Source organism: Suncus etruscus, chromosome 12, assembly GCF_024139225.1.
Source record: "Suncus etruscus isolate mSunEtr1 chromosome 12, mSunEtr1.pri.cur, whole genome shotgun sequence".
NCBI lineage: Eukaryota > Metazoa > Chordata > Mammalia > Eulipotyphla > Soricidae > Suncus > Suncus etruscus.
In genome coordinates this window covers 29503163-29575251 of record NC_064859.1, presented here as the reverse complement: position 1 = coordinate 29575251, position 72089 = coordinate 29503163, and positions in this window count along the sequence as shown.

Genomic DNA, 72089 nt, shown 5'->3' with positions numbered 1-72089 from the left:
GGCACATTAGTGTGAGGATCCCTGCCCTAAATTCCATCAGGAGAGATCCCTGAGTGTAGAATCAAGAGTCTTAGGGCCAGAGCGATAGCACGATAGGGTATTTGCCTTGCATGCAGCTGACCCAGAATAGATCTGGGTTCAATCCCATATGGTCCCCTGTGCCAGGATCAATTTCTGAGCGCATAGCCAGGAGTAACCCATGAGCGTCACCAGGTGTGGCCCCAAAACAAAACAAAACAAAACAAAACAAAAAGACAAAATAAGATATGTGCGTTGTATATAGAAATTTATTCAGGGTCCCAGAGAGATAGCACAGCAGTGTTTGCCTTGCAAGCAGCCGATCCAGGACCAAAGGTGGTTGGTTCAAATCCCGGTGTCCCATATGGTCCCCCGTGCCTGCCAGGAGCTATTTCTGAGCAGACAGCCAGGAGTAACCCCTGAGCAACGCTAGGTGTGGCCAAAAAAAAAAAAAAAAGAAAAAACAAATATTTGGTAAAATTTACTAGTGAAATACTCAGATCCAATATATTCCTTTATTAGGAGACCAAAAAAAATCCTCCTTACTAAATATAGTTCTATTATTCAGAATTTCTATTTATTTGTGGTTTAGACTTACTTAGTTTATGGATTTCTAGGAATTTGACCATCAACATTTTTCATTAGTTGTACAAGTTGTTCTTAATATTCTCTTGTACTTATTTAAAAATAGTTTTATTTCTAACAGTCAGTAGTAATATCATCATTTTTCTGCCTTTATTACTTTATTTAAACATTGTGGTTTTCATAGTTGCTTGCTCATAACACATTTGTTTTTGAACATTCCACGTTCAATACAAATCCCACCACCAGTGTAACATTTCTTCCAACATTGTCTCCCGATTCCCATCCACCTCCAAGCCTGCCAGCTTCACAGTCATGAAATAATTTACTTTTTATTGCTTATTTATGCTAAATGGTTACAGAATTATTTAAAAAGGCTTCAGTAAAAAAGAATTTGTGAAAATTTTGTCTCACAATGTGGTCATTAAATCATGTGTGACGCTGTCATTAAGCTCTAAGTTGCTAGTTAATATTTTGTGTTATTGGCTTTGTTTATTAACCTTAGATTGCCGCTATGCTAGTTTGACATCTGACTTAGTTTGTTCCTACTAGGATGTCAATATTGAAACATTTGGAGGTGTTGCTTGGCCACACATGAAGGTGCATGATCCAGGAATTCCAAGTTGTGTGGTGAGATGCCGATAGCTGAGGGACATGCTTATGGCTTCTAGGGCTTCTGGAAGTATAGAAGGGTGGGGCAAGCTGCCCACATTCATTCTGCAAAGGCCCTAGAGTTCTCAGTCCAAATACCAACAGACCTGGAGTTTTGGTCAGTTTGGTGTCTCTGCAGGGATCAGTGGTAAAGCAATAAAGTTGGACCTTTGCTGTAGCTGTGATTGTGGATGTGCTGCAAAGGCTTCAGCTGGATAAGGACTTGGCCTGCCTCTCCTCTTCAGAGTGACCCCCCCCCTTTTTTTTCAATTGTAAAACGGGTGTACCTTAGCTAGGAATTTTTATGGGTAGGATTTTTCGTGGCTAGGATTTTTCATTAGGCTTTTGCAGCTAGTTTTACAACTCTTTCAAGAATAAAATGGGACTGGAGCTGGCTGAATATAGCCATTTTTGTTTGGTCACCTGACTGTGATCAGGACTATTCCTGACTCTGCACTTGATCAATGTATCACTCTTGACAGTACTCAGGGGTCCAAACTGATGCAAAAGTGGTGGCGGTAGGTCTATGTGTTCATCCATCATTTCCAGGTTCTGCAATATTTTCAAGAATCACAATATCGAGTAATAAATATACTCATACTAAATGCTAGAAGATAGAAACATTTATTAAAAAGTAGAAGACAGGGCCCGGAGAGATAGCACAGCGGTGTTTGCCTTGCAAGCAGCCGATCCAGGACCAAAGGTGGTTGGTTCGAATCCTGGTGTCCCATATGGTCCCCCGTGCCTGCCAGGAGCTATTTCTGAACAGACAGCCAGGAGTAACCCCTGAGCAACGCTAGGTGTGGCCCAAAAACTAAAAAAAAAAAAAAAAGTAGAAGACAAAAGGAACTCCCTATGGGAAAGAACTTGTTATAAGACTAAGTTAACTATGTCTCAATTTTTATGTTTTCTTTGTTTTTTGTTTTTTGGGTCACACCCGGCAGCACTCAGGTGTTACTCCTGGCTCTATGCACAGAAATCGCTCCTGGCAGGCTTGGGGGACCATATGGGATGCTGGGATTCGAACCACCGCCCTTCTACATGCAAGGCAAATGCCCTACCTCCACGCTATCTCTATGGCCCCAATTTTCATGGATTTTTTTTTTTGTTTTGGTTTTTTGGTTCATACCTGGCAGCGCTCAGGGGTTACTCCTGGCTCTACGCTCAGAAATCGCTCCTGGCAGGCTCTGGGGACCATATGGGATGCCGGGATACGAACCACCAACCTTCTGCATGAAAGGCAAGCGCTTTACCTCCATGCTATCTCTCCGGTCCCATTCTTTCTTTCTTTTTTTTTTTTTTTTTTTTGATTTTTGGGTCACACCCGGCGGTGCTCAGGGGCTACTCCTGGCTGTCTGCTCAGAAATAGCTCCTGGCAGGCACGGGGGACCATATGGGACACCGGTATTTGAACCAACCACCTTTGGTCCTGGATCGGCTGCTTGCAAGGCAAACACTGCTGTGCTATCTCTCTGGGCCCTTTCATGGATTTTTTAATAGGAAAACTGAGTCTGTGATACAGAAAATGAAGGAAGTTAAAGACACATATTTTTATGTGTCGGTCCCTTTAGATAAAAATTTTGCTCTTTGCATTTCTTACTGATTGACATAAATATCACAGAGAATGTAAAGACCCTACAAAGTGATCTGGCCATATGCCTTAAGTAACTTACCATTTATCAGAAAAAGTCCAGGAATTCACAGGAATGCTAAAAATGTAGAATGGGGCAATAAAAAAATGGGACTACTGATAGCAGCTGTCAATCTTTTAATATGTGGTGCCAAGGTTCTCACTTAGGTTAGATTCTTGCATGGTAAGGCATGTGCCTTACCCACTGTGCTATTTCCTCAACTCCATTCTCCATTTTGGTTTTGAGATTACTAAAGGTAATCTCAGTCTTTGTTTTCTTAGCCTATTTGTCTACTTTATTGATCTTTCCAAAGAAGCAATAAATTTAATTTTTCTTTTCTCTAATTTTTTTTTTTTGGTTTTGGGGCCACACCCAGTGACAGTCGGGTTATTTCTGGCTATGCACTCTGAAGTTGCTCTGGGCTCAAGGGACTATATTAGAACACTGGGGATTGAACCCAGGTTCGTTCTGTGTCAGTCATGTGCAAGGCAAACACCCTACTGCTGTGCTATCGCTCTGGTCACTCTTTTCTGTACTTTTAATTTTATCTCTATTATAACTGGGGGGGGGGGGGAAGGCACATTTAGCTATGTTTAGGGATTATTCTTTTTTTTTTTTTTTTGTGGTTTTTGGGTCACACCCGGCAGTGCTCAGGGGTTATTCCTGACTTCACGCTCAGAAATTGCTCCTGGCAGGCATATGGGACGCCGGGATTCGAACTGATGACCTCCTGCATGAAAGGCAAACACCTTACCTCCATGCTATCTCTCCGGCCCCTGGGATTATTCTTGGCTTTGTGCTCAGGTCTTCCTGGCAGCTCTCAGGAGACCATATGGATGCCAGGATCCAAGTCTTGGTTGGCTTCATGCGAGACAAGCGCTTTAATATCAGTACTATCTCTCTGACCCTTTATCCTTATTATTTTCTTCTAGTAACTTTGGGTTTAGTTCTTTATTTAAACTTTTTAGTCCCTTAAGTTATGAAGTTAGGCTACTAATTTGAGATTTAAAAAAAATTTCTCTTTCATTTTTTCTCGTAGTATTTGGGGAATCAGACTCAAGGGTTTCACATGTAAGGCAAATGCACTACCACTGAGTCATATCTTCGCCCTAGCATTTTTAAATTTTTAATGTAACTGCTTTTAACTATACATTTCCTCATTAGCATTTTTCACCTTGTGGTCCATTCATTTGGGCATGTTGTGTTTTCATTTTTAATAACATGTAATTGAGATGTTATACTCTCTCTTGTGTTGCAGGAAGGTAATAAAACCAAGATGTGATTTCAAGAAGTGACTTTGTGCCAGCCTTAACTTAACAGAAATAAGATAGGGAAAAGGCCTGATAAGACTAAAAACCACCATCCAGAGAAGGAGAGCCCCCACAGGAAATGAGAACCTTCAAGAAGAAACAAAAGTTGTGATAACAACTTGAGAGAGAACCATCCAAAACTTTAAGGCTTGTTGACTGAAGCTCTAACAACAGATGTTTATCTGTATGTAAGCCCCAGGCAAGGGTAGTTTGGGAAAGGAAAGGCGAGCTCCTGCATTCCAGTCCTAGGATCCTCCTACACCTCAACCTGAGATGTGAACTCAAACTTGTCTCTCTCATTGCTGGAGAACAGATCATGTTTTCTATTGAACACACAAAAATTTCTCTCTCCTCTTCATATTTTCTCAGTAAAAATGTTTTACTTTACTATATACTCCTCTTGAAATTCTTTTCTGTGAGAATAAATGACAGACTTGGGAACCTGGGCAGAAGAAGGACTGATTTCCTTTTCCCGGGAAGAACAATTTCTTGCTCCAGTCTAAGGGCTATATGGTACCTCATGGATGGTGGGGTTTTGTTCCCATGCCAGGAAGATCTAGTGAATCTCAGGTGCAGCCTGATGAGAAATCTCCAGGTTGTTGAGGACTTCATGATAGACTTTACCAGTCCTATTCCCCACACTAGACACTTCTCTGAAGAGACAGAGGTGGTTCAAGCAGGAAGAGGAAACTTTTTTCAAGGCTATTACTTCCCTCCATCTCCACTTCACCAAGTCACCTATAGAATTTGGTGCTATAGTCAAGAATTAAGTGGCCCAGGGCCGGAGAGATAGCATGGAGGTAAGTTTGCCTTTCATGCAGGAGGTCATCAGTTGGAATCCCATCGTCCCATATGGTCCCCTGCGCTTGCCAGGAGCCAGGAATAACCCCTGAGCACTGCCGGGTGTGAACCAAAAACCAAAAAAAAAAAAGAAAAAGAAAAAGAAAAGAATTAAGTGGCCCACAACACTTTGCCAATCACTCTCAGGAGTCCTACTTCTTTTGGGGAGCCACTTCTCCCATCTATATCACTTGTGACTTCTTTTTTGAAATATTAGATTTTTTAGAGGATGTTGTAAATGTCCATGATTTGTGAATTTTTTAGCTTTTCTTCTGATACTGAAAAGGGAAGTCAACCCCACCTCCACCAACCTTGGCGGATGTCCCACCCTTAAGGAAGTCATCACTACCTCGGCCCCACCAATAACTCATATTACCTTGTTGAATGTCCCGCCCTTAAGGGAGTTGTCACTGCCCTTTCTCCCTCCTCCTTCTGAGGGTATATAAGAACGAACTTAAACCGCCATGTGGTCTTTTGCCTCTGTCTTATTCTGGGCACATTGTCCCTGACCGCTCTGGTCAGTATTAAAGCACTTTTTGGAGCATTTGCTGGGGCCTCAGCCTCTTCATTTCTCTGCGTCGGGCAGCTAGATTAGGACATCCGGACCTTTCAATACTTTGTCCTGTTATTCTTGGAATATGTACTTTATATGATGCCTAATTTTAAAAATCATTTGGCTTTAATTAGCCATCTAATCTATCCCAAAAATGTCTGATGTGCATTTAAGAAGAATGCATATTCTAGGATTTTTGTAAGGGGTGTTCTGGATATATCTAATATGGTATATTATTCTAGTTTTCTATCCTTATATATCTTCTTTTTAGTGTTATACTAACTATTGAGGATGCTATACTGAAGTCTCCAACTATAGATTTTATGACCTGAATTTTTTATATAATTTATTTAAAGAAAATGCATCACATAGTTGATCAAAATATATTTGTTTCCAGATAAGTGAAAGCAAAGTTACTAAAGAAAAAAATAGAAATAAAACATAAAATGTAAGAGAAAAAAAGAAAAAGTACAGTAGCAAGCACATTTGTGAAAATTATTGTATCTCTAATGAAGTCATTAATACAATGGCAGAAAGTTTAGTAAGCTTTTGTTAGCTGTCCATTCTGTTAATTGAGGTGTTCCTTTAGGGATGACAGCATCAAACAAATGAAGTTGTCCTGAAATCCAAAGCTCTATTATTGATACTACAACTTTTAGGGGCATGTACTCAGCTGACAGGCCTCCTGGAAGAAGGAAGATATGGGGAGAGGGTAACCACTCTCTCTCAAAAAAGCCCTGGTAATATCATCCCCAAAACTAGTGTACCTCAAACTAGCATATCTGAAGGTTGGTCAGATCAATGTCCCCAAAGGGAATTATAGAGGGTCAGTGATGAGGAAGGGCATCTTGGAAATAATGATTGTGGGTGATGGAGACAGCAGGCATGGGTTCGGCAGGTTGGGGGCTTGGCCCACTCTCTCCCTTTCCCAGATGGCAACTTTCTGTTGCGTGGGCCCTTGTAGCCATAATCTTTCATGGCTCGGTTTACATTTTTTTTCAAGCAAAGAGTAAGTCTATGGAACTGGCCTAGTTCGAACATGGTGACTACCGAAGTCTTCAACTTTTATAGAAATGTTTATTTCAGTTTTTTCTTTTTGAGTTACACCCGGCGGCATTCAGAGGGGTTGGTTACTCCTGGCAGGCTTGGGGGACCATATGGGATTCTGGGAATCAAACCTGGATCTGTCCTGGGCTGTCCACATTCAAGGCAAATGCCCCATCACTGTGCTAATCCTCCAGTCCCTTATTTCAGTTTTGTCTGTATTTGTTTTTGGAAGTATATGTAAATGCATATATATAAATCTGAAACATATCTATATCTATAACATACATGTTTTTTTGTTTTTGTTTTTGTTTTTTTTTGGTTTTTGGGCCACACCCGGCGATGCTCAGGGGTTACTCCTGGCTGTCTGCTCAGAAATAGCTCCTGGCAGGCACGGGGGACCATATGGGACAACGGGATTCGAACCAACCACCTTAGGTCCTGGATCGGCTGCTTGCAAGGCAAACACCGCTGTGCTATCTCTCCGGGCCCTATAACATACATGTTTTTGGTTCACACTTGGCATTGTTTAGGGATTACTTCTGGCTTTGCATTCACAAATCTGGAATTTCTTTTTTTTTTTCTCCTTTTTTTTTTGGGGGGGGGGGTCACACCCAGCAGTGCTCAGGGGTTACTCCTGGCTGTCTGCTCAGAAAGAGCTCCTGGCAGGGACCGGGGACCATATGGGACACTGGGATTCAAACCAACCACCTTTGGTCCTGGATTGGCTGCTTGCAAGGCAAACGCCGCTGTGCTATCTCTCCGGGCCCTTATGTTGGGAATTTCTTAGGGGACCATATGAGATGCAAGGGATTGAACTCGGGTTGTGGTTGTGCGTGGCAAGTACCTTATCCACTGTATTGTCGCTAGTCTCCTGTTTTGGATATTTTTTTCTCTTATTGGGTGCACAAGTATTTATATAATCTCTTATTGAGTGCACACACACACACACACACACACACACACACACATATATATATTTATATCTTAGTGGATAGGACCATTTTTAGGTTAAGGAAGGATAATTTTGAGGATTGGATTAAAAAATGATTATTTCCTGGAGCTGGAGCCATAGAATGGAGTAGGGCATTTGCTTTGCATGCAGCTGACCTGGGTTTGATCCCTGGCATTCCATATGGTCCCCTGAGCCTGCTAGGAGTAATTTCTGAGCTCAGAGGCAGGAGTAACTTCTGAAAGCCACTGGGTGTGGCCCCAAAACTAAAAATCAACAACAAAAAAGATAATTTCTTTTTTTTCCTTCTTTTTTTTTTTTGTTTTTGTTTTGTTTTGGACTACACCTGTTGACGTACAGGAGTTGCTTCTGGCTGTACACTCAGAAATCGCTCCTGGAAGGTTCAAGGGACCATATGGGATTCCGGGAATCCAACCAGGGCCCTTCCAGAGTGCAAGGCAAATGTCCTCCTGCTATGTTATCTTTCTGGCCCCCAAAAGATAATTTCTTAAAGGATCCTGAAATCATGGCTTTCTTGGCCCACTTTAAAGAATTTGATATTTAAAGTTATAGAATTGGAATTGTAGACATGTCATGAATTTGTTTTATGAAAGAGAGATGACTTGACATGCCATGACTAGCCTGTGCACTAAGAAAAGAGCACAGACCACAGATTGTGAGGATGGCTGGTCTGCTATTGCTGACCTGGTGCTTCATTTTCATTCCCTTTTATTCTGGCTTTCTTTGGATCCTTTCCATTACTGATCAAGGTATCTTCAACTCAGGCACTACTTCCAGGAAGACCAGCTAGTGCCAGTGCTAGGGAGAGAAACTGGGATAGGCTTGATCTACCCTGGGGTAGGCCAATAAGAAGGCTTGTTATCAGCAAAGAACCTCAAGATAAGAAAATGTAGTTAAATTCATTTTTTGGTTTAGTTTCTATGCAAATAAGAAATTTCTCTGTACTGAGGCAGAGAACACCTACTGCCTAAACTCTTTGGCATATTTTTGAGCCTGACATACCCCAGTATTTTCATGTGTCAAGTTGAAGTAAAAAATTTTAGGCACCTCTGTGTGATTTCAAATGATACAGAGGTGGCTAATTATGGTAACAAGTCTGCTTTAGTATGTGGGCAAAATAAATGGGTTTCAGCTTGTTTCTGATCAATTGGGGAACTGACAACTGGAGAATGAAAAGAACTTCCAGGTTGTGTGTGGGTTTGGCCACCAGATGGTGAAGCTGATTTAGTGGGGGTCTAGAAACAGTGGGCATATCTATGGTTGCATGGGGACAGCTGGGTTTTTGCCTGAGGCCTGAGGGTGAGGGTAGAAAGGTAGACAAGGGAGTTCTAAAGTTTCTATCCTATCTCCTCCTCTGTGCTGTGTGTGTTGTATAAAAACAGCTTCAGGTAATATATAACCAAACAGAGCCGTTCAGAGGTTAAAGAAAACCTGGTCTCTGTGTTTGGTCCAAGGATATTTGTAGAGTATTTTAATCTTTTGGGGAATGTTGGGGCCATGCCTAGCAGCACTCGAGGGCTACTCCTGGTTCAGTGCTGGGGAACCAGCCCATTCCATCATCTTCGTGGCCTTGTCTTTTCTTATGTTAGTGTGACTTTCAAGAATGTTTTAGGTCTAGGGATATAGATCAAAGGGTTGGTACATATGCTTTGCCTGTTGGGTACTTGGGTTCAGTTTCTGGCACCAAGCACCACTGCGAGTGACCCAGTATGGTCCAAAAAGAAACACAGAATTTATCCTGGTGCTCTCACACTTTAGTTGTGGTATTTGCACACAGTTGGCGTTGCTGAGCCAGAAATCAAACACTTGGTTGTGGTGCCTGGGACCCCAAAAGATAATGTTGCCGGGATTTTGCTCAGTGCATGTGTAGGAGAGGGGGGTTTGGCAGGGAGGAGGAGCAGAAAGGTGGAGATGCTAGTCTCCTGCTGGCAAAGAAGATGCTTTTGCCCCTGAGCCCAAAGAGCACTTTCTCCTAACAGTATCCTGATTGGTCAACCAAAGTTAAGATCTTCCTTGGGCCCGGAGAGATAGCACAGCGGCATTTGCCTTGTAATCAGCCGATCCAGGACCGAAGGTGGTTGGTTCGAATGCCGGTGTCCCATATGGTCCCCCGTGCCTGCCAGGAGCTATTTCTGAGCAGACAGCCAGGAGTAACCCCTGAGCACTGCTGGGTGTGACCCAAAAACCAAAAAAAAAAAAATAAAAGAGGGTGGGTCTTGAGCTCTGGTCCTTGGGGCCTGGGAGGGCTTTCCTCCCTTCCTGGGGCAGGATTTTCAGCCGGCATGGGCTGGTTCCTGGCAGACCTCCGTATGTGCCAGGGGCCACTTGGCCCGGCCTAGGGTAGGGGGGCCCGGACCTGGGTCACCCGACCCCCCTCTCCCCCTTTCCTCTGGATCTCCAGGTGGGTTTCTGGGAGGACCTGATGGGGCACCCTGGGTTTCCCCCACTCCCAGGCCAGCTGCGAGATTGGCCTAGGGTGGGTCTTGAGCTCTGGTCCTTGGGGCCTGGGAGGGCTTTCCTCCCTTCCTGGGGCAGGATTTTCAGCCGGCATGGGCTGGTTCCTGGCAGACCTCCGTATGTGCCAGGGGCCACTTGGCCCGGCCTAGGGTAGGGGGGCCCGGACCTGGGTCACCCGACCCCCCTTTCCCCCTTTCCTCCGGATCTCCAGGTGGGTTTCTGGGAGGACCTGATGGGGCACCCTGGGTTTTCCCCACTCCCAGGCCAGCTGCGGAGATTGGCCTAGGGTGGGTCTTGAGCTCTGGTCCTTGGGGCCTGGGAGGGCTTTCCTCCCTTCCTGGGGCAGGATTTTTCAGCCGGCATGGGCTGGTTCCTGGCAGACCTCCGTATGTGCCAGGGGCCACTTGGCCCGGCCTAGGGTAGGGGGGGCCCGGACCTGGGTCACCCGACCCCCCTCTCCCCCTTTCCTCTGGATCTCCAGGTGGGTTTCTGGGAGGACCTGATGGGGCACCCTGGGTTTTCCCCACTCCCAGGCCAGCTGCGGAGATTGGCCTAGGGTGGGTCTTGAGCTCTGGTCCTTGGGGCCTGGGAGGGCTTTCCTCCCTTCCTGGGGCAGGATTTTCAGCCGGCATGGGCTGGTTCCTGGCAGACCTCCGTATGTGCCAGGGGCCACTTGGCCCGGCCTAGGGTAGGGGGGCCTGGACCTGGGTCACCCGACCCCCCCTCTCCCCCTTTCCTCCGGATCTCCAGGTGGGTTTCTGGGAGGACCTGATGGGGCACCCTGGGTTTTCCCCACTCCCAGGCCAGCTGCGGAGATTGGCCTAGGGTGGGTCTTGAGCTCTGGTCCTTGGGGCCTGGGAGGGCTTTCCTCCCTTCCTGGGGCAGGATTTTCAGCCGGCATGGGCTGGTTCCTGGCAGACCTCCGTATGTGCCAGGGGCCACTTGGCCCGGCCTAGGGTAGGGGGGCCCGGACCTGGGTCACCAGACCCCCCTCTCCCCCTTTCCTCCAGATCTCCAGGTGGGTTTCTGGGAGGACCTGATGGGGCACCCTGGGTTTTCCCCACTCCCAGGCCAGCTGCGGAGATTGGCCTAGGGTGGGTCTTGAGCTCTGGTCCTTGGGGCCTGGGAGGGCTTTCCTCCCTTCCTGGGGCAGGATTTTCAGCTGGCATGGGCTGGTTCCTGGCAGACCTCCGTATGTGCCAGGGGCCACTTGGCCCGGCCTAGGGTAGGGGGGCCCGGACCTGAGTCACCCGACCCCCCTCTCCCCCTTTCCTCCGGATCTCCAGGTGGGTTTCTGGGAGGACCTGATGGGGCACCCTGGGTTTTCCCCACTCCCAGGCCAGCTGCGGAGATTGGCCTAGGGTGGGTCTTGAGCTCTGGTCCTTGGGGCCTGGGAGGGCTTTCCTCCCTTCCTGGGGCAGGATTTTCAGCCGGCATGGGCTGGTTCCTGGCAGACCTCCGTATGTGCCAGGGGCCACTTGGCCCGGCCTAGGGTAGGGGGGCCCGGACCTGGGTCACCCGACCCCCCTCTCCCCCCTTTCCTCTGGATCTCCAGGTGGGTTTCTGGGAGGACCTGATGGGGCACCCTGGGTTTTCCCCACTCCCAGGCCAGCTGCGGAGATTGGCCTAGGGTGGGGCTTGAGCTCCTGAGATTGGCTTGGGGGGTGGTGTTTGATCTGTGGGGTGGCAGATAGTTGTTCAGTTATACTCAGTCTATCACTGGCAATTTCATACTAGTCTACATGATGCAAACCGCGGGGGGCGCTAGCCACGTATTCTCCTCCCAACCATCAGTACCCCCGATTTACCCTTCTTAACTTCAATAATACACAGTTCTAATCTCAGACCAAAGACATACAGTGGATCTAACAATCCCAGAACTATTTAGAAGGACATAAATTGCACACATATATCTTTTGAATATTTTATGTATATTTTCTTTAACGGCTGTAACTCTCTCTATATTCTTCTACCATGGTGTTTCTATCCACTTTTCATCTTTTCTTTTCTTTGTAAGCTGTTCAATAAGGATTGTTGGTGGAACTGTCCCTCAGTTTAATGCCTATGATTGAACTATGTCATGGAAATTGCTGGTTTTGTTCCTATTGCCTCCAGATGCACCAATAACGCTTCATGGCATTGATCCTTCTTTGCATAGACACATTAAAATAGGAAAACACTATACCTACAGATAAGTTCTTATCTAATAAATCTCAGTACAATGTACCTTACACCCTGAACATTGATATAATGCCCTGGCACAGGCCTCAGAAGAATGGGCATCCTCCATTCACGCCAGAACCAGGCAAGCTATCTACTAAACATCCAAGGTCTTTTATAGCAACAGCTGGAAGCAGTCCTCTACCAGGAAAGACACTACCAAGGGTCTGACATAGACCTCCTAAAAAGAGACTTCCGTTTACACTGAGAAGAAGAGGAAGCAGTCCTCTACCAGGAAAGACACTACCAAGGGTCTGACATCGACCTCCTAAAAAGAGACTTCCGTTTACACTGAGAAGAAGAGGAAGCAGTCCTCTACCAGGAAAGACACTACCAAGGGTCTGACATCGACTTCCTAAAAAGAGACTTCCGTTTACACTGAGAAGAAGAGGAAGCAGTCCTCTACCAGGAAAGACACTACCAAGGGTCTGACATCGACCTCCTAAAAAGAGACTTCCGTTTACACTGAGAAGACTTGACAACAACAATGACCTGCTCTACAGGACATGGTTCTCTCTAGTGCCCCTTAAGTGTGAGGTGAAACGAGAGGATGCTCTGCACCATCCTGACTGCAATATGGGATATGCAGACTCCAGGACCTTTAATACAGAAACATGATACCAACAACAGAGACTATGTGAGGAATAAAGGTGTATTGCCACTACAGACGATGACTTGAATTGGACAAACTAGTTTGCCTGGAGCCTAGAGTCAGTCCTGTGCCGGGAAACTTCAGGGGTAGGGTCTCCTTGTATTTAGACCATAATTTTTCTTTCCATGTCCCTTATATTTTGGTGGGCCTATGCAAACAAATGCCACTCTAACACCATTTTTTACTATTTTCCCTTGACTCCAATCCTTAAGAAAAACAACCCACTAAAACTTTTGAGGTTAACTTAAACTAGTAAGCATGTGCATGGAACTAGATAAATGTACTTTGCCCTCAATGTTTAAGGAGTTACATAAGTCTAATCTCTTTGGATTATATTGTGTGCTGCTAAGAAATAGTATGTAATACAACTGGGAATTTGAGGGACAAATTAATTGTATTGTACATGGGTTCAGTTTTGTTTTTCTTAATTTTCTTTGGTTGAAAGATCAAGGCTGGGATATCATCGTTGGGACTACCGAGAATTCTGCTTATGGGTGATTGGGCTTCCACTCTAACTTTACCATGTCCTCTTTCTTTGCATCTTTGTTGTCATAATTAAAATTAATAAAAAAAAAAGAGAAACAAAACAAAACAAAACAAAACAAAAAAAAAGTTACAAACTTTAAAAAAAAATAGCAAAACATTTTATAAATTGGCATTTTCTTCACAATTCTTCTTAATGTTTTTCATTCTGTTTTCCACAATTTATGTTATAGATATTTTAAAATCTTTACAAAAGTGATATAACTGTTGCACAGCTAGATTATAATTGCACGGTGAGGATTTCCAAGCCTCTTGCCCTTTGTTCAAATATATATCTTTTTGGCCTCCTAAGAAAAGGTTATTGTACAATAATTACACACCTTGTTATACCTTATTACTTTCGTATTGTGCACTCATCTACATTACCTTATTAGCAAAGAGGATGGAATGTGACATAGGACTAAAAAAAAAAAAATAAAAAAAAAAAAATAAAAAAAGATCTTTCCACTTAGGCTGAAGCAGATTGCAATTTTCACCTATACAAGAGAAGCCAGCTAGTACCTGTGTATGACCTTAGAAGCACTAAAGTAGAGGGGCACGTAGGGACATCTCTGCTTTGTAACTCTCTTTCGTGTTCCCTTCTCATCAGCCCATTGAGAATTTAGTTTGTAGTTTTTTCTTTTTCTTTCTTTCTTTCTTTCTTTCTTTCTTTCTTTCTTTCTTTCTTTCTTTCTTTCTTTCTTTCTTTCTTTCTTTCTTTCTTTCTTTCTTTCTTTCTTTCTTTCTTTCTTTCTTTCTTTCTTTCTTTCTTTCTTTCTTTCTTTCTTTCTTTCTTTCTCCTTCCTTCCTTCCTTCCTTCCTTCCTTCCTTCCTTCCTTCCTTCCTTCCTTCCTTCCTTCCTTCCTTCCTTCCTTCCTTCCTCCCTCCCTCCCTCCCTCCCTCCCTCCCTCCCTCCCTCCCTCCCTCCCTCCCTCCCTCCCCTCTTTCTTTCTTTCTTTCTTTCTTTCTTTCTTTCTTTCTTTCTTTCTTTCTTTTCTTTCTTTCTTTCTTTTTCTTTCTTTCTCTCTTTATTTTTCTTTCTTCCTTTCTTCTTCCTTTCTTCTTTCTTCTTTCTTCCTTTCTTCTTCTTTCTTTCTTCTTTCTTTCTTTCTTTCTTTCTTTTCTTTCTTTCTTTCTTTCTTTCTTTCTTTCTTTCTTTCTTTCTTTTCTTTCTTTCTTTCTTTCTTTCTTTCTTTCTTTCTTTCTTTCTTTCTTCTTCTTCCTTCCTTCCCTTCCTTCCTTCCTTCCTTCCTTCCTTCCTTCTTCCTTCCTTCCTTCCTCCTTCCTTCCTTCCTTCTTCTTCCTTCTTTCTTTCTTTCTTTCTTTCTTTCTTTCTTTCTTTCTTTCTTTCTTTCTTTCTTTCTTTCTTTCTTTCTTTCTTTCTTTCAAATCTCTTTTGATTTTGGACAATACTAGTTGGTGGTGGCAGCTACTCCTGGTTCAGTGCTCTGGGATTGCTCTATAAGGTTCTCCAGGGGCCATGTGGTGCCAGGAATCTAACCCAGGGCTTCTGCATACAAAGTTCAACTCTGAGCAGTTGAGCTGCTCCTCTGTTTGAATTTGGGACTCTGAATACTCTTTTCAAAGGCCCATAATTATAGGCTGCTACTCTCCTGTGGCCCTTCCCTTTTCAAAGAGCAACTGAGTGGGACCACAACCAGCTCAGTTGGGTAGAAAGTATAACCTTTCCAGAACAAATAAACCTGAGCAATTCAGAGAAGATACATTTATATTGTGTTTTAGTTCATTGCCTTCAAGTCTTAATTTATGTTTACTTGGAATCAGAATGCACACTAATTGCTTTGGAGCTGGCTTTTAAAAATCATTATCATATCATAAAATTTCCCCAAAGTAAAATGCATACATCCCTCTTTAGCAGTAAATACTTTGAAATGAGAGGAAAACATGTAAGAGCACGTCAGTCTCTGCTCCCTGCACAGTAATCCCATGAGATTGGAAACTAGCTGTCTTACTCTGAAACAGCAGTTTACTCAGAAAAACTCAGCAAATGCTGAAAGTATCAATCAGCAGGCGACATCAGCTTGTTGACATCAGAGCCCGTGTCAGCCTGTGTCAACCTTTAAAAACCTTTGCAGTGTGCCAGCCCCACAAACTCGTTCTTACACCCGGCCAGCTGAGAAAGTTTGCAGGGTGCTTTTTAACGCAGAATGTCCATATGTGTTTTTTTCTGACTTGGCAGCTTGCTTTATACATTTTACAACAAGAAGATACTGTGATGACTATCTGGGCTCTGTAGCCCAGTTCTCCTTGCTCAGTTCGAGCTGAGGTGTGTGCTCCAGAGGTGGGGACCAGTACACAGCTCAAGCATAATGAAGTTGCCTGGAGCCTGTAGTGTAATTTTATCAGAATTCATTAAAGACAGAATTATTATTATTATTATTATTATTATTATTATTATTATTATTATTATTATTGGTTTTTGAGTCACACCTGGCAGCGCTGGGGGTTACTCCTGGCTCCACGCTCAGAAATCGCTCCTGGCAGGCTCGGGGGACCATATGGGATGCTGGGATTTGAACCAATGACCTTCTGCATGAAAGGCAAACGCCTTACCTCCATGCTATCTCTCCGGCCCGAAAGACAGAATATTTGTGCCACTCAAATTCCTTTGTGGAAGATGGAATTCCCAACATGAGTATTTAAAGGTGATTGGGTGCCAGTGTGAAGACTTTTTCACAGGATTAGCACCTGTGCCAGAGTTATGCAGAGAAACCGGATCGATTGGACAAGAGAGACCATTGGTAGGAGCTAGCTCATGGGTTAATGAAGATCAAGAGACCTGTGTCTGCCCACGGTGAGGAAGTGAAGGCAAGCAGGAGTATGATGAGTTGGGCCTATTCATTGTGCTTCACCACAAATGCTTTTAGGCTGAGAGACTTCACGCCACGCCCTTCCTATACAAAACCTAATGCTCAGACCGAGATGAGATTGGCATGGCTGTATTTGTTATGTTTTTGGTTTTGTTTGGAAGAGAAGGCAGGGAGACGGGGGGATTATTTAGTGTAAATCCAAAGGGCAGAGGTTATAGTTACTGGCTAAGCCTCAGAGTACTGAGGCATTAGAAATAGGCTCCCTGGTCTCTGGGGAAACAAAAGGATATTCTGGTCCCTTCTTTGCCTTCATGCTCAGTCCAAGTCCAAGCAAACAGATTAGACAATGCCAGTTGCACTGGTGAGGACGGATCTCTTTACTCAGTCCACTGAATCCAGTACTAATCTCTACCTCACAGCAGTAATCATATTTATCAGCTTCCTGGGCATCCCTTAACTTAGTCTGGGTGATATGTAAAATCTGGTCTCACAGTGTCTTTCTAAGAAAAGAGATGTTCCCTTCTTGTCACAGTCAAGAGGACAGCTGCCTCCAGGCTGGGCAAAGGTTTGGATCTTCATCTTAACCTAGTCATATTGACATCCTGATCTTGAACTCTTAATCCCCAGAAAAATACAAAAGATATACAAAAAATGCAAAAAATACAGGTGTGCTGTTTGCTTCCCATGTCTTTCCCTGCTTGTCTATGGCACTTGCTGTGGTCACCCAGGCATATTAAGATAAAGTCTTTTTGGGATGGAACAGATAGAGAGAATGAGAATCTTGGGAATTGGACTCTTCTTGGCCTGCTACAGAGGGTGACACCACGCTTCTGGAACTGAGCAAATTTTCTTTTTTTTTTTTGGTTTTTGGGCCACACCCGCAGTGCTCAGGGGTTACTCCTGGCTGTCTGCTCAGAAATAGCTCCTGGCAGGCACAGGGGATTCAAACCAACCACCTTTGGTCCTGGATTGGCTGCTTGCAAGGCAAACGCCACTGTGCTATCTCTCGGGCCCCATGATTAGTTTCTTAAAGAAGCACCATACTGTTTTTTCAAAGTGCTGCACTGGTAACACTGGTGCAACCCAATGTGCAACATCCCAATCAGCAGTGTCTAAGAATTCCCTTTCTCTATTCCCTCACCAGCACTTACTGTTATTGTTAATTAGGTTGTGATCCATCCTCATTGTAGCTTTCTACTAACAAATAATGATGAGTATCTTTGGATGTTCCTGTTGGCCTTGTGTATATAGTCTTTGGAAAAGGTTATATTCTGATCTTCCGCCCATTTTCTTTTTTTTTTTTTTTTTTTAAATGCATAATTTTTTTTTATTTAAACACCTTGATTACATACATGATTGTGTTTGGGTTTCAGTCATAAAAGGAACACCACCCATCACCAGTGCAACATTCCCATCACCCAAGTCCCAAATCTCCCTCCTCCCCACCCAACCCCCACCTGTACCCTAAACAGGCTCTACATTTCCCTCATACATTCTCAATATTAGGACAGTTCAAAATGTAGTTATTTCTCTAACTAAACTCATCACTCTTTGTGGTGAGCTTCCTGAGGTGAGCTGGAACTTCCAGCTCTTTTATCTTTTGTGTCTGAAAATTATTATTACAAGGGTGTCTTTCATTTTTCTTAAAACCCATAGATGAGTGAGACCATTCTGCGTTTTTCTCTCTCTCTCTGACTTATTTCACTCAGCATAATAGATTCCATGTACATCCATGTATAGGAAAATTTCATGACTTCATCTCTCCTGACAGCTGCATAATATTCCATTGTGTATATGTACCACAGTTTCTTTAGCCATTCGTCTGTTGAAGGGCATCTTGGTTGTTTCCAGAGTCTTGCTATGGTAAATAGAGCTGCAATGAATATAGGTGTAAGGAAGGGGTTTTTGTATTGTATTTTTGTGTTCCTAGGGTATATTCCTAGGAGTGGTATAGCTGGATCGTATGGGAGCTCGATTTCCAGTTTTTGGAGGAATCTCCATATCGCTTTCCATAAAGGTTGAACTAGACAGCATTCCCACCAGCAGTGGATAAGAGTTCCTTTCTCTCCACATCCCCGCCAACACTGTTTATTCTCATTCTTTGTGATGTGTGCCATTCTCTGGGGTGTGAGGTGGTATCTCATCGTTGTTTTGATTTGCATCTCCCTGATGATTAGTGATGTGGAACATTTTTTCATGTGTCTTTTGGCCATGCGTATTTCTTCTTTGTCAAAGTGTCTGTTCATTTCTTCTCCCCATTTTTTGATGGGGTTAGATGTTTTTTTCTTGTAAAGTTCTGTCAGCGCCTTGTATATTTTGGAGATTAGCCCCTTATCTGATGGGTATTGGGTGAATAGTTTCTCCCACTCAGTGGGTGGCTCTTGTATCCTGGGCACTATTTCCTTTGAGGTGCAGAAGCTTCTCAGCTTATTATATTCCCATCTGTTAATCTCTGCTTTCACTTGCTTGGAGAGTGCAGTTTCCTCCTTGAAGATGCCTGTAATGTCCTGTAGTGTTTTGCCTATATGCTGTTCTATATATCTTATGGTTTGGGGCTGATATCGAGGTCTTTAATCCATTTGGATTTTACCTTTGTACATGATGTTAGCTGGGGGGTCTAAGTTTAATTTTTTGCAAGTGGCTATCCAATTGTGCCAACACCACTTGTTGAAGAGGCTTTCCCTGCTCCATTTAGGATTTCCTGCTCCTTTATCAAAAATTAGATGGTTGTATCTCTGGGGAACATTTTCTGAGTATTCAAGCCTATTCCACTGATCTGAGGACCTATCCTTATTCCAATACCATGCTGCTTTGATAACTGTTGCTTTGTAGTACAGTTTAAAGTTGGGAAAAGTAATTCCTCCCATATTCTTTTTCCCAATGATTGCTTTAGCTATTCGAGGGTGTTTATTGTTCCAAATGAATTTCAAAAGTGTCTGATCCACTTCTTTGAAGAATGTCATGGGTATCTTTAGAGGGATGGCATTAAATCTGTATAATGCCTTGGGGAGTATTGACATTTTGATGATGTTAATCCTGCCAATCCATGAGCAGGGTATGTGTTTCCATTTCCGTGTGTCCTCTCTTATTTCTTGGAGCAGAGTTTTATAGTTTTCTTTGTATAGGTCCTTCACATATTTAGTCAAGTTGATTCCAAGATATTTGAGTTTGTGTGGTACTATTGTGAATGGGGTTGTTTTCTTAATGTCCATTTCATCCTTATTACTATTGGTATATAGAAAGGCCATTGATTTTTGTGTGTTAATTTTGTAGCCTGCCACCTTGCTATATGAGTCTATTGTTTCTAGAAGCTTTTTGATAGAGTCTTTAGGGTTTTCTAAGTAGAGTATCATGTCATCTGCAAACAGTGAGAGCTTGACTTCTTCCTTTCCTATCTGGATTCCCTTGATATCCTTTTCTTGCCTAATCGCTATAGCAAGTACTTCCAGTGCTATGTTGAATAGGAGTGGTGAGAGAGGACAGCCTTGTCTTGTGCCAGAATTTTGAGGGAAGGCTTTCAGTTTTTCTCCATTGAGGATAATATTTGCCACTGGCTTGTGGTAGATGGCCTTCACTATATTGAGAAAGGTTCCCTCCATTCCCATCTTGCTGAGAGTTTTGATCAAGAATGGGTGTTGGACCTTATCAAATGCTTTCTCTGCATCTATTGATATGATCATGTGGTTTTTATTTTTCTTGTTATTGATGTTGTGTATTATGTTGATAGATTTACGGATGTTAAACCAGCCTTGCATTCCTGGGATGAAACCTACTTGATCGTAGTGGATGATCTTCTTAACGAGGCATTGAATCCTATTTGCCAGGATTTTGTTGAGGATCTTTGCATCTGCATTCATCAGTGATATTGGTCTGTAATTTTCTTTTTTGGTAGTGTCTCTGTCTGGTTTAGGTATCAAGGTGATGTTGGCTTCATAAAAGCTATTTGGAAGTGTTTCTGTTTGTTCAATTTCATGAAAGAGTCTTGCCAAGATTGGCAGTAGTTCCTCTTGGAAAGTTTGATAGAATTCATTAGTGAATCCATCTGGACCTGGGCTTTTGTTTTTTCGGCAGACATTTGATTACTGTTTTAATTTCATCAATGGTGATGGGGGGTGTTTAGATATGCTACATCCTCTTCCTTCAACCGTGGAAGATTATAAGAGTCCAAGAATTTATCCATTTCTTCCAGGTTCTCATTTTTAGTGGCGTAGAGTTTTTCAAAGTAGTTTCTGATTACCCTTTGAATCTCTGTCATATCAGTAGTGATCTCTCCTTTTTCATTCCTGATACGAGTTATCAAGTTTCTCTCTCTCTCTTTCTTTGTTAGGTTTGCCAGTGGTCTATCAATCTTGTTTATTTTTTCAAAGAACCAACTTCTGCTTTCGTTGATCTTTCGGATTGTTTTTTGAGTTTCCACTTCGTTGATTTCTGCTCTCAGCTTTGTTATTTCCTTCTGTCTTCCTATTCTTGGGTCCTTTTGTTGAGCATTTTCTAGTTCTATTAGCTGTGTCATTAAGCTACTCAGGTAAGCTCCTTCTTCCTTCCTGATGTGTGCTTGCAAAGCTATAAATTTTCCTCTCAGTACTGCTTTTGCTGTGTCCCATAGGTTCTGAGAGTTTGTGTCTTTATTGTCATTTGTTTCCAGGAACCTTTTTATTTCCTCCTTGATTTCATCTCGGACCCACTGGTTATTGAGCATGAGGCTGTTTAACTTCCAGGTGTTAGAGTGTTTCTTCTGAGTCCCTTTGGAGTTCACAAATAATTTCAGAGCCTTGTGGTCAGCGAAGGTAGTCTGCAAAATTTCTATTCTCTTGATCTTATGGAGGTATGTTTTATGTGCCAGCATGTAGTCTATCCTGGAGAATGTCCCATGTACATTGGAGAAGAATGTGTATCCAGATTTCTGGGGATGGAGTGTCCTATATATATCCACTAGGCCTCTTTCTTCCATTTCTCTCCTCAGGTCTAGTATATTCTTGTTGGGTTTCAGTCTGGTTGACCTGTCCAGTGTTGACAAGGCCGTGTTAAGGTCCCCCACAATTATTGTGTTGTTGTTGATATTATTTTTCAGATTTGTCAACAGTTGTATTAAATATTTTGCTGGCCCCTCATTCGGTGCATATATGTTTAGGAGAGTGAATTCTTCCTGCTCTACGTACCCCTTGATTAATATAAAATGTCCGTCTTTGTCCCTTACAACCTTCCTGAGTATAAAGTTTGCATTATCTGATATTAGTATGGCCACTCCAGCTTTTTTATGGGTGTTGTTTGCTTGGATAACTTTTCTCCAGCCTTTTATTTTGAGTCTATGTTTGTTCTGACTATTCAGGTGCGTTTCTTGTAGGCAGCAGAAGGTTGGATTGAGTTTTTTGATCCATTTAGCCACTCTGTGTCTCTTAACTGGTGCATTTAGTCCATTGACGTTGAGAGAAAGAATTGTCCTGGGATTTAACGCCATCTTTATTTCAAAATTTGGTGTGTCTTTTGGGTAGTCTTGTCTTAGATTAGGTCTTTCAGTTTTTCTCTTAAGACTGGTTTTGTGTCTGTGAAGTTTCTGAGCTGTTTTTTGTCTGTGAAACCATGTATTCTTCCATCAAACCGGAAAGTGAGTTTTGCTGGGTATAGTATTCTGGGTGAAGCATTCATTTCATTCAGTCTTGTCACAATATCCCACCACTGCTTTCTGGCATTGAGCGTTTCTGGTGACAGGTCTGCTGTAAATCTCAGGGAAGCTTGCTTGAACATGATTTCCCCTTTTGATCTTGCTGTTTTCAGAATTCTGTCTCTATCTGTGGGATTTGTCATTGTGACTAGGATGTGTCTTGGGGTGGTTTTTCTGGGGTCTCTTTTGGTTGGTACTCTTCGGGCATGCAGGATTTGATCACATATATTCTTTAGCTCTGGAAGTTTCTCTTTAATGATGTTCTTGACCATTGATTCTTCCTGGAAATTTTCTTCCTGGGTCTCTGGGACTCCAATGATTCTTAAGTTGTTTCTGTTGATCTTATCATAGACTTCTATTTTCGTCTGTTCCCATTCTTTGACTAATTTTTCCATTGTCTGCTCATTTGCTTTAAGTTTTTTGTCCAATCTCTCCTGCTGTATGGAATTGTTATGTATCTCATCTTCCACAGCACCAAGTCTATTCTCAGCTTCTGATACCCTGTCCCAGAGCTTATCCATTTTGTCATTCACTTCGTTTACTGACTTTTTCAGTCCTGTTAGTTGACATGTTATTTCAGTTTGGAGTTTTGTCATTTCTGCCTTCATATTTTCTTGGTTCTTATTAGTGTTCTGTTCAACTCGATCCATGGTTTCTTGGAGTCTGTTGAGCACCTTCCATATTGCTAGTCTAAAGTCCTTATCTGAGAGGTTGATTAGTTGTTCAGTCATTATCTGGTCCTCAGAATTGTCATCTTCATTCTCTATGTCTGATGCTGGCCTGCGTTGTTTCCCCATTGTCACACTTGTATTGTGGGTTTTTCTACGTGTTGTGGTGGTATTCATTGTCTATATGATGTAGGCAGCACACTCCTCTGGCTCCTCCCTTTCTGGATGGGCTGACTTGCCTCTAAGGGAGGGGAGTCCTCCGTGGATGAAGCCTCACACTGGGTCAAATCTTAGGCCCGAGCATGCAACAGAGAAGACAGTCCAGAGAGAAATGTTTGCTTCTGTGATAAAGCGCCGTTCTTAGTGTGATTTTTCCTTCTTGTTGCAATGGAGTTCTTTCCTTAGAAAGAGTGCACGGCCGCGTAGCGAAGCGGAGCGGCCGTGCTCCTCTGAGCCTCTTTTTGCCCCACTCACAAGAGTTTCACGCAAGAGGACAGTAGACAGACATAGACAGGTCACACTCACAGTCTTTCACAGCTGAGCCCCACTGGGCCGGTGTACTTTCGCGGATTTTCCCCGCCTGGTGTCACACACAGGGAGCCAGCTTTTGCAAAGGTTAGCCGGTTTTTATGCTCTGAAGTCCCTCCCTGAAAATGGCGTCTGGGCGAGCGAGGTTTCTGGAGGCTCTTTTTGCCCCACTCACAAGAGTTTCACGCAAGAGGACAGTAGACAGACATAGACAGGTCACACTCACAGTCTTTCACAGCTGAGCCCCACTGGGCCGGTGTACTTTCGCGGATTTTCCCCGCCTGGTGTCACACACAGGGAGCCAGCTTTTGCAAAGGTTAGCCGGTTTTTATGCTCTGAAGTCCCTCCCTGAAAATGGCGTCTGGGCGAGCGAGGTTTCTGGAGGCTCTTTTTGCCCCACTCACAAGAGTTTCACGCAAGAGGACAGTAGACAGACATAGACAGGTCACACTCACAGTCTTTCACAGCTGAGCCCCACTGGGCCGGTGTACTTTCGCGGATTTTCCCCGCCTGGTGTCACACACAGGGAGCCAGCTTTTGCAAAGGTTAGCCGGTTTTTATGCTCTCGAGCAAATTTTCAACCAGAATCTCAGACCCAAAACGACATTAGAGATGAGCTGTTTACTCACAGTCACTGGAAAGGGTGTTCTCTGGGTTGAGATCTCACAATGGTGGTGCCAGCCATGCTCACGGAGAAGTTAAGCAGTATAAAGTCACAGGCCCAAGGAGAATCGCTTCTAGTGTGGCAGCAGGTCAAAGACTGGGGTTCTGGGAGACTCTGGGCCACAGACTGTAAGGGGAAGTCACAGTTCAGCTCTAGCTCCAAAGGGACCCTAAAAGGAGCCAGAGAGCTAAGTTCTGGTTGGTTAAAGTGGATCTTTAATTGTTGGCAATTACTTCAAGAAGGAAAACCTGTGTACCAGCACTATCAGAAAACTGGAATCTTTTCCACTCGATAACCTCTGGGTTCTGCCTGCCTGATCAGGTCCAGAACTGTTTTTCCAAACTGATAGCTGGACAGACTGACCCTATCAGTTCTTATGTCCCCTTGTTAGCGTGAAAGCCTCATGGGATGGGGTGGGGGGCTGGCCTTGGACTTTACTGGAACTTTGCTTTCGGTTCTTGATTTAGGGTCAGTAGAAGCACAAGGGCCTCTGCAACCACCCACATTGCCTTCTGGGGCTTTCCTTGGTCTGCTGGCGCCAGACCTTCATCCTTTTATTCTGTCAATTCTTTCCTTATAACATCTGCATTGGAGGTTTCAATAAACCAGGTTGCCATCTTTCTCGACCATTGTGCTTTATCCTGAGTGTCTTCTAAGACCAGACATCCCTAAAGAATGGTGATGATGATGATGACGACTATAGTGACAATGATGACAATGACCTGCATGGCAGAGGGTGAGTTTGTTCTGGAAGGGCTCAAGGTACATCTGGCTCTGCAGCCTTAGGTGCGTGTTCAGGATCACAGACCACCATGTAGTTGGATGATTATCCAATGGCTGTTCCTAATTCTGGAAATCTGTCTCCCCATTTGGGGCCTTTTGTGTTCCCACAGGTGAGCGTCTCTCAGGCCACATTGCATCAGAAACATCTGCTCTGAACTTCTGACCACAGAAGTCCTGGGGCTGAACCCTGCTAGAGAATGGTATGGAGTGGGCAGGGAAGCATGGAAAGGGAGGAAGCTCACTTCTGGGACTCTATAAAACTGGATTATAACCTGCTGGGCTTGTGTAGACATTTAAGAGAATTTCTCCTTAGTTCTTTGCCCAGGGCAGCTGGAGTCAGTGCCACCTACAGCCCCTCCACTTGTGTGCAAAGGTTGCTGGGAGAAGGTGTGGTCTGGCTTGCTTTAGGTTTTGTGAAAATATTTGCTTTCCCATATGCTTCTTGCAGCATGTGGCAGCTTGAAGTGCATAGGAGGCATGTTGATAATGCTTTCAGACCAACAGGGAGGATGAATGGGGGAGGAAGGAGAGCAGGCAGAGGAGGCAGCAACTTGCTAGACTTTTGGGGACAGCAGTTTAGATTTTTTGCAGCTGGAGAAACTAGAGTGATAACTCAAGTTCCTGACTTTTTTGCCTCCCCCCTTTATTTTGGTGTGGGACACTCTCTCCCCAAGGCTGATATTTCTGATAAAGTTGGATTCCCTCCTGGCAGGTTGTCTGGGCAGATGCATTTGGGCCTCCAGAGACACGTTCATTCCTTCCAGCCACTGCAGGCCTGCTCAGCTCTGTCTGGGCCTGTGAGGCAGGCCAGCGAAGGGTGGAGACTGGGAGGAAGAGGAACCCGAGCTGGGTGGGGTCTACAGGCCTCTTCAAAAGGAAAAGGCAGGGCTGGGTTTTGTCATGACATTTCTTACCTCCTGGCACTCTACTCTCTCCCTCAACTCCTCCCTCTCCATGCAGCCTGCCTGTCTGTCTTGCCCCAGGGGAATGTTTCTTCTTTGTGGAGGGTTTAAGGCACTTGCCTTTCAGGCTACTGGGGATGGGGGGTGGGGCGGGGAGCATGGCAGGTAGAGTTCTGGGGGCTCTTGCTTATTTGTGCGGCACTGGTCGGGTGGTCCTTGCGCCACAGGCCTGAGTACCACATCCATGTGCCTAACATTGGACCTTTAACAGGATTGGCCAGAATTGCAGAGTGCACAATTGGGGAGCACCGCCATTTTCTCCTTTCAAAAACAAGAAAATCGTTCTTCAACAAAACCAAAGATGTGACCAATTAGCTTTCAAGAGTGTCCCCAAGGGCTCATTGCAAAAAATGCAGCTCCTGTCCAGCCTTGCACAGCTGGGACCCACCTTCTGTTGCAAAGGCGTGTCTAATGCTCAAAACTACAATGAGCAATATTTATTTAGACAGAAAAGCGGAGTTGACTTCACTGTTTTGCTGAGTCGTTCATTTAAATGTGTTTAAGTATAAGTTGCCATATTCACTTGCACTGTGGTTGGACGGTGTGTGAGCCATGCCCAATGGATAGCAATGATTTCTTCAGACAGACCAGTGCATGCCAACAAATGCAATGAGAAGCAAAGGGTACCTCAAGTACAACTGCCATAGCACCTGAAAGAAAAGGTTTTTCTAGGGGTTGGTGACCTTGCGGGTGGGGTTCAAACCCCAGACTAGCAACCAGCCCAGGCACGTTTTCCCTTTTATGCAGAAAATATTGCCTTTTGTGCCCCTGTGTCATAATCTTTAGTGGCTCCTTTCTATGATGTGGGACTCACACTGCACAGTCCTGACCCAGTTGTAATTTCATGTTTTTTTTTTCTTAGAGGGAAGACTTTGGGGATGGGGAGAGAAAGGGGATTTGCCTTTATACAGACACTCTGCTGGTTCGAGTTTTCTCTTGAGCACATAAATAACTTGCCTCTGCAAATTTGTGAATACATCCACCCCATTCTTGCTGCCTCTCCTTTCTCTCAAGCTTTCCTTGAGTTACTTCTGGTTTGGAAAAGTGTTCAGGATATTTTGTGTGAAGAGAAGCAGGCCACAGAACCATATGATTTATTTTGGGAAGACATATAGTGAGGGGAGTTGAGTGAATGTCTTCCAGGCGTTGGAATAACTTGAGTGCTTCTTATATTGTATTTTCTGATTTTTATTCAAGGAGATTAAATTGTTTGTGCTGCAAAAATAAAATAATAATAAGGGGCAGAGAGATAGTACAGAAGGTTAGATGTTTGCCTTGTATCTACCTTGTACCCACCTGGCTTGGGTTCCATCCCTGGCATCCCATATGACTTCCCCAAGCCCAGAACAATCCTGGTGTACTACAAACAAAAACAAAAGCCCATAAAAATGAATGTGTTTTCTTTTACTAAGAGATGGCTTTTGGATATTGTTTGTTTCTTTGTTTTCAGTTCATGTGTCCTGGTTCAGGAAAAGGGATAAAATAATCAAATGAACACTTTAATTCTAGATATATGGAGGCTTTTTAGATTACTGAATTGTTTAGAAAACTATTAGAAACAAGTAACAGGAGTCATTATTATTTGCAGCCGCCTCACCATGGCCAGTGTGTGGAACTGTGACTGGCAGAGGAATGAACACTTTTATTAATGGAATTTGTTTTGGTTCTGTTTCTTTGATATTATTGGTTTGATTTGTCCTTTAATTTTAATTAATTAATTTTTGTGGAGAGGGTCATACTTAGCACTGTTCAGGGGGCAATTTCTTCTCCTGGGATTAAATTTGGACCTCTAAATTCAAGTGCTAAGCATATACTTAGCTCCTTTTGAGCTAAAAATTTTTAGCTCCGGTTCTGAAAATATTTTATATCGAAGCCCTAAGCAACAGTACTCCCAGAATGTGGCTGTGTTTGGGATACAGCACGAAAAGAGTTAAATTAATGTGAGGTCAGGAGATTGGTTGACCCTAGTACAATGGACTGCATCCTTATCAGCAGAGATTAGGGAGCAGACAGCGTCCAGTGCCAACCACTTGAGCACAAAATGAGACAGTGGCCATCTGCCAGCCAACGACAGGCACCTTAGAAGAAACCAGGCCTGCCGATACCTTGAATTTCTAGCTTTTATTGGAGAGAAAATAAACTCTGTTCTTTCAGGCATCAGGCCTGTGGTATTTTGTTTGGGGTTTTGTGAAACTTGCTTCATTCAGGTCAAAGAGATAACGAGGAATTTTTTTTGTTAGGCCTTTCTTTGGTTCCTAAATCTAGCCAAAAAATTTTTTTCTATGGGAATGGAGTCTGATTAAGAGAGCACGGTTTCTCTTCAAATCTTTGGCGACAGCGACATCCAGTGGCTATTTATTTTTATACTCTTGCCTGCTGTTTCAATGAGGCTGCTCCTTAATTTAGAAACCTCCTGCCCCCACATAAATTATTTTGGAATTTCTAGAATGTGACCAACAGAACAATGTATTTTAAGGCTTCCTACCTTAATCCAAAGTGCATAAAGATTAGGAAGCAGTATTCAGTGCATTTTTCTGTGAAATGGTGAAAACAGAAGCCCCTGAGAACAATTGGAAATTGTAAGCATTTATTCTGATGCAATTTTTCAAGCTACTGAAGTTTGTCAACTTTTCTTTTCTTTCTTTTCTTTCTTTCTTCTTTCTTTCTTTCTTTCTTCTTCTTTCTTTCTTTCTTTCTTTCTTTCTTTCTTTCTTTCTTTCTTTCTTTCTTTCTTTCTTTCTTTCTTTCTTTCTTTCTTTCTTTCTTTCTTTCTTTCTTTCTTTCTTTCTTTCTTTCTTTCTTTCTTTCTTTCTTTCTTTCTTTCTTTCTTTCTTCTTTCTTTCTTTCTTCTTTCCTTCCTTCCTTCCTTCCTTCCTTCCTTCCTTCCTTCCTTCCTTCCTTCCTTCCTTCCTTCCTTCCTTCCTTCCTTCCTTCCTTCCTTCCTTCCTTCCTTCCTTCCTTCCTTCCTTCCTTCCTTCCTTCCTTCCTTCCTTCCTTCCTTCCTTCTTCCTTCTTTCTTTTTTTGGTTTTTGGGTCACACCTGGCAGCACTCAGGGGTTACTCCTGTCTCTATGCTCAGAAATCGCTCCTGGCAGGCTCGGTGGACCATATGGAATGCCAGCATTCGAACCACGTCCTTCTGGATGCAAGGCAAAGGCCCTACCTTCATGCTATCTCTCTGGCCCAACTTTTCTTAATTATTGTCTTTTTGCATTCAACCAAGGTGAAATGAATAGATAAGAATGAATTATGACTTGACTCATCCTTGGATCCCAAAAATCTGGAAGAGTGCTAAGGCAAGTCTGGGCTCCTATCATTTTTGGTAAAAATAAATGAACAAATAATTATATATCTTGAGGCCCAGGGATATACTCAGTGATAAAGTGTGTGCTCAAAAAGTGTGAGACCTTGAGTTTAGTTTCTGGCACTCTGGTTGTGATCCCTAGTGCTGCAATCAGAGTGTGATCCTTGGACATCACTGGAAAGACAACAATAACAATAACAAAAGGGAAAGGAAGAATCTAGTCTGCTCTGGTTGTATTAACTATAAATTTGATTTCCATGTGGAAGGAAACATCTCACCACAGCATTTAGAATATATTCAAGAAGATTCATGGATGAGTTAAGAAGATATTTCATGGCCCGTAACGTGTAGATTTCTTTCTTTCCTCCCCCTATTTTTAAAATTACCTTTTAAATCAGAAATTAGATTTTATGAGTCCAATTTAGCAGTAAGTTCTTAATGTTTATGAAGTACTTGTATTTAAAATTGGGGCTAGGGATGTAGCTTATTTTGATGTCTGGGTTCAAACCCTAGCACCGTGTTTTTTCCTCTGTTCCCATCCTTTCCACACCATTACTTCTAGATTTAAAAGGTTCGTTTAAAAAGCAGAGAGATATAGTACAGTGGCTGGAGTGCTTGTCTTGCCTGTGGTGCAACCTGGGTTCAAGTCCTGACACCACATCTGGTCCTCTGAGCCCTGCAAAGAGTGATCCCTGAGTAAGCCAGGTGTAAGTCTTGAATACCACTGGATGTGGCTCCCTTCTCTTCCAAATCAGTTCAATATCCACTTAAACATTTCCAATTTTATAATGGTTTCTTGTTTTTCTTGGATTAACCTACCTGGAATAGCATTTTTTTTCATATATCAAATGTGTAACTAATTTAAAATTTTCTCAAATTCAAGACAATTTCCAGACCTTCTCTAGAAAAGATTTAGCAAGAAGGAACAGAAAAGAGCAAGACTTGTAAAAAGGATTTCTTCACAAAGAGCTATTGTTTTCTCTTGTGGAAATAGTTGTGGTTCATTCATTCTGATCTCAGGCTTGAAACTAGAACGCCAAAAAGTTTTTCTGTTGTTTTATATATATATATATATATTTTTTTTAAATGATTATTTTAGTCTTTATTTCATTAAAGAGCAAGTTGTTAGATTTTTGGTATGGTGCCCTTTAAAGTGTTTTTGGGTCTTCTATGTTGGTGGTATTCTGGGGTTGTTCCCAGAGGGTGCTTGAAATTTGTTGTTGAAGGTATGATGTGGTTCTGGGACTGAACCTGGGCTTCTGCACATTAAGCATGCTGCCAGCCATTGAGCTATCTTTGATTTCAGAAATCTTGTCAAGGGGACACAGAGGATCAGTGCTGACTCCAGCGAGGAGATCTGACAGAGGTGCGTGTAGGTCGCAGGGGTATAAGAGAGAGAGAGAGAGAGAGAGAGAGAGAGAGAGAGAGAGAGAGAGAGAGAGAGAGAGAGAGAGAGAGAGAGAGAGAGAGAGAGAGAGTGTGTGTGTGTGTGTGTGTGTGTGTCCAGGAACAGGTAAGAAGCTGGAGGAGAAAAAAGGGGGATATAGAAAGTATGGTAGTTTATAACACATTTAAAGGCTCCTCAGTACTTTTAAGAAATGATGTGCTCAGGTAAAATTGGGATCTCATGTAAAACTTTCAGGGTAGGACAAAGAGAACACAGTGGTAGGGTGTTTGCCTTGCATGCAGCTGAGTCAAACAGACAGTGGTTCGAATCCCAGCATCCCATATGGTCCCCCCTGCCTGCCAGAAGTGACGTCTGAGTGCAGAGCCAGGAGTAACCCCTGAGCGCTGGGTGTGACCCAGAAACCCAAAACAACAACAATAATAACAACAACTCCAAAACTTTCAGGGTAACAAGAGATTTTGCTTTATAAGTATAAAAGTATATCCCACATGCTACGTATCGTTACTTTGGAATTGAGGGCACATTTGGGATTTGAGGTACATTTGAGGGTGCAGTGACATTCTCTCTAACCTATGATAAAAATAGGTACTATTTCACCTGCGGAAAAGGAGTGATGGTAAGAAAATTTGAAAGGATCTTAGGAGGAGGTTCTTTATGCCATTTTGATCTCCTGTGTTAGGGCTGATTTGAGGGTTATCTTGATTAGTGAGGCTTCCGAGGTGGTCTGTGTCTTTATTATGATTCTCTGTTGGCTGCAAATAATTGAACCTTTCATAAAAAGGAACAGCTTAAACAGAGCAGAAAATTTTCTGTAACTTTATGTAGGTAGTTAGAATAGGCATTTGAGGGGCCGGAGAGATAGCATGGAGGTAAGGCGTTTGCCTTTCATGCAGGAGGTCATCGGTTCGAATCCCGGCGCCCCATATGGTCCCCTGTGCCTGCCAGGAGCAATTTCTGAGCCTGGAGCCAGGAATAACCCCTGAGCACTGCCGGGTGTGACCCAAAAACAAAAACAAACAAACAAAAAAAAAAAGAATAGGCATTTGATACTTTAAAATAGCTGAATAAATTGATTTGGGAGAGACATCTAATGTATAGTCAATCCTGCCAATGCAGAGTCTCCTGATTATAGAGGTTGAGATAAAAAAGAAGTCCAATTTCAAGTTAATTCAATGAGGGAAAAGTAAGGCCTTTCTTCATAGTTAGTTCTGCTTTTATGGCCAGTGAGTATAGCTATGAGATACAATGCTGCTGCCGCCAGTTTGACACCTTAAATAAAGTCCTATTGGAAATAATGCCAACATAAAAAAAAAATTGGACTAAATGAGATAAATGCAGAGAAATCAGATCAGAGCCCTGATCAAGCTGCTCCTGAAACCCTTATTAAACTCTCACTAATCCTTAGCTAAACTTTCCAGAAACACTTGTGGTTCTTTTTTTAATTTAAAAAAAATTTTTGGGCCACACTCGATGATGCTCAGGGGTTACTCCTGGCTATGTGCTCAGAAATTGTTTTTGGCTTGGGGGACCATATGGGATGCCGGAGATCAAACCCAGGTCTGCCCTAGGTTAGTGCATGTAAAGCAAGTGCCCTACCGCCTGTGTCACTGCTTCGGCCCCTCATTTTTGGTTCTTATTTGGGAGTTTTTTGCTTCTGCACAAGCATTTGACATTATTTGGAGAGATCTTTTCGGTCAGGATAATTGGATGAATGCTCTTGGCATCTGGGAGACAGAGGGCAAAGATCCTACTGAACATCTTACAGTACATTGGCTGTTCCCTGATTCCTGCAACAACCAACCAATTGACCCCAAGTATCTAGAGTGCTGAAGCTGAGAAACTCTGATGTGGAGGTTTGGTCATATTTAAGACATTTTGACACAAGGTTGGTTACTACTGGTTAGATCCTATTACATCATGTTCTATGGGTTCCCTAAACTCTTCCCTTTACCGTTGACCCCACTCCAGTCCCCTCATTGACGCCTGACAAACACCTTTCTTACTTCAGCATCAGCTCGAGCATTTGGAGATTTGTCACCAACTGGGCTGCAAGTATTATGAAGGCAGGAACTCTTGTATTTTCTCCTGCATCCAGTTTTTGGAGTATTAGGTCTTGGTACTGTTAATACATAATAGTCAATGAAGTGAATGATATAATAAGGTATTTGTGTTGATGAGGTCGCCTTTTTTCTTAATTTTATACATTCAAGCAAAAAGGTGCAATGAAATCACCCATGATATATATATATATATCATCTTAAGAAGATGAAACCCCCATCACATGTTTTAGCACACATGGATTATGGATTCTGGGGCTATGGTGTCTAAAGAAATAAGTCAACCACAAAATAGATGCTATAGGGTTAAACTTATGTGAGGTTTTTTTTTTTGTTTTTTTTTTTTGCCACACCCAGGGGTGCTCAGGGGGGTTACTCTTGGCTCTGCACTCAGAAATAGTTCCTGGCAGGTTCAGGGGACCATATGTAACCTAGATCTGTCCTGGGTCAGCCGTGTGCAAGGTAAACGCCCCACCACTGTGCTATCTCTTTGGCACTTATATGAGGTTTCTTAATGTACAAACCTTGCAGAAACAAAGTACACCTGTGGGTACTAGGAATGAGTGGAGGGAAGAAGGAAGACACTTTTATAGTGTTTCACTTTTACTACATGAAAAGGTTTTAGAGGTGGGGCTGAAGAGACAGTACAGTGAGTAGGCTGCTTGTCTTGCACTTGGCTGACCTGAATTGGATCCCCGACATACCATAGGTCCCTGTAGGAGTAATTTATGAACACAGAGCCAGGAATAACCCCTGAACATTAATAGACATGTCCCCAAACCCTAAGAAACAAACAGAAAGTAAAAGTTCCCAAGGTCTGTACCCAGCAGTGGTCATGTAGTTAAGGTTAAAGTGCCACATACTTTAAAAGATTAAGCTAGTAAGACTGGGGTTCTACATTTACAATTACAGCTCAGAAAAGTTCATTAGTGTGAATGGAAACAAATGCCCTGCGTGGGCTACATCTTGGGAGATTTAGCTGTGTCCAGGAGGTAGGGCCTCAGGTGTTCATCTCCTTGTCTGATGTGGCTTTTGAGGATTTCAGCTGCCTGTTTTTGAGGATGACCTTGTTAAGAGTCCTGTCACCCCCCCCCCCCAATGTTTGGTGTGTGTTTCTTTCTGCCACCCCGTGCAGATATGGGAAGGGCTATTCGTCCAGATCCCGAGGCCCACAGCAGGGCAGACAGGAAAGCAGCAGGGGCCAAAGTCCTATCCAGCGGTGGCTTCTTCTGAATTTGCCTGAAAGTGATGTTTCTGTTCCTTAGCAGGCAGCAGCCATGTGACTCAGAGTGCTCTTTCAATTGCCCCTCTCAGTGTTGGGCAAATGGCCCTCCCCAGCTCCCTGAGAGGCCTTCACACCTAGTTTGCCACCCCTCCTGCCTTCTGTCCCCTTCTTTCCAGCCCCCTATCCCCCCCATGGAGTCTGCCTGATACCTCTGCCTGCCAGCCAGTTAGCACCTTGGCTGCACAGAAGGCTGGAAACAGAAGGGGGCCTGCTCTTCATTGCCTTCTGGTGAACAAAGACACAGAGGCTATTTTTCCAGAGTACTCCCTCCCCTCCCTGAACTGATTTCTACTGCTCTGAGAAACTGAGGAACCTACTAGAATAGTAACTGCTTCCTTTTCCTGCTTTCTGATCCTCTGCCTCTACTTCCTGGGAGGAACCTGTTTTGGTAACACACACACATTTATAGCTATTTATATACATCTATTTTCCCCTAATACATATATCTTTGGTGCCCCACACAGCTCTTTCTCCCTCTCTTGCATATCATTCTCCTAGCAGAGAACTTAGCCTTGAAGATCTTGGAGAAGAAAAAGATTAAAAAAAAAATGATGAGAGTAATAAGCATTGAAAGAATAATTAGGAAAAAAGAGAAAAGAGAGCAAGAATAAACATCCCATAAACAAGTGACCCCCAGAGATATTCCACTCTAAGTCCTGGTTTGCTATTAGAGCTGGGAGAATTCACGAGTGAGAACTGGGCAGGATAGGAAAGAACAGAGAGGAATGCACAGGAATAGAGGGTGCACAGGCTAGCTGCCCAGTGTGTATTTCTCTCCCCTCTCCAAGACCGCTTTGTTCGCAGAGCAGTAGGAAAACACATCAAAATGCACGTGAATGCAATGGAAGTACCTCTCTCTGGTGCTCATTCCACATTGGAACATTGATGCTTTTTGAGAGGTGCCTTATCTGCCTCATGTTTGCACCTCATGTGCAGATCTGGGAAAGACAAAGCAGAGCAGTGTGAAGTTGAGTATGGTGCAGGAGTCACTGCTCTGGGTAGTTGAAGATGCAGGAGGAGAGAACCTGCAGCAGCATGTGAGAGGAGTCTTGCTAGCAAACAGCTACCATTTTGTTTTAATGTCAAACCAGCAACACATCCTACAGTTACTCTGAGCTAGACCAGTGCGAAGGGTTTCACATGGAGCATCTTGTTTCAGGCTCTAGTTATGTTCTGATACTACCACCATTTTAGAGATTAAAAAAAATGAATGTTAAGAAAGATAGAGTTGGGGCCCGGAGAGACAGATAGCACAGTGGCGTTTGCTTTGCAAGCAGCCGATTCAGGACCAAAGGTGGTTGGTTTGAATCCCGGTGTCCCATATGGTCCCCCGTGCCTTCCAGGAGCTATTTCTGAGCAGACAGCCAGGAGTCACCCGTGAGCACCGCTGGGTGTGGCCCAAAAACCAAAACCAAAAAAAAAAAAAGAAAGAAAGAGAGTTGATTCAGAAGACTCAGTTGGAAAAGGGAGCAGATGCAGGTTTGGAGGCCAGGCAGTCTTCATTAGTTCTTTCTTTATATTAGGGCAAATATCTCATGTGGGCCTGCCTTGTCTCTATCTGACTTCACATTGGTTTAATGGAACATTTAGGTTCTTTTTTTTTTTTAAATATAAATTACTTTATTTAAAACCATGAATCACATAGTTGACACAATTGATCATAATACATTTGTTTCCAGTTAAGTGGAAGCAAAATTATTACAAAAGAAATAAAAAAGGGCTGGAGCAGTGGTGCAGCGATAGGTCATTTGCCTTGCATGTGGCAGACCACAGTTCAATCCCTGGCATCCCATATGGTCCCCCAATTTAGGAGCGATTTCTGAGTGCAGAGCTAGGAGTAACCCCTGAGCGTCACTGTGTGTATCCCCACCCAAAAAGAAGTAAAAAAGAAAGAAAGAAAAAAAGGAGAAAGGAAGAAAAGTACAACAGCAAGAAAAGTTGTAAATATTATATCTTGCAAGATCATTAAGTTATTGTCAGAAGGTTTAGTAAACTCTGGTTGCTAGTTCATTGTTCTGTTATTTCTTTTATTTCTGAACATTAGGTGGTTTTAGATACACATTGGTGTCTAAATTGGTGTGTTCCTATGGGGATGACAGTATTAAAAAAAATGGAGTTGTTGAGGCCACATGGTCCAGGAATTCCAAGCACTATTGCTTATACTGTGGCTTTAGTGGAAAATGTTTTGGTTGTCAGAAGGTGGGGGGTTACCTGTACTAGCTCCTTAAAAGTTCTGATTATATCAGCTCAAATACTGGCATACTCAGAGTTTTGATGAGATTGGTGTCTCTGCAGAGAGCCATAGAGGAGTAGTGAAGTAGGGCCATTGTCAAAGTGGCAGCAGCTGGACTTTGGTAGGGTGGAGGCTTGGCTTGCCTTTTCTTTCAGAGATTGCTGTTTTCAGAGGAGCAGCCAGGTTCTTTGTTTAGCTTTTGGTGGATATAAGATGCATTTCAGTTAGCTAGCATCCCAAAGAACCATATGCTTTTCTGTCCACAGGTAGTCTAATTGTCCTATTGTATTCTAAGACATCACCTGATCTACCTGAAAGAGTCAAGGCAAAAGGAAGTTACCAAGGGGCTGAAGACAGGCTGTACCCAGGAACTGGGGTTGGGATTCTTTTCTCCTAAATTATGAGAGAAGAAGCACTGTCTCCTGGAATCCTGGCTTGGTTAGACCTGGAAAAATGGGGCATGGACTCTATAGGCATTCTTCAATTATTCAGACACTCATATATATTTTTTAAACTTTCAATTTAAACAAAACTTTGCAAGAATAAAGGGAAAAGGTAGAGGAATATTGAAGAGGTGATATGTTGCTCCAGACTTTGACCTTTCTTAAACCTGACTCAGAAAATTCAGAATCACCTTATCTTATTCAGTTAACAAAAAAATATCCTGTTAGCCTCCATTTACCAAATTTTACCATCTTTCCCCTGAGAGTGTAGATTGATCGATGCTTGTATTTCTGAGGGGACTCAGTCAGTTCCACCCCACTTCCCCACCAGTGTCCAGAGCAATCAAAAATATGGCCAAGAATATAAATAGAATCCTGGGCATCATGATTACCGATAATGGAAATGTCAGAGATGTAATTTAGTGTGAGAGTCACCTGGGGCTGCAAACTGAACCCCGTAATTAGCTGCTGCCAACCAGGAACAGACAACAGTGGAAGGGGTAAGATTCCTGGCCCAGGGGGGCAGCAGAGACCACAGTTCAGGAACATTAGACAAAGACAAGCAAGTTCCAAGGTCAGTAGATCTTAGTTATTCTTCCCGTATTTATCAACAAGATAAGTCACTTCCCTCTTGTGGAAGGAATTGATAGGCAGAGTGAGAGCAGGAGAGTTTACCAATAATCCCTCCTTGGAGAAACATGAAGTAGAAGAGGATTTTTTTCCTTAGAGACGCCACATTTCTTAATTATGCTTAAGCTATGCCACGTAAACCACTTGTCCATCCATCTACCTCCTCCCCAATCATTTATTTATCTATCTATTTTACAATAAGAGACTGATACTGTAATTTACTATTTGTCTTTTTCGTGTCAAATGACATATTTCTTTGCATTCCATGGTCTGATTTATTTAAGTGTATTAAATAATTTCTGCTTTTTATTTAACTATTTTCCAGTTTTTCAACAGTAAAATGCTCTCCACATCTTTACCCTCATTTTAGATATTTATTTATTTCTTGGAATAAATGCTATTTATTTCTTGGAAAATTCCTGCTGTGCTCAGGGTTTACTCTTGGCTTGGTGCGCAGAGATAACTGGTGAGATGTGGGGAACCACATGGGATGCTGCAGATCAAAATTGGGTTGCTGTGTGTCTGGCCAGCAACTTGCCACTGTCCCCTCTCTGGCACAGTCTAGATGCTATTCTTTGAACATAATCTAGATGACTAGCTTTAGAGTGGTGATTGGTCAAAAGAAATGAAGATACATTTTAAGATTTTTTTTTTGTTTGTTTTTGGGTCATACTCAGTGGTGCTCAGGGCTTACTCCTGGCTCTGCACTCAGAAGTTGCTCTTGGCAGGCTCGGGGGACCATATGGAATGCCAGGAATCGAACTGGAGTTCGTCCAGGGTTGGCTGCTTGCAAGGCAAAATATCCTATCATTGTGCTATCGCTCTGGCCCCACATTTTAAGATTTTTAAAATTTCATAATTTCTTTGCAGACATTGTGTACTTACTTGCATTTTTTTTTGGGGGGGGGCACACCCGGCAATGCTCAGGGATTATTCCTGGCTGTCTGTTCAGAAATAGCTCCTGGCAGGCACGGGGGACCATATGGGACACTGGAATTCGAACCAACCACCTTTGGTCCTGGATCGGCTGTTGCAAGGGAAACGCCGCTGTGCTATCTCTCCGGGCCCAAGAGAGTGGAGATGCCGGGGACTGAACCCAGGGCCTCATACATTACTTGCATTTTTTTAAAAGAGCATTTGTATTTCATTCAAAGTGACATAAAGATTCAAAAAAACATTTTTATTTTACTTAAAAATTTTTATATGGTTCCCTTTTTTCCGTCCCACTGCTGTTGTCATGTGGTAAAGTCAGTACTCAGAAATTCTGTGTCAGGGCCCCAGAATTTGGGTTTGTAGCAGTGGAGATTCCACAGGCAATTATGGGGCTTGTACCTGGGCTCTCACTTCTTCAGGTCTGGTGGATTTTTTAAAAAAATATTTTTATAATTTTATTGAGACCAATGTGAATTAAAAGTCTTTCACAGTTTATTTAAGGTGCATAATGACAGTGAATTAGGGCAATTCCCACCACCATTATTGACCTCCTTCTATCCCAGCATGCTTCTCCTGTTTCCACCCTTAGCCCCCTGGACTGCTACTGTAACAGGTCCCTTTTGTGTATAGCTTGTTGTAGTTTGGGTCTCCTGATTCTATTGTCATTGACTTTGGGTTGGGTAGTTAGGGCTGAACTTTTGTTTTTTTTTTTTTTTTTTTTTTTTTTTTTTTTGGTCACACCCGGCAGTGCTCAGGGGTTTTTCCTGGCTCCAGGCTCAGAAATTGCTCCTGGCAGGCACGGGGGACCATATGGGACGCCAGGATTCGAACCGATGACCTTCTGCATGAAAGGTAAATGCCTTACCTCCATGCTATCTCTCCGGCCCCTTGTTTTTGTTTTTGAGGCCACATCCGGCAGTGCTCAGGGGTTACTCCTGGCTCTGCATTCAGAAATCATCCCTGGCAGGCCCAGGGAACCATACTGGGATTCAAACCGGTGTCCATCCTGTGTTGGCGGTGTGCAGGCAAATGCCCTGCCGCTGTGCTATTGCTCCAGCCCCCTGCTATCGCTCTGGCCCCCATGAGTTGATCTTTTTTTTTTTTTTTTTTTTTTTTTATTTCCACTCAATGTTTATGCATGATACTGCTTGTCCCTGGTACCATCCACTTTCCACCTCGATTTATGAGGCAGAACAAGCTGATTCATGTTCTATGGTTCTGTTGAAAAAAAAGAAAAAGAAAAAAAAGTGTTAATGCGCCCCTGTGTAGAAGCTATAAATTTAAATTTAAAAGAAGAAAGAAAAAGAAAAATCAAAACCACACCAAATTAAAAACAAAAGGAGGGGGCTGGTTGGCAAGTTTTTTTTTTTTCCATAGGTACAGTAATTGAGGAAATTAGAAAGGAAATTCCCTTGGCCTAAGAAATACAGGGTTTCTCCACCCTTGAAGCAAACTGTCATGAGATCAACTATAGGCTATGGCCATGCTCATTGTTGAACCCCAAGGTTTTTTTTTCCTATGGTGCCAGAAAATGTGCTGCTCAGTTGTGGTTGTCAAGGTCTGTCGTCTGTAATTAGAATCTTGGTTTTTGCACAGGTCTTAGGATGAAGTCTAGGATAGGGTCTTTCTTTATGGTTCCAGAAGTTCTGCTCAGTCACAGTTGTTACAGTCAGTCTTCTGTAATTAGTGATCTTGGTTTTTACGCAGGTCAAAGGACGGAGTGTCTTATGATTTCATCTCACCATTAGGTTCTGAGATTGGGGAACAGGGCTGGTGGATTTTGCCACTGAGACACACTATAGAATAGGGGCTGGGACCTCAGGCCTCTTCATTTTATCCTTATCTTTGATGTTGTGTGCAGAGTATTTGCTTTTCTAAGAGTGTATCAGACCTCTAGGAAGTCTAAGTATTGGGAAATATGCTTTTCCTAAATATTTTGTACTGATGCCAGATAATTTTTCTTCTAGGGCTTGTTCAAACATTTTTATTCTTTTGGCAGTAAAAAGGAATTCTTGAAATCCATAAATTAACACCAGTTTATATACACACTGTGCAACTCCCTCCATTTTCTATATTTCTGTGTTAAAGTTGAGCAGCTGAGTCTGATAAAAAAACTTAAAGGTTCTCAAATGATGCTTTAACTAAACATTTTACATTGAGTCAGATGATAATTTATTTGTTCAACTACATTAGTAATAAAGTCCATGATCTTGAGTCGGGAATTATGTGGTCAGATCCCCAACTGGAAATTTCTGGGGCTATCAGGAAGAGATTTGCTTGTTTTCCTAGCAATTATCAGCACCAACTACAGAGAGATCAATGGGAGCTGGCACTGGAAAGAGGCCAATGGACTCCTTGCTGAGGCTAATAACTTAGAACTATAACAATTAAGTCCAGATATCCCATAAATTAGTTATTTCATTATCACTGAGGCTTATTTTGAAATATTCTTGAGATTTCCACAGCTTTCCTATAGTTTAGTTTATGTCTAAAATAGGCTCAGAGATACTTACTATATCCAGAAGATTCTGTATGGACATTTTTGCCCTCATCAAGTGTACTTGTACTCTTGGTGTCTTTAAAGAAGTGACTGACCAGGAATACTCTGCTTTATTTTTTCTTCCATTTTTTCAGGATTCTTTCCAAATAATCAGCTCAGAAAGCTAATAGGGGCGTTCTACTTTTATATGAACATTCACTGTACTTTAAGTTGGATGAGGTTCACATTTATTTATTTATTTTTAAGCGGATTATACTATTTATAGGCTTTGATAGCATGTGTTTATTTCTTGCATAAAAGACCCCTCTTGTGGTCCTCCCCTCTGCAGTTCATAGACTTCTGGACCTTTTAACTGTTTAGTAAAAAGTATGGTGTGCTGAGGAACGAATCAGAGTTAGATTGCCAAGGACTGGAAGGGGCTTTTGTGCCTCCATGGTGTGGAGGGAAGACAGACCTCTGCAAGAATCGGGAAGCTCCAATACAGATTAGAATATAACAGAGATAGAGTATGTGAGAGTTTGTGTGTATTGGTGAGCATGAGATGGAGGTGAGTGTGAGTTTGCTCAGTATGTTAGGTTTTTCTTTTAAAAACCAATATACATTAACTGTATTTTTTTGGTTTGTTTTTGGGGCATACCTGGTAGTGCTCAGAGCTCACTCCTGGTTCTGCACTCAGGGGCTTGGGTGACCATATGAAGTGAGGGGGATGGAAGTTTGTCATCTGTGAACAAGGCAAACATCCTATTCTGGCCCTACAAAGCAACATCTTAAAAAAGGTAGGAGGCTGGGGAGGGCTGTGAAATCATAGTTGGTCTTGTTGGATAGTGCTGGAACTTGAACGTAGTAGAGCAAAGCATGTGCTCTAATCTGGGCCACCTCTCCAGCATGCTGGTTTTGGAGTCTTGTTTTCTCTGAGCCTGATCCTCTTGTTGGTCTCTTAGAAAGCATTCTGTGACTGCCAAGGTACTTGATTGGGTAGAGAAAACATAAAAGAGCAAGACCTGAAAGTCCATACAGGCTGTCTGCTCCAGAACCACTAACAGGGCTGAGTTTCTAAATAGGCTTTTCATCTCAGGCTGGGAAGAGCAAGGTAAGTTCTTTTTTTTTTTTTGGTTTTTGGGCCACACCCGGTAACGCTCAGGGGTTACTCCTGGCTATGCGCTCAGAAGTCGCTCCTGGCTTGGGGGACCATATGGGACGCCGGGGGATCGAACCGCGGTCCGTCTCCTAGGCTAGCGCAGGTAAGGCAGGCACCTTACCTCCAGCGCCACCGCCCGGCCCCGCAAGGTAAGTTCTTATTCTAGAAACAATTGACCCTGCTCTGAGTGAGAGAGGGTTTCAAAGCCCAAGAGTTGAGGCCCAAAGTAAAGAGCTTCAATAAGGGACCATTTGCCATCTTAACTGCTTGCATTTCTCACTTCTAAGCTTGAAGGGGTACAGGAGTAAAGAGGGATCAGGACTCCTGTTGGAAGAAGAGGCTGGGAGACATGCAGGCCAGTTGGTTGGCACCTTATGACAGAGCAACAATCCTACGTGTTCTCACAGTTAAGTTAGAATCAGAGGGCCTTGATTGAACAGGCCTAAGGTGTTTGTCTTGCAGCAGCCAATCCAAGTTCTATCCCTGCTGCCTCATATTGTGTTGGATCCTCAGAACCCTGCCAGCAGTGATCTCTGAGTGCAGAGTCAGGAGTAAGCCATGAGTAGATTATTAAATGAGCAGGTCATTAAATTACAAATCATAGGGATTCACCCCAAAGTTTTGAACTTGGAGTGGGGTCCAAGAATTTTTTTTTAAAATATCTTTATTTAAACACCTTGATTACAAACATGATTGTAGTTGGGTTTCAGTCATGTAAAGAACACCCCCCTTCACCGGTGCAACATTCCCACTACCAATGTCCCAACTCTCCCTCCTCCCCACACCACCCTCACCTGTACTTTAGACAGGCTTTCCACTTCCCTCATTCAATCTGAGAACTTTTTTTTTCTCTTTTCATATTGCAGTGACTTTTAAATTTTTTAGTGAAGAAAAATAGTTTTTAAAAAAATTAAATTAATTTTTAAACTTTATTTATTTATTTATTTATTGTTTTTTGGGCTACACCCAAAAGCTCAGGGGTTACTTCGACTCTGTACTAGAAATCGCCCCTGGCAGGCTGGGGGACCATATGGGATGCTGGGAATTGAACCAGGTTCCTCTCAGGTTGGCCACATGCAAGGCAAACGCCCCACCACTGTGCTTTCTCTTCAGTACCTAAAACAAATTTCTTTATTTTAGACACTGATTTATAGAGTTGCTCATAATAAAATTTATTTCTGAAATTCAATATTTTAACACCAATCCTACCACCAGAGTAATATGACCTCCACCCTTGTCACCAGTTTTCCAACCTCCCTTAAGTCAGCTCCTTGGTAGGTAGCAATAATTTACTCAATATTGAATGATAGAACTAAATGGTGATGAAATTATTGACAAAAGTATTATTAAAACAGAATTTGTGAAAATGGTCATATCTTGAAGTAGGGTTGTTATGTTGTCTAAAGGTTTACTAAGCTGTATACATTGTATATATACTGTAATAATACTGTATATTACTAAGCTGTATATTCTGTTTGTTGAGCTTATGTGGCTTCTACGATAATTTCACATCTAATTTGGTTTATTACTACTGAGAAGTCAGTATTAAAATTATTGGAGGTGTCATGTGACTTTGAGGATCTCTGGAGCGGGGCTGATGAGCTCATAGGGTGACAGCAGTGAGAACTCGTGTTTCTAGAACAATCCAGGTAGATGATTTATTTGCTGCTCTTGGGCCTACTTCTTAAGTGGAGTGTTTCTTCCATTTTACTGTGTTTCAATCATATCTTACCCATAAGAGAGTTTGGTTTCATTGTTCTGTGCACTCTAGGTGATTTGAAACTAAGATTATTATTTCAGATTCTGGTAGATGCTTCCCCTCCATTTTTTTTGAATCAAATTTATCTTAAAATCAACACAGACTCAAATTGATTTTTAAAATATTTGGTACATTGAGTTTGGACAAATGCAGGTCACATAATCACCATGTTTGCTATTTTGTTTTTCTATTCTGATCCACATCTGGTGTTTAGGGATAACTCTTGGCTTTGCGTTCCTGGGGTTAACTCTTTGAGGTGCTCAGGGGTCATATGGGATGCTGAGGATTAAACCTGGGTCAGCTGTGTGCAAGGGAAATCCCTTACTGCTGTACTGACACTCTAACCCTGACTTTAGTTTTTTTTTTTAACCTTCTTTTTATTTTTTATTTTATTTTAATTTCTTTTTGAGGGGCACACCCAGCAGTGCTCAGGGGTTACTTATGACTCTATGTTTAGAAATCACTCCTGGCAGGCTCAGGGGGCCATATGGGATGCCAGGGATCAAACCTGGGTCAGTCCTGGGTTGGCTGTGTGCAAGAAAAATGACCTACTGCTATGCTATCACTCCAGCCCCCCCCCCTTTTTTTTTACCTTCTAATCCTTAATGTTTTACTTGTCATAGAAAAAGTAAGAATAAGTTGTTTCTTCCTATCACTTATGTAGTATAATTTATTGTATTTACCTAAAATATGCCATTTCTGCTGCATCACTTCTATTTGTGTTCTTTAAAGATTCTTTTATTATCACTTATTTATTTATTTATTTTTTTGCTAGCGTGATTAGTCTTTCATTTCATTCCTTAAGGATGCTGTCTATTGTTTTCTGCCCTCTGCTTATTCTGAGAATAACTCTAAATTTTTTTTGTTTGTTTTTGGGCCACACCGAGCACAGCTTAGGGGTTGCTACTGCTTCTGTGACCAGGAATTGCTCCTGGCAGCCTTGAGGGGCCCTTATGGAAAGACAAGTATATAACATGGTCAGTCATATGCAAGGCAAATGCTTTATTTACTGTATTACTACTTCAAAACCTGTAATTAATTTTTCCCAAATGTATTTTGTTAATTTCCCACCCGATACTTCTTATTTTTTTAAGTATAATTTTTTTTTATTTTTATTGTGGCCAAAGTGAATTACAAATCTTACACAGTGATATTTAAGGTACACAGTGACAATAAATGAAGGCCTTTCTACCACCAGTGTTGTCCTCCCTTCATCCCTGTTCCCAAGCATATATCCCTTATCTCCCTCCTTTATCCCCCAGAATGCTAGTGTAACTAAAAGCATATATGTTAACACTAATGTAAATCATTTTTTTATCAGATATTTTTTACTAGTGGTTTCTTAAAGGTTTAGAGTCAAAGGAGCACTGTAATAACAATGTTAGAGTGGCATTTATTATTTGCATGGGCCCACCAAAGTATGGGAGTCATGGAAAGGAGAAACTTTGGCCTAAGTACAAGGAGACCCTACCCCTGAAGTTTCCTGACATAAGAATGACATAAGAATGCTAGAACAAGTCCAACAATCCAATTGACTTGGTTCTTATATAAAATTAAATGGAGGGACACTTCTACAAACATCCTTATTTAACAAATAACAAAGGGAAGGAAAGATAGAGAGGGACTCTTTCACCAAAATACCTTATTGAACAGTTCACAAAGAGGAGAAAAGATAAAATATAAAAAGTGGAGAAAATAAACACCCGATACTTCTAAAACATTTTCTTGATTTCTATTTTTTCAACTCTTTGTTGATTACATGGGCCAGTTATTTTTTCTGAGTTTATCAGAGTTGGTTTTGATGTGATTCAAATGGATTTTATCTGAGCTTCTTGTTTGTTTGTTTGTTTGTTTGTTTTTGGGTCATACCTGGCAATGATAAGGGTTTTCTCCTAGCTCTGCACTTAGCCCCATTCCTTGTGGGGCTCCTGGGTCACCATATGAGATGCTGGGGATTGAACCCAGTCAGCTGTATTCTAGGCAAACACCTTACTCACTGTATGATTGCTCCAGCCACTACATTTATGAATTTATTTTTATCAGACATTACTTATTCAAATATTACCCCTGTTAATATTTTTTCCCCTTTCTTCTCAGACTCCATTGTGGTGAACATTAGCTTTCTGATTTTATCCTGTTGTTCCTGAGACTTTGTTTATTAAATTTTCTCAGTCTGTTTTCTCTCTGTTCTTCATACTGAATAATTTCTATTGATGTATCTAAAAGCTCATTGACTCTTTTCTGTCATTTCCATTATGCTTTTAAGTCTACCCAGAATAAATTTTTTTACTTCATAAATTTTATTTTTTAAATCTAAAGTTTCAACTTAGTTCTTTTTTTTTTTTTTTTTTTTCTTTTTTGGGGTCATACCTGGTGGCACTCTGGAGTTACTCCTGGTTCTGCACTCAGAAGTTGCTCCTGGCAGGCTCAGGGGACCATATGGGATGCTGGGGTTTGAACTAGTGTCTGCCACATACAAGGCAAATGCCTTAGTGCTGTGCTATTGCTCCGGCCCCTCAACTTGGTTCATTTTAATAAAAATTTTGATTTCTTTGTGAAGAATGTCTCTATTTACTTTAATAATATTTAACTTTGTGGTATGACTTGAACATATTGATGGTTAATTTTTTTTTCTTTTTGTTTTAGAGAATACCACGTGATATTCAGGCCTACTCCTAGGATGGAATTCAGAGGCATTTCTAGCAGTGCTGGGGTCCATGAAATGCTGGATCACAACAGCCTCCAGTATGCAAAGCATGTACACCAGCCCACTGAATTCTCTTCAGTCCAATACTAGTTACTTTAAAGTTATGGGGCAATTGCCTTACATGTGGCTGACTTGGGTTCAATCCCCAACATTTTATGGTTCCTTTAAGCCTGCCAGGAGCAATTTCTGAGCGCAGAACCAGGAGAAACCCCTGCATATTGTCAGGTGTAGTCCCAAAACAAACAAACAAACACACACATTATTCTCTGTTAATTCTATATATATATTTTTTGTTTGTTTTTTGGGCCACACCCGGTGGTGCTCAGGGGTTACTCCTGGCTATCTGCTCAGAAATAGTTCCTGGCAGGCATAGGGGACCATATGGGATGCGGGGATTCAAACCAACCACCTTAGGTCCTGTATCAGCTGCTTGCAAGGCAAACACCGCTGTGCTATCTCTCCGGCCCCCTAATTCTAGCCTTTTTGTCTTGAGACAGGTATCTGCCTCTGCCATTTTCCCTGAGAATTGGTTGTAGTTTATTGATTTCATCATGTTGAACAATTTGAGATTATATAAATCTTGCTGAATCTTCTGGATAGAATGAATTTTGTTCGTTGTAGGAGTGGACCTACTCTATTAGATTCTAATTGGGAGTTATGTGTACCATAACTGGTTGTGGATCCAGTATTAGTTCAGTTCTTAACATTTTGGCTATGTTCTTTGGGTCTTCTCTACATATATACATACATATATACATATATATATACTTAAGGATTTGCTGAGACTTAGCCAGGTTTCACAGCTTTGGAATGCTTCTTTGGTCCACAGGCATAAAAATCAGGCTTGTATTGGTTTAGAAATAGAATTCAGGTTTATATGTCTGTAGTCTGTCTGTCTCTGAGTTTCTTTTTCATGGTATTTGTGATGGAATCCAGTGCAGGCATGAACTTTACCACTTAGCCACATCCTCCTCTCTGTTATCTATGAGTGTCAGATATACTTCAGCTTCTAAGACCTCCTCTTCCCGTTATTTTTTTTTTGGAGGGAGGGCAGAAAAATTATTATTCTTAGAGTTAACTCATCATCCCATTTTCTCATGAAATTTTGGACACCAGGGGTCCAGCATGTTCAACATAGTGACAGAAAAGATGAGAAAGTAAACTTACAGATCTGAGATAGATAGAAAGAAAGAGAGGAGAGAGAGGAGAGAGGGAAAGAGAAAGAGAGAGAAGAGACCTTTTCAAAGTTCTCTGGCTAGAAAATAGCAGTTTCTCTGTGAGTTTTGCTATTCATGCCTACGTTAGAGAATAAGAGTACATGCTGTAAAAGTCACATGATAATAAAGGAAAAACAAAATGAACCCCAAACCTGGAAATTAATCTTGTACCAAATATTCTATAAGTTTTGACTTCCTGCTTTCACCTGCCCTTTCTGACTTACTTTTAAGTGTCTAATTTATACTATTTTTATGTTTTGTACATACTTTCACATTGTAATTCATGGATAAGAGAGAGAACTTGATGAACACACTCCATTTGACTGGCTTTAGAAGTCACTAGTTGTTTTCTATTTCATTTTGTTTTTGAGGGATTGAGGGGTTTGGGTAAAACATAGCATGTTGGGGAGGGGCACTTTGGGTGGTGCTTCACTGCATTCAAGCCAAGTACCTTAAGCCCTCCTCCTCCTCCTCGTTCTCGTCCTCGTCGTAGTCGTTGTCGTCGTCGTCGTCGTCGTCCTCCTCCTCCTCCTCCTCCTCCTCCTCCTCCTCCTCCTCCTCCTTCTTCTTCTTCTTCCTTCTTTTGTTGTTCCTCTAATTCCTCTTCCTCCTTCGTCATCTTCTTTGTCTTCTTTCTTTTGCTTTTGGGCCATACCTGATATTGCTAAGGGCTTATTCCTGGTTTTTGTGCTTAGAAATTACTCCTATGGAACCATATGTGATGTCAGGGATTAAATACAGATTGACTGCATGCAAGGCAAGTGTTCTACTAGCTTAGCCGCTGTACTTTTTTTATTTTTTATTTTTTATTTTTATTTTTGGGCCACACCCAGTGTCCCTCAGGGATTACTCCTGGCTATGTGTTCAGAAATCGCTCCTGGCTGGGAGGACATATGGGACGCTGGGGGATCGAACCACAGTCTGTCCTAGGCTGGTGTTCGTAAGGCAGCTTGCGCCATTGCTCTGCCCCTAGCCACTGTACTCCTTAATTTATCACCATAACTTTTCCTTTTAAATCTTCTTTAAGAAAATGTATGCTGGGGGCCGGGTAGGTGTCACTGGAGGTAAGGTGTCTGCCTTGCAAGCGCTAGCCAAGGAAGGACCGCGGTTCGATCCCCCGGTGTCCCATATGGTCCCCCCAAGCCAGGGGCGATTTCTGAGCACATAGCCAGGAGTAACCCCTGAGCGTCAAACAGGTGTGGCCCAAAAACCAAAAAAAAAAAGAAAAAAAAAAGAAAATGTATGCTATAAGTGTTGTCATATTTTATGGAATAGGCCACATTTGATTTAAAATACAATTTGATTTCCCTTTTGATTTCTTATTTAAGTGTTAGTTGCTTTGAATATACTATTTGGTTTTCAGATATCTGTAAATTTTTAATTTTTTTTAGAAATTTTAATTTAGTAAGTTTAGTAAATTTAATTTTGTCTGTAATTTTTAATTCTGTTATTAAGTTATAATTTTATTTGGTCAGATAAGTAACTTGCTATAATTCCAGACTTATTAATTTGCTAAGACTTATTCTGTGTTCTATCACATGACCTATACTAGAAAATCTTCCATGTGAGTTTGAGCGCCATGTGTATTCCTCTTCTGTTGGATGAAATGTTTGGTTATGCAGCTGTTTGATTAATTTTGTCAGAAGAATAGAACAGACCTAATATTTTTTTTTAAATTTGATTTTGGGCCTGAATGATATATACATTAAAATTGAGTATTAAAGTCCTAGTAATATTTTATTGTTATAGTTATTTTTTTAAATATATCAGTATTTAACCACCTAGGTGCCAGATGTTCAACTTATTTACAGATTTATAATTATTATTTTTTTCTTAGTACATTTAGCTATATACAATACATTATGCATTTATTTGTAATTAATTATAGGTTTCCCTTCAGTTCTCTTTATTTGATATGTGCTGGTGATTTCAGTTTATCTTAGATAGTCTGATTCTTCCAGTTTGGCTCTCTCTACTCTTTCTTTTTTTAAATTTTTATTTTGATCATATTGGCTTACATATCTTTTTCACAGTAGTATTTTAAGTACATATTAACATTGAATCAGGGAAATACCCATTATCAAATTTGTCCTCCCCTCATCTCCATTCCCTTCCTGCAACCCATATCAACCACTATCACCCCCCAGGCTGCTAGAGAAGGTGGTCCCCTCTTTGTCTAGCTTACTATTAGTGATCATATAACTGTTTGGTCCTGGTACCCTTTCTTGTTTCCCCCTCTATTTGAGAGGTGGAGCTCGATAATTCGAGTTACGTGGATTTGTTTGAAGGAAAGAAGAGCAATAGAGTAAAAATAGTAAAAATAGAGTAAAAAATAAGAAAAAATAACAAAATAACAAAATAAAATAAATCAAATAAGCTGAAAATGGCAGAATCCTTCTAGAGGCTTTCAACCATGCCAGAGTACAAAAAGAAAGAGAAAGATAAAATAAAATAAAATTGGAGACATCAACTTCAATATCTACACCAAAATAAAGACATCAATAAAAATCTATCAATCAATAAATTTATATGTGGAAAAATGATTATTTTGTGCTTTTTTTTCTTTTTCTCCCTGAATAGGCACAGTAACTATTGGGGATATTCCCAATAGGAATTCCCTTGGCCTAGGAGATACAGGGTTTCTCCACTCCTGAAGTATACTGTCATGGGATTAACTATAGACTCCTTGCATGATCATTTACTCTTCCCTCGGTGCTTTTTTGGTGTATAGAAGACTTCTGCTTTGTCATGGATGGTAAAATCGGACCTCTGTATCTAGAGATCTTGGTGTCTGTGCAGCTCAAGGAACGGAGCTTATGATGAAATCTTTCTTTGTGGTTCTAGCAGTTCTGCTTCTTTGGTGTTGTTTTAATCCATCTTCTGTAGTTGGTGGTCTTGGTTATTACATTGCTTCTATGACGGAGTCTAGGATAGAGTCTTTCATTATGCTTCCGGAAGACCCATTCAGTTGCGATTGTCTGAGTCTGACCTCTGGAATTGGAGATCTTGTTTGTTGAACAGATCGTAGACCAAAAGCTAGGCTAGTGCTTTTTGTTGTTATTGTTGATGTTGTTGGTCCTGGGATGCATACTGTCCAGTCCTGATTGTAACAACCAGTCATCTGTATATAGCGATCTTGGCTTTTGCACAGATCAAAGAGTGACATGTCTTCTGATTTTGTCTTATTGTTGGCTGGTGAGGAATGACAACTTGCTCTTGGATCAAGTTGTTCCCATTTCTTTGGGTTATCAATTTAGAACTGGCGCATGTTGTGTCAGAGCAGCATTATGGATACCCTGGAGGGGATTTGGTTCCTGGAGCTGTTGTGGAGAACTCTGTCATTTCTATGTCTGGGATCCAGGAGTCAGGGCTGGACAGTCAATGCTTAATTCCCTGGGGTCTAAGTTGGTTCCACATGATGTATGTTTAGGGTGGGAGATGCCCCTGTGTTGTAAAAAAAGTATAAGTTCTTATCCCTAGTAGATAAGAGCTTGTTTTTTATATGTTAAATTTTCCCTTTTTTAATATATGGCTCTCTCTACTCTCATTAGAACATTTTTTTTGTTTGTTTTTTTTTGGGTCATACCCAGCAGTGCTCTGAGGTTACTCCTGGCTCTACACTCAGAAATTGCTCCTGGCAGGCACAAAGGACCATATAGGATTCTGGGATTCGAACCACCATCCTTCTGCATGCAAGGCAAATAAATGTTCTACCTCCATGCTATCTCTCCGGCCCCTCATTAGAACATTCTTGAAAGAGAAAGCTTTGTTGGAACCTTCTTAGGAATTGGTAGCAAATTTTGTCTTTTGTTTTATTAATTACACAGAATTAATTACATATTAATTCTTTGTTTTATTACTTACATAGAATATGTAATTCCAAGGTGGGCTTGTATTTCAGGTTGCTATGGTAGCCTTATCAATTTCTGTGTATATACTGTATATGCATGTATTCTATATGCTATATTCTTTATATATATTAGATATGTTTATGACATCCTGATTTCAATGTCTAGCTCTTAATATACTTCCAAGTCATTTAGACTTCAACTGTGGATTATGACCCCATATGGGGTTGTGTAACTAAATGGGGATGTTGTGAAAAATTTGGCAATCATGAAAGATTCTTGAACATGTAATATTAAAATTAATTCAAAATTAGTTCTCTAACGAATTTGAAATTTTTATGGCAGTGTTGCCTGTATTGCATTTTTGGGCAAAAAGAGTTTTAAGTAGAAAAAAAATTAAGTACTTCTGTTCTAGAAGGCTTGTTTTTATTTTATATAGTAGGATATCCTTCTAGTTTCTGAGGTGGGTGTGCTGGGATGGCTTCAGGATAATCTTGTGACCCATAGTTTTTTTTGAATTGCAGCATATGGAGTTTTATTTTCCATTTTCCCACTGAAATTCCTTGTAAATGATCTTTTCTGGTGTGCTTTGTTTATCAATGTTTGTATGAATCATAATGTTCCCAGGACATGGAATATTTATTACACTATTTTAGAATCCACGTAAAAAGCGTGATCTGAGTATACCCTGTGTGGAAATGATAGTGTGAGTCAAGAAATAAGTGACTCTCCATTAGTCTTCTCCTTCAGTCCAGCCCTTGTGAATTGTGTACAATGATCATGAGAAAGATATGGGACTGACGATTGTAGAGAAATGATTTCTTTTTATTTTTACTGGGGAGGGCATGGCATACCCGTCAGTGCTCAGAGGTTACTCTGGTTCTGAGCTCAGAAATTATTCCTGGAGTGTTCAGAGGGACCCTATGGGATGCTGAGGTTCGAACTCTGGTTGGCCAAGTGCAAGGCACATGCCCTCCCCTTCCCCCCCATATGCTATTGCTCCAGCCCTGAGGAGCTATTTCATCTCCCTTGTTGAGTGACACTTTGGGTAGCTCTGCCATTCGCTGTTCACCATGATGGGATACTTTCAATCAGAAATGAGAAAAATAGGTGTCCAAAACTTCCCTTTTTACTGTTTAAACCTTTAGCTCCAAGTGAGAAGCATTTGTATGCTGGTCACAGGCCAGGCAGATGGTAACTTTCTGAGGCACCTGTTTTCCAGCTGTTTGCACCCCCCTATAGAGACCAGAATAGATGCGAGTAGATATAAAAATTTCCACAAACTTTGTTTAGGCTGTTAGTAAGTAGCCAAATAGAATACTTGTTTAAGCAGAACCAGTGCCCAGGGATATCTTTATATATGTCATCCTTTTCCCAGTGTACATGTGTTAATCTTGTAGTTAAAGGAGTGAATTGTTATTAACCTGATATGAGGCAATCCTCAGAGTTTCCCGGGACTATTTTCCATTCAGAGTGAAATCATGAAGATTAGGGCATGAGTCCTGATCCTTTTATTATTGTTCTGTATCTTAGAAAAGACAAACCCCTTGTGTTTTAGGGGTGATGTCATTTTCTTTTTGGGAGAGGGTATGAGATTAGTGGTTGTCCCTCACCTTTAAGCCTGGCTTTTTATTTAATTGCTCCATAGAAGTAATCTTTTAGAGGGATAGTCTATCATAGCTTTAATGCCATTTCTGATTTTCCCTATGTGGATGGGACCTGAGTCTCCTCCAAGAGTTCAATTAGGATGACTTACAAGAACAAAGTGGGGGAAGTGGCATTGGATATCATACCAAAGCCATTTGTGCTATCAAATAATGACGTCTCTTTTCTAGAAACACATAATTATATTTGGAATTTATGATAACATTCTCCTGTATTTCAAAATCCAGACCACAAACAGATAAAGTATCAGAGGGAAGAAAATGCTTTTGATGTGTCAGAATTCATTTATTTTCCAAGTTGTAATGCTTTGTCTTACGTATGTGAATGAACACTTATCAAAACATAAGAAGGTTATTATTCAAATATTCCATTCTGAACATTTGCCCGAGTTCAGTTTAATATGCCCTATTAACATGAAGAATGTTGAAAAAGGATCCCAAATAGACTTCAAGAGGCAATTGGAAAACTAAATTAGGATTTGTTCTAAATATTTAAGAATACTTATTTAAGTTATAAATGTAATGCATGAATGGATACTTAATGTAAAAAATAAATAGTACTTTCTGAAATACATAATGGTATTGGGTAAAAATTCCTCTTCTGTAAAAATTTGGGAATCTATCTTTTTGTGGCTTAAATCCTTAACTTTGCATCTTTCATAATAAGATGATTTTGTAGCTACCCATTAAAATATATAATATATTATTTAGTATTCTATTTAGGATATATTGCATTTTGTTTTGCTATCTTTAGTAAAAGGGGGATTTGTAATGCAGTCTTTTTAAAGCGAAGCTCTTATTTTTTTGCCCATTAACTTGTCTGTTTTGATGCTTTTTATTGCCTTGTTGATTGAATCATTGTGGTATGTTGTAATTTTCATGAGTCTTATCTTCCTAGCTAAATTTTGAGTGCCTTGAGTAGTGTAAGTATGTATCCTGATTTTTATGCTCTATAATCTGTATCACCTAAAGAGTAAAGATGATACAATAGGTGCTTAGTAGATACTTTTAATCATTATTAGTTCAGGTTAGCATTAGATTGGTTCAAAGTTACTACAGAGGGACATAGTTCCAAGAGTTGTTTTGGTGGAGAAATGGTACTGAAATAAACTTTGCCATTTACTGACCCACTTGTGGTTTGGCATCTTTTTCTTTTCCTTTTCTTTTTGGAGGCTACCAGGCATTGGTTGGGGGGCCTGGAGGCTTTTGGCAATAAAACTCAACCCAACAATATGGTCCTGACGATTCAGTTCTCAACTTGACAATTCTGTGCTACTCTAGCCCAGCAGTGCTAGAAGCCACTAGATCTACCTCTGTGGTTGATGATGACCAGAGGGCTGTACTCATTAGTGCTGGTGAGTGGAGGCACATGGCACAAAGAATTGAACTAGGCATCTTTTGCAAACTAATTCCAATCCTTTATCTCCTTGGCCCTTGGTTTGGCAATCACTTAAGGAAAAAAAATCATATTCTGATTAATTGACTATACTGATTTGTACTTCTTTTTCATTTTATAAAGAGTTATTTGGAGAGAGGAAACTATCACCACAGAATGAGTAGGTCTGTAAGAATTCCTCTATTTGTTCTTCTAACAAGTGTGTATTGTTCACCAATATTTGGCAGGAGTCCTAGAATTATGGTGGTGGGGAGGAGGGAACAAGACATATATACTCTTGTTCTTAGGACTTGATTATTGTACTCTGTCAAGATTCTAAACACACTCCTCTGTAGAAAGGATGTGAACTGCTTAATGTCTGGAAGTGTCAGAGAAAAAATTAGGCACCTTCTCTGATTAACAGGGTAATTGTTTTATTCTTCAGTTTACTTACAGAAACTTAATTCAGATTATATTAATATAAAATCAAATAGAGTTTTCCTTTCTACAGGGGAAATGTCTTAATGTTATTAAAAACATTCTAATAAACAGAGAGAATTACATTTAAATTATGGACCCACATGAAAGTTTCTTGTAAAGAAATTATAGTTCTCTCAAACAACTAAAAAACCTACAAAAAGCCATGCTTTCCCCCTTCTTTAATGGAAGTTGACATTGTGTTTAGAGAAACATGTAGAATAATGAACAAAACAGGGAACATTTGACTTGTTAGAAACAGAAGAAAATGTGACCATGATTTCAAGGATGATCCAATATAGCTTGGCAGCCATTCTTGATAGCTCTCCTGCTGTGTTTTTTTGGGTAACACAAATGAAGAAAACAATGAAGATGAAATTTCCAGGAAATAACCCAATCAGGTGTTGCTTAATGGGGTCTACGGTCATTAAAATCCAATTCGATTCATTTGGAGAGTGAAATATCACAATTGCAACTACACCATAATGGCTTTTGGAAAATGGAATTTGTATAAGCTGGGTTAATTCCTTGATCACCAATTCAAATAAAAATAGATAAAACATGAGGAGGTTGGCAGGGCTGAGGTACTGGGAATAACAACGGTAGTGCCAAAAGGCGTCTTTCCTGCCAAAGGGAATTGGCATAGGGAACAGTTGCTGAGCCCAAATCCTGGAAACCACAAGTTGGAGGAGACAGAAGACAGATTGCCCATGTCCAGCCAGGGAGCGGGAGCTGCAGAGGCCAGCCAGATCCTAAGGGAATGGCCTCTCAACCTGCACATGTGGCTGTGTTTGTACACATCTGCATTTCTTTCCATTTTAAGTCTTGCTCTCTGGTAGTCTGCAAGAATTTAATAACTTGTCTTGAACAAATTTTAACTTTGCAAAGCAGAGCGTAGACAGTCTCTCTGTGGGGTACGTCATTCTCTTATAGAAAAGTCTGTTTCATTGTAGTAATTAGAGAAATATTTGTGTATTCCAACTTAATATTTTAAAATTGCCCCAGGAATTTTGTAAAGAGTAAGAATAAGATCCTAGTGAAAGTTCATAATAGAAATTTAAATACATAGGCTGGCTCAGTATTATGAGGGGGAAGAGGTAGATTGCTCTATGTGGTATTTTTTATTTTGTTTTGTTTTGGGCCTCCCTGGAGGTGTTGGCTCTGAGCTCAGGACTCACTCCTAGTGGTGGTTGGGGGACCATATGGGATATTGGGAATTAAACCCTGAAAGGCAGAATGTAAGGCAACCCCTCTATGCAATCTTAATTAGGCAAGCTGGACTTGAAATACTTTGACAATCCACAATTTTGAGCAGGAATTAGAACAAAATTTGTTTGGGTTTAGAAAAGTCTTCTAATGTACTCAAAGTAAAGTAGAATTTCAAGGACCAGAGAGATAGCTTAACTGTTTGCATGTGGAAGGCTAGGTTTGGTCCCCAGTATTACATGATTCCTCTCATACCCCAACACTATCAGAAACCTAACCACAGAAATGAGTTGGTTTTAAGCACCACCATTTGGCCTGAACATCAAACAAATTAACCAGGATTTCAAGTCATGTTTATATTTTTTCTTTAAAAAAAAATAAAACAACAACAGGGCCTATAGCCAGCCATGCCTTGTGGGGAAGTGAGGGCGATATGGTGATTTGGTGCATGGGTACAACTATGAGTAACATCTGGTTTGGATGGTAGTGGTGGAATCTGGAGCCAGGTATTTAGCTTAGTGGTGCACCATATTTAGTCATGAGTACCGTCACTTGAGTTAGCCCCCCCAACCATCCTTTAGATTACATGCATACACACACATACACACATGCATACACACGCCCCCAAAAGTTGACATAGGCATATTGGGTCTGGAGTGCCAGTACAGTGGGTAGGATGATTGCCTTTTATTCATCTGACTTGGATTCGATCCCCAGTATCAGATATATTCCTTTGAGCACCTCTAGGAGTTATTTATGAGTGCAGAACCAGGATTAAGCTTAGGAACTGCAGGATGTGCCCTCTAAAGTCTTCCAACCCTAATTGGCATGTTATTTTCAATTTTTAGTCATTAAAATGGCTATAGGAATCTTACTTGGTAATACTACTTGATTGCCTATACAATGAGCAAAATGCTGTTGATTGCTACTCACAGAAAACCCATGTGAGAGCAATCTAAGGTTCCCAAACGTATGTGGCCTATTTCTCCCTTAAAAAGTCACTCAGCAGGGGCCGGAGTGGTGGTGCAGGCCGTAAGGCGTCTGCCTTGCGCGTGCTAGCCTAGGATGGACCGAGGTTCGACCCCCCGGCATCCCATATGGTCCCACAAGCCAGGAGTGATTTCTGAGCACATAGCCAGGATTGGCCCCTGAGCATTACCGGGTGTGGCCTAAAAACAAACAACAACAACAACAACAACAACAACAAAAGTCTGAAATCTATTTTATTCAGTGAGCAAACATAAAGAGACTCCTTCACTTCACTCGGCATGGAATGCTTCTACTGGCATTTTCCCACTATCTTACAGGGCACACTATTGCCTCCTTTGTGAAAACAGGAAAGACTAAGGATAATTAATTAGTCATCATGTTTAATATGACAAAATAGAGGTAGGAAAACTTTAGGGTTGTTTCTTTTGTCTGTTTGTCTGTTTGTTTTGAGTCACATCCAGCAGTACTGCACTCAAGTATGATTCCTATAGGGTACAGGGCATATCAAGTGCCCTCCCTGCTGTACTATCTTTCTGGTCTAAATTTCACTTTTATTTCTACAACTGACAACTCAAAAACATAAATTGGGCCCCACATTTTTTCCCTTTTTGCTTTTCTCAATGAACTTCACATCTTTTCCTGCTGGGATAGTTGTGAGACTCCTGACATTAAAATAAGCACAACAATGCCTAACAGAAAAAAGTGGCCATGGATTATAATTGAGGGAATACTTTCTAGAGACTCTCAGCAGTGTTGGCCACACTCCCGAAATCAGTACCAAGTAAATGGGATCAAACTGACAATTGAGATTTATTTCTGAATCAAGTTGATGAGAGGTGGATCTCTGAACAAAATCTCACACAATGTACCTGTGTATGACTATCTAATATTAGCCATCACCTGAAGTGGCTTTCCAGAAGTGGATGTTGAGATGCAATTCTGTAGATGTTGAGATGTGATTATGGTGTTCAAGATGTGATTAAGATTGTTTTGTGGGGCTGGAGAGATAGCATGGGGGTAGTGCATTTGCCTTGCATGCAAAAGGACGGTGGTTTGAATCCCGGCATCCCATATGGTCCCCTGAGCCTGCCAGGAGCGATTTCTGTGCACAGAGCCAGGAGTAACCCCTGAGCACTGCTGGGTGTGACCCCCCAAGATGCACCCCCCAAAAATTGTTTTGTGATGGGAAGGAGAAAGATACACTTAAGGAGCACTTAGAAACTCTACTGTGATGCCAGTTTGATAAAGCCTTGTCCATCTCAGGGAAAGTTCTGGAGCAAAAATTGCCAAAGAATATGCACTGGCTTGAAACAGTCAGGTCCCTCACCATCACTCATAGAATATGGGCTGCTGAGTGAAGCTCTCTAGCTCAGATAGATCTTGGAGGGTGCACTGCTCTCTACCTGGGCAAAGGCCTTTCCTGCAAGGGGATCTGAGTGATGTATCCATTTGAATATCACACACATCATTGTCTATTCTAGCCTACTGTTTATAATGGCAAAAAATATAAAATCAATACAACACATTTTTGTTTGTTTGTTTTGGTTTTGTATATTGGGCCACACCTGATGGTACTCGTGGATTACTCCTGATTTTGCACTCGGGAATTACTTTGAGCAACTCCCTGATTCTCAGGTTACTCCCTTAGGTCTGGTTTGAGCTCCTTGAAAATGGGTGTCTGTGTTTTCATTTTATGTTTCCCCACGATTGGCTGGCATAATTGGTGCTCCAAAACAAAACGTTGAATCAAGGAATGAATGAATGAGCAGGCAACAATCTCTTTGGACCTACCTACTTAGAAAACAGGAGTAATAGTATTTAGAAGAGACCACAGGTTGAATTGTGTCCTAACTGATTTTTATCTATTTCCTTTCTCAATTTCCTACTCCCTTGCCCCTTTACCCTGCAATGAAAAAACTGCTGGGGGCTGGAGAGAGAATTCAACTGGGTTGAGTGAATGCTTTGCATGAGAGAATCTTGTGTTTGATCCCTCGGATGGCTTTGTCCTCCAAACACCCTTTGGAGCACAGAGCTAAAGTAGCACCTGAGCACCATATGGCGTGGCTCCCCTAAACAAAAAAACAAAACAAAACCCTTGCTTTCTGGAAAAGCTACCTATGAATTTATCCTTCATCACACACAGTCAGTGGACTGATTTCCCAGTAGTTCCTTGCTTCTTAGGAATTTGTGTGTGGTGAAATAAAGGACAGTTTTTGTGAGATGAATATTCAGGTGCTTTCGATTGGGAAGGATTCTTTGAGGTGGCTGGTCCCATCCAGGGCCCCCAACTGACTGAGCACATAATCTCTTTTGCTTTAGGAGGGACAGACTCTGCTAATCCCTGCTCCTCCTGCATCACCAGGCTGTCAGAAGGATCAGTGGAATGATGGATGGAGAAATAGTTTGAAAAGTTAAAAGCGCCTCACAAATGGGAGCTGTTATTGTTAGTAATCCGAGGCGTCAGCGGTGCCCTCCCTGTGAAGAGCATTGTCCAGGTGGAGTGGGGGTATATGGAAGAGGCATCAGTTACTGGTTTCTGGTTCTTGAACAACTAGTCTGGATGTGCCCTGAATGAACAGCATGAAAAGTAAATCTCAGCAGGAATCAGAGTCCCTTGGCTCCTCCTCCCTATCAGTCTGCACAACCTGTAACCTTTATTTTGGCAAGTTCACTGCCAAACAACAGGGAGCCAATAACCTTATTTTTCCCTTTCCTTCCCACATCTCTATCTCTACCCTCTCTCCTTCCTCAGCTATTCTACAAGTTTCAGCTTGGAGTGGATCCCTGACTTCTGGAGAGCTGAACTGGTCTCTAAGCATTTAAGGAGGTTGAGAGGAGCGGAAATAAGGGGTAGAAGGGCTTGCTCCTGTAGGGAAAGGAGGTGGTGGTGAATCAGGGGCCTCAGTTTTGAGGACTCTCTCCCTTAGCAGGCAACTCAGCCTTTGGGGTGGAACTGGGAGGGGGATTGAGGGGCAGGGAGTTGGTTTTGGGGTGGTAGGAGTGAGATCAGGGGATGCAGGATGGAGGGACTAAGACAGTCAGATCTTAGGCCTGATTAGGGGTCTGACTACCAATCAAATTTCCTGGGGGGGGGGGTGAATCACGCAATAGCTTAGAGTCAAAGGTTCAAGGAGGTAACTATGATTTGATAGAGAATCTGCTGTTCTCTGCCCCATCCCAGTAGGCCACCAGGACCACCACAGCAGTGTCCAAGGGCCATCTGGGCTACATAGGCAGTGCTTGAAGGCCACACTTGGGTAATGTGGTGCCAGAGATCAAACTCAGGGCCTCTGCATACAAAGCCATGCCACCGAGGTCTCTCCAATACTCCAGTATTTTTATCAAGGAGGATGGGAATACTGTTGCCTATCCTGTCTTTGTTGTTGTTATTTTTCCATAAATACCTTGTGATGCTCAGGGGTTACTCTTGACTCTGTACTCAGGAATTATCCTTGGCAATGCTCAGGGGACCGATGGCATGCCAGGGACTGAAAGCCAGGGTTGGCAGCATGCAAAGCATATATGTTACCTGCTGTACTATCCTTCAGCCCTTGAGGCCTGTTTTTACCCCTTGCTTCAGAGAGACTTGGACTTGCTCAGGAACAGTATTGATCTGAGCAGGAGGGAAGGTGCTGGCAGCACAGGGTGACACTTCACCTCAATGAGCCCCGCTTTTCCCTGGAAAGGGCTTCTGTGCCAGTTGCTTTGCTTTGGTGCCAGTATGGAAGACCTGTCTTATGTGCTCTAGCACCTTAATGGACTTCACAGACTTTCCCGAAGTGTGGCTTCTTTCCCCCATCCTTCCCAAGGAAGAAAAGGTCCTTCCTTGTTCAACTTACTTTTCCAGGCTTCTCTCCAGTTCCCACCTCTTCCTACTCTTCTACAACAGTCTCCTATTTACTTCATGAGTGGTCTTTTGATGGCTTGACATTTTGTATATGCTGCTACTTACTAATTCATTTATATTTCATTTGATACTGGAAACTGAACCAAGGACTCATGCAGACTAGGCCTGTGCATTTGCTAATGTGAATTTAATTTTTACCTTACTACTTTATTCTGTAGCTAAAATTAAAAATTAAAAATATTTTTTTTTTTTAGTTTTTGGGTCACACCAGCAGCACTCAGGGGTTACTCCTAGCTCTACACTCAGAAATCGCTCCTGGCAGGCTCAGGGGACCATATGGGATGCCAGGATTTGAACCATCGTCCTTCTGCATGCAAGGCAAATGCCTTCCCTCTATGCTATCTCTCCGGCCCTCCAAAATGAAGAGGTTAATTACAAATTGCTCATCACCTATATACTTTCGTTATTTTATTTTTTGGTGGAAGATTCTTAAGAGTTATGCCTGGTTCTGCATTCAGGAATCACATCTGATGGGTTTGGGGGACCATATGGGATCCCAAAAATCACATTCAGGTTAGCTTTGTGCAAAGTAAGAGCCCTATCTGCTAAACTGATGCTCTGGCCCCAACTACTCGGATGTTTTATATCTTTTCTGAAATGGTTAAACTTTTTCAGGAAAAATGAGGTATCCTAAACTTTTTTTTCTTTAATAAACTTTAATTCCAAACTTCACAGTGACTATTATAGACATTTAAAACCCAGTACTATTCCTTGGCATTTCCTTTTGTGAGTAAGACTTGTGTGAAATGGGGAGGATGCACCTTGGAGGGAAGATAATCTCTCTAGAGAAGGTGAGACTTGCTCAGTCTCTCCTGGTCACATCTCCACTTCAACTGCCTGCCAGACTGCCGTTTCCTCCTCTTTCTGCATCTATCAGAGATTCTTCCTGCTCTTCTCAGATACCCCTTTTAGTCACTACCAATTAGTCAGAGCTGGATTATGCTCTGAAATACTTCTGGGGAGCAGGTGGGCGTCTTTGCAATTCCTAGCCTTGCTTTTCTTCCTTCCCTGACTAGACTGAGCTGATTAAAGATGATGTAGCAGGCAGGTCTGGTGGTAGGAGGAGGGCATGAGTATCAGTGAAGGTAGCTCCTTTGTATTGGGCCGTATCCATCATGCTCTGAGACTACTCTCTGATGGACTCTGTATTCAGGAGTTACTCTCAGGTTTGCTCAGGAACCATACCTTGTATGATACCAAATCTGGGCCCTCAGGGGCCGGAGAGATAGCATGGAAGTAAGGCGTTTGCCTTTTATGCAGAAGGTCATTGGTTCGAATCCCAGCATCCCATATGGTCCCCGGAGCCTGCCACGAGCAATTTCTGAACCTGGAGCCAGGAGTAACCCCTGAGTGCTGCTGGGTGTGACCCAGAAAAACAAAACAAAACAAAAAATTTGGGCCTTCAGCATGCAAGGTGTGTGGTTAGTACCATGAGTTATCTATCTGGTCCCACTATTTGGATCATTTGTGTGCAAGTTCCTTATTTGCTGTATATCTCTTTGGTAGCTGACCCCAGAATTATTACTTAAAAATATTCTTCTTTCCCATCTTTTTTTTCCCCTGTTGTGATAACTGGGGGTCATACTACTTAGTTGTGATTGTTTCTAGGATCACATTCTATCAGTTGTGGAACTCTCTCACATTCTCCTGCATGGAAGCTGTGGTGCTTGCTGGGGATCACACTCCTGGCCTTGCTTTAGTACATTTTTTGTTTTGGTACACACTTTTGGCTGTGTACCAGAGATCACATAATTTGTTACAAGTTGGGAGTTACAGACAGCAGAGTCAGCATATTGTGCACAGCCCCAGGAATCAAACTCGTGATCTTGTGCTAGAAGGCAAGGCAGTCTTTGTCATTGAGTCAACATGAAGGCCTTCTTACATTGGATTTTACCACACAGGGGCAGGAAGGCTGAATAATGTGCTTGAACAAGTGGTCAGGCAGGAAGAGAATAAAATGGCATTTTAAGTATTACAGTTGTTTCAAGACTTAGTATTTTTCAGATTCACAGAGAATTTGGGTTTTTACATACTTTCTAGTACAAATGTGGCACAGCATCAATACAGCTTACATTTTTATATTATGCTGTTCAACAGGTACTGATGTGCTTTTTTTTTTCTTTTTGAGCCACACCTGGTGACACTCAGGGGTTACTCCTGACTATGCACTCAAAAATCGCTCTTGTCTTGGGGGACCATATGGGATACCAAGGGATCAAACCATGGTCCATCCTAGGTTAGTGCGTGCAAGACAAATGCCCTCTACTGCTTGCACCACTGCTCCAGTCCCCTGATGTGATTATTTTTGTGTCATTCATTTCAGACCTGATTCTCTAAGATTTTTTTCATATTAAGAATTCACTTTAGGGCCCAGAGAGATAGCACAGTGGTGTTTTGCCTTTGCAGCAGCTGATCCAGGACCAAAGGTGGTTGGTTCGAATCCCGGTGTCCCATATGGTCCCCCATGCCTGCCAGGAGCTATTTCTGAGGCAGAGCAGCCAGAGTGACCCGCTGAGCACCGCCAGGTGTGGCCCAAAATCCAAAAACCAAAAAAAAAAAAAAAAAAGAATTCACTTTAGGGCCCAGAGAGATAGCACAGTGGTGTGTTGCCTCTGCAAGCAGCCGATCCAGGACCAAAGGTGGGTTGGTTCGAATCCCGGTGTCCCATATGATCCCCCATGCCTGCCAGGAGCTATTTCTGAGCAGGCAGCCAGGAGTAACCCCTGAGCATCGCTGGGTATGGCCCAAAAACCAAAAAAAAAAAAATTCTCTTTAGAGGGCAGGAGAGAATGTTTCCTTTAAATGTGGCTTACCTGGACTTGATGGGTGGCATCCCATTGGTTTCCTGAGCTCTATCAGAGTGACTTCTGAGTGCAGTCAGGAATAACACGTTGGGCTCTGCTGAGGGTTGCCCAAACTATGTCCTTCCAAAAGAATTCTCTTAAGGACTGCAGAGATAGTAGAGTAAGTAGGACAACTCACTGGCATGCAGCCAACCTAGATTTATCCCTGGCACCACATATGGTCACCCAAGTTTTGCCAGGAGTGAGCCTTGTGAGCCTTGATCCTTTTTAGGAGTAAGATAGGAGTCTCCCAGTCTTCCCCAAAAAGAATTCCCTTAAGACATTAGTGTTAAAATACTTCCAGTGTTCATTTCTCCCTGGAAGGGGGGGGCATCATCATCATCATCATCATCATCATAACAAATAATAATAAAGGACACTGCAGGTGTTCCCTAGAGCCCCTTTTCAGATCTCAGAACCCTGTCCCCCAACTTCACTGCACTTTGCTTCTAGTCAGGTCTCTGAGGCTTTTTTCATAAAGTGCTCTGAGTCCCTAAAAGGTACTTAGATCACAGCACAGGGGGTGCTGAGTAAATGCTTTGTCTGTGGGAGACAGAAGGGTCAATTCAATGTCTTGCTTCATTGTAAGATAGTTTGTGCTGCAGAACACCCAGTGCAGGGGGACAAGGGAGACTGCTCAGCTTTCTTCCTGTTCCTGTTCTGTGCCCACCCTTTCTTTTTTTTTTTTTTCCCCCTAGATCATTTTGTTGATCTATTCCTGGCAAGTGAATCACAGACTGAAGGTCTGCTTCTGGGAACCTGATTTAAGACAAAGGCAGCAGACGGGAGCTGATGGTGGCAGCAGTAAGGAAGTAGAGAAGCTGAAATGTGGTTAAGCTAAACTTGCATTCTTGATCTGGGGGGTAGTAGGTCAGTTCGGGTGTAAGGCACAGCAGGGGCTGCTTTACAGCATCTGTTTAACTGGCTCCCTGCAAGGCTTGCTAAATTAGTAGTACTCAGTTGCCAGGGTCTAGAGAGGAGGATTCCAGAGTAAGGCTGAGAATCTGGGTCTGATTTGTGTTTCTTGGGTTAAACCACTGATGAAAGATAGAGGATTGTTTGTGATACCTTTCTGTTTCTGAGATTGAAAGCTGGCATCAGTCATGAGTGCACTTGGCAAAATGGAGATTCTGAGGGCCTGATTTTTCTGAATTTGCTAATTTTTCTGAATATAAAGGTGAAGGAACTCAGTCTTTGAGAGTCGACATTTCCTTCCTTTAATGAAAATTTAAATGCACTGTTTTGTTTTATATTCATGATGTGAGCTTACTTTGGTGTGAATGAGAAATAAACAAAGGTTACCTTCCCAGAAACTCTAAGTTGAGAAGAAAAATCTTATCTGTCCTGATTAAGCATTTTTTTTCCCTTCTTAGGATTTTGGCTCCTTCCACCAGGATTTTTTTTTTTTTTGACACTATCTTATGAGTCAGAATGGGTGTATCACTTTTAATTATGTATTGATTACCATTCATGTTGGAACAGCTACCTTTGTAACGCCATCTCTGATCAGGAAATAAATGCCAACTTAGTGACCTGCGTGAGATAGCTTGTGACCCATCCCACTGGGGAGATGGCAGGCAGCCGCCTGGCGCTTGTTGAATTAAGAAGTGTGACTACAGTAATTAGCAGTGAGTTTCTTGCAAAGGATAGAGGAGATTCAGGGCTGAGCACAGTTGTCACATAGGTTGACCTCTGTGCAGGAGAAATGAGAGATTTGGGATTGGGGCCTGGAGGGTTGGAGAAAGGGTCATGAGAAAGAAGGTCAATAGCAGAAACCAATTTGACATCCCAGTGCTCATAATAGGATTTGATTCTGGGCTCATAGACCTCAGAGGCATTTCCTATGCAAAAATACCACCTAACAATTCTGTAGCCATGGAGTATCTGTGTGGGACCAGAAGAGTTAAGTCTTGACTGCCTTCGCCTCTAGAATGTGCTTAATAGAACACAAACAAAAGGGAAGAAACTCAGTGTTAAAATAGAACTGAGGCACAGATTGAAATGATACGTGATTACTAGCAGTTGTACAATTTATGGAAAAAATGTGCAGGTCTTTGAGGAAGTGTACATAAAACAGATGGATTTATGGAGGGGGGGGGGAGGTATGTTTTACACACCCAGCTCTTCTATCAACAAATGTTGCCCGCAAGGTAAAAAATAAGAAAGAAAATTTCTAAGCTTGTATTAGTCATACCCATTTCTTTTTGGCATAATTTGTGCACTATTTGAAAGTTGGCAAGAAAGGAAAATGTTAGGGGCCAACATTTGGTCTTGCTTCAGAGTTTCTATGAATATGAATGCTGAAGTTACATAGGCTTTGCTGTTTCTATAGCAACGCGTGTTTGTTGTGAAAATCCAGGGCCTTTTTTAAGTCAAGAATCTGTATGTAAACCTCAAATTCAACACACTATTTAATTCTGGTTTTCCTCAAAACACTTTTAGGACTACTGCACATTTAGTACTGGTTTGGAGGGTACCTTGGGACACCCTCTCTCTTATATACATGCAGTGGTACTTGACACCCTCCTTTTAACAATCTCTTCAAGGGAACCCCTTCCCTATGGAAATAAACTTATTATTAACAGATGTGAAGAACTTTAGATCCTGGGTGATCCCATAAGACTCTGAGAGTCCAATTTGAAGCCCTCAAAGAGAAAATGGACATTGGACTGTAATTTCCCCAACTACTACTTAGAATCTGAAGGACATCTTGGGACACACCAAACTGGCTCTAATTCTAGGATCTAGAGAGCAGAAAGTATGGCTGGCTGTGTCCTGCTCAATTGAGATAGAACAGCACAAATGCCTTTGTGAGAGGAGGAATTCTGGAGCTCCATTGATGGTGTGAGTGTATGTGATTGTATGTTGCCATTCTTGGTGTGATTTCAGATACTAGTGTGTTTGGGAACTTGAGTATAGATTTACTGGACCCTGTAGGGTAAAATAATATATTTTTGGTAAAATTATGATGTCCCTTATTTTTCAGTGTCTGGGTGCTGATTTCTTACTTCAGTTTTGGGGCAATATATTGAATATTCATATTTTTCAAGGTCCTTTATGTACTTCTTTCATTAAACTAAATTTGGAAGAAGGTAAGGTCAACATGTTGTTCTGTTTAAATCCTTGAAAGAAAGAAACTTTTCATTTACTCTTTACTTTTAAATTAATTAATTAATTAATTATTTTCATATCTGTAATGGTCAGGGGTTACTCCTGGCACTGCACTCAGGAATTACTCTTCGCTGTGTTTGGGAGACCATGCCAGATGCTGGAGATTGACCTAGGTTGGTCATGTGGAAAAGACTGTGTACCCTTCCCTGCTGTACTATTGCTCTGGCCTTCTATTTGTTTGTTTGTTTTTAGTTCATACCTACCAATACTAAGTGCTTACTTCTGGTTCTGTGCGTAGGGATCACTCCTGGCAAGACTCAGGGGACCCTGAATCAAACCTGATAAGCTTACCAGTAGTTGTACTAGCCTCTATGGTCCTTGAAGAGTGCTTTAGAAACAATATTGGTCCTGGAGAAGAGAATTGTAAATAGCATGTCCAGAAAACATTTGTGGAAACTTTTTATTTGTTTTTGTTTTTGATTTTTGATTTTTGATTTTTTTTTTTCTTCCCAAGTGGATTTTCAAAAGACCCAGGAGACCATCTAGGCAATTCTTAGCCAACTAATTGGTGGTTCAAGCAGTAGCCTGAGGATAAAATGATATTTGTGTCGTGATGCTCTGGGAGCTTTTCTCACCAGGAACTGAACTGAGGTTTGCCACACACAAAGCAAGGACCTTTAAGTCCAGGTACTATCTCTCAGTCCCTGTAGGGAATCTTAAGTTTTCTATATGGCATAAAAGTAAAGAATGATGTTTGCTTGAACCCAAAGAGATAATACAGGGCTAAGGTCTTCCTTGTACTTGTCTGGCCCTGGTTAAGTTTGATTTCCTGAGTGCTGCCAGAAGTGATTTCTGATTACTATGATGTGAGAGAAATTTGTGGAAATTCTCAGTTACTTATCAAAATACAAGCTTATTACTAAGTTTTTTTTTTTTGGGTCACACTCGGCGGTGTTCAGGGGTTACTCCTGGCTGTCTGCTCAGAAATAGCTCCTGACAGGCAACGGGGGACCATATGGGGACACTGGATTCGAACCAACCACCTTTAGTCCTGGATCGGCTGCTTGCAAGGCAAACGCCACTGTGCTATCTCTCCGGGCCCTATTACTAAGTTTTTAGTAAGGCATTTGACTATAACCCAACTTTGCTTAAGTGATGGTAGCTGTTTTGGAGTATTGTGTTGAAAAGGACTGAAAGGATCTGACAGGGAACAATGCAGAGATGGATTAAGTCAGCTCAGCATTGACACAGGAAGGTTGGAGGTGTAAGTGTCAGTTCTCAAAAGGATCCATTGTTTTTCAAGAGGGACTAAGAAAACTAAGTAAAAAAAAAAAGTAAAATTTAAGGTAAAAATGGAAGTAAACAATGAAATTAAACCATAAAGACAATGTTTTAAGGAAACAGATTTTCTGCTGCTTGCCAAACATGTGTGTAATTCTAACTCTGTCTCTGGAATAGAATTGTTACATTATTTCCTAAGGCAGTTAGTTCTTTTACTTGTTGCTCAAAGAATTTCTTTTAATGAAGACCAGCACTGCATCATTTTTTTTTGTTGTCTCATTGATCATAATGTTTCTTTCATACATTTTGAGTTTTGCTGAAACTTAGAGTTTGACTCTTTATTGTCATCATCTCTAATGATTTTTCATTATAGTATATGTAAATAATAATGTGTGAATTAATTTATTGATTCCTTCATTTAAATATACCAGGTACATGAGATTATGTCCAAAATTTTTCTACTCTTGATTACCTGGTCTAGTCTAGATCAATAATCATTTATTGATTCAGAAAATTCTGAATTGGCGGCAAGGTGTTTGCCTTGCACGTGCCCAACCCGGGTCGGACCTGGCTTTGGTTCCTGGCATCCCAAACTTGCCAGAAATGATTTTTGAGCATAGAGCCAGGAGTAACCCCTGAGTACTTCTGGGTGTGACCTAAAAACCAAAAAAAAAAATTCTGTTGTTGATGTAATATTAAATGATAAAATAACATTATTTATTTATTTATTTAAAAATCTTTTGAAAAATCCAGTAAAAGCAGGTCATAACATTCTAACTGGAAGTGAGTACCATGGCAATTCTGTGAATTTCTGTAAGCATTTTTTCTGTGTACATATTGATATATGTAATTTAAAAATGATTAAGAACCTATTCTTTGCATGATTATTTAATTTTGTTTTTCCTTTTATACTATATTATGATTGCTTACTGGGATATTAAAAGAGACTTGATTAAATCAATTTTTTTTCGGGCCACACCCATTTGTGCTCAGGGGTTACTCCTGGCTAAGTGCTCAGAAATTGTCCCTGGCTTGGGGGAACCATATGGGATGCCAGGGGTCGAACCGCGGTCCTTCCTTGGCTAGCGATTGCAAGGCAGACACCTTACCTCTAGCGCCACCTCGCCAGCCCCAAATTAAAACATTTTTAACTTCGAAACTTGTGGTTTAAGTTGAAAACCCATTCTTTATTAAAAAAAAAACACACAAACAAACTTCTGAAAAGTACAGAAATAATTGAAACAAAAACTCACCTTTCTCTCTCTACCTCCCTAACTGTTTCTCCCTAACTCCCTAATCAGTTTTTAATTCTATTGGCAAGACTCAAAGTAAATATGGGTACTTTCTGAAAGAGCTCAGAAGGTTGGGTTGAACATCTTAGAGAATTTGGAAGAAATCATTAGTGAACCTGCTGCACTGCATCAGGACTTTTTAGAAGGGGGAAAGTACTGGTAACTCTCTTGATTAATAATCCGCACAGATTTTTTTACTTTCTCCTGATTGAGCATTGGGAATTTGTGAAGTTATAAAAAGTTAACCGTGTTCTTCCAGGTTCTCCATTTTAGTGTATAAGGTTGTGTATAGTACTATTTTGTAGGGTGGTGGGAATTCGTTTGTTTTGGGACACATGTGGCAATGCTCAGGGCTGACTCCTAGCTCTGTGCTCAGGGATCACTTCTGTTGGGCTCAGAGGACCATATTGGTGAAAAGGAGATCACACCTGGGTTAACTGTGTGCAAAGCAAGCTCTTTACCCTCTGTATTATCACTCCTGCTTCGATATCTATTATAATTTCTCCCCTTTCAAATAGTTTTGATTTATGAGATTTATCTATTTTCCTGTGCATTTTTGCTGTGGGTTTGTTAATCTTGTTTATTAAAAAAAAGTTTCATGGCTTCATTGATTTTTTTTTTTTTTTTGGTTTTTGGGTCACACCCAGCAGTGCTCAGTGGTTACTCCTGGTTCTATGCTCAGAAATCGCCCCCGGCAGGTTTGGGGGACCATATGGGATGCTGGGATTCGATCCACCATACTTCTTTGTGCAAGACAAATGCCCTACTGCTGTGCTATCTCTCCGGCCCCAACATTGATCGTTTTTATATTGTTTTTTTTTTAAATATATTATTTATTTATTTTCTGATTTTTATTTTTTACCTCTTACTATTTTAAGCTCCCTTTGTTGTACTTTTTATGATTTCTTAAGATGTTTAGTTAGGGTATCTATTTACCCTGTTTTTTCCTAATGAATGCTTGTGTTGCTCTGAATGCCCCTTAGTACAGCTTTTGCTATGTTCCCTATCTTTTACTAGTCCATGTATTCATTCTCATTTGTATCTAGGAAACTTTAATTTCTTCTTTGATTTCCCCTTTGAGCTTAAGTGGTGAGTTCAATAGTAAATGGCCCAGCTTTCAAGAGCTTACATTTCCCCCCAGATTTCTGTGTGCCAGTTATTTCTTCCTTCAAGGCATATCAACTATCAAATAAGACATTTGATATGATTTTTATCTTATTGAGATAGAAAAAAATTCTTGGAGAATTTGTTGTGTGCTTATGCACTGGAAAAGAATGCATACTCTTTGGGAGTGGAGAGACTTAAACATGCCTATTAAGTCCAATTCTTCCATTTCTTCTAAGGTTTCCATTTCCTTATCAACTTTTTAAATCAGGTTGATTTATACAATGTTGAGAAGGTGGTAATAAAACGTATTACTTCTATTGTGTTGTTGATAATTTTCTCTCAGATTTGTTAGTATTTGTTATACTCTTTTGTTTGGATACAAATAATGTTAATTAGTGTTAAATTTTCTTGATATATAGACCCCTTGGTCATTACCTAAAGTCCATATCGGTCTCTACTTATTTTGCTTGTTGTTCCCTACTGTACATAAAGCTTACACTCTTGGTTTTGCACAGAGGACCATATAGGGTGCTAAGATTGAACCCAGGTTTGCTGCATACACTACCATTTCTCCAACAAATCTTTCATTACGCTTTTTATTTTGAAAAATATATTGTTTGATAGAAATATGGCTGTTCGCTTTTCCAGTGCCAGCCGCGGGCCGGAGAGGAGCGTGGTCTTCTCCGCTGCTGCCATGGTATGTGCTCACCCACTCATATTGATGTACTCCAAAAAGGGGTAGTCATCTGGCAAAAATGTCAATTTGCCTGAAATAAAATAAAAAAAAAAGAAATATGGCTATTCTACTAAATTTTTGGCAACTATTTTCTCTGTTTTATTTTTCTAGCCTTTTTTCTTAACTTTTGTTTATCATGACAAAGTGTTTCACTTATAAGCAGTAGAAGATTGAGTTCAATTTTTTTTTTTTTTTTTTGGTTTTTGGGTCACACCCAGCAGTGCTCAGGGGTTGGTTACTCCTGGCAGGCTCAGGGACCATGTGGGATGCCGAGATTTGATCATGTTATCTCTCTGGCCCCGGGTTCAATTTTCTTATCTGTTTTTTCTGTTTTTTGATTATGGGTTCAGGCCATTGGCATTAAGAAAATGATTGATAAAATTGAATTTATTGCTCTCTTTTAAAAATTATATAAACCACTTTATTTAAAGACAATATATCACATAGTTGATCATAATATATTTGCTTCCAGGTAAGAAGGAGAGAAATCATTAAAAAAAAAAAAAAAGAGGGGCTGGCGAGGTGGCTCTAGAGGTAAGGTGTCCAAGACTGACAGCCTGGACAGCGAAGCCAGGGGCAATTTCTGAGCACTTAGCCAGGAGTAACTCCTGAGCATCAAAGAGAGAGAGAGAGAGAGAGAGAGAGAGAGAGAGAGAGAGAGAGAGAGAGAGAGAGAGAGAGAGAGAGAGAGAGAGAGAGAGAAGGGGCTGGAGAGATAGCATGGAGGTAGGGTGTTTGCCTTGCATGTAAAAGGTCAGTGGTTCAAATCCTGGCTTCCCATATGGTCCCCCGAGCCTGCCAGGAGCGATTTCTGAGTGTAGAGCCAGGAGTAACTCCTGAGTGCTGCCGGGTGTGATCCCCCCAAAAAGAAAAATACAAAAGAAAAAGAGTACAGCAACAAGAAAATGTTTAAATATTATTGTATTTGACAATGAAGTCATTAAATCGTCAGAAGGCTTATTAAGTTCTTAATGCTTCCTGATTATTCTGTTACTTCTTTTGTTTCTAAACATTAGATGGCTTCAAATACACATTGGTATCTAAATTGGTGTACTTCTATGGGGATGAAAAAAAAATTAGAGTTGTC